General features: G+C 44.0%; 1 protein-coding gene across 1 annotated transcript; it reads right to left on the bottom strand.

Moving 5' to 3' along the window:
- Positions 1–34,382: 34,382 nt before the first annotated feature.
- Positions 34,383–66,489, bottom strand: Frzb (frizzled related protein). The gene is made up of 6 exons (XM_075984744.1): positions 65,488–66,489; positions 58,380–58,427; positions 44,968–45,033; positions 40,458–40,662; positions 40,043–40,106; positions 34,383–35,891 (listed from the first exon to the last, which is right to left on the bottom strand). The coding sequence occupies exons 1-6, from the start codon at positions 65,963–65,965 to the stop codon at positions 35,781–35,783; spliced, it is 972 nt and encodes a 323-aa protein (XP_075840859.1). The 5' UTR covers positions 65,966–66,489; the 3' UTR covers positions 34,383–35,780.
- Between the last annotated feature and the right edge of the window lie 5,600 nt (positions 66,490–72,089).

The raw sequence follows: 72,089 nt of genomic DNA, 5'->3' as shown, positions 1-72,089 counted from the left end.
TCATCATCAGGGGAGCGTGATGGCGTGCAGACAGACAAGGTGCTGGAGCTGAGAGTGCTACGTTCTGCAGGCAACAGGAAGTCAACTGAGACACTGTGGTATCCCAAGCATAGGAAACCTCAAAGCCTCTCTCACAGGGACTCAGTGCCTCCAACAAGACCATGCCCACTCCAAAGCCACACCTCCTAATAGTATCACTCCCTATGAGAATATGGGGGCCATTCAAACTACCACACCAGGAATGGGTTAACAAAAACCAAGGATGTGGAAAGAACTTTCTTCTCTATAACCTAATTTTCAAATATAATATTAAAAAGAATTTGAACATCTGCAGATCCCAGAAGCTATGGTTATTCAACAAAACTCGTAGTGCCAGGGTGAGACTCTTCCCTGGCAGCTGTTTGCTAAGAAAACCCTAGAGACCCCCAAAACTATGCATATTATGGCCACAGCCCCATGGCCGTCCATCAGAACTGTATGGTGAGACCCCATTGCTGAGGAAACCATGCACTTTCTCTACAGAACACAGAGGAGCCATGCTGAAACTGAGTCCAAAGCTTCCTCTCTGCTGATAGCTTTTGCAGTAGCAGGAGATGCTAGCGGACATTAGGAAGAACATGCTATTTCCGAGCATTGGACCTTACAGGATACAAGGCAAGCTTCACATGGAAAAAAAAAATGTGCTTACGAGGACAATCGAGGCATAACTGTTGTGGAGGTAATCAACTAATTTCTAATTGATTCTATGGACTACTTTGAGGAAGGGAGTTGATCCCTGGTGCTCTTGACTTAGTCAAAGGCTTATGGCTGGGAGATCGTAGGCTGTTCTAGGAGTGAACCTACTACTTTTGTTTGTCTGAAAGGACATGTTGCCAAACTGCCTCCTGCAGATTTGTTTATGACTACGGAATAGGGCTGTCCCTTAGCACGATCAAAAAATCTTCTCTTTGTAATGCAGACTCATGGCTGGCCAAGTTGTTAAGGACAAGGGACTGTTGAGTGCCAGCCTTAAAAGGGATACCCACATCACCTACTCCAGGGAACATCATGGAGGATGGACAAGGAGGAAACAATCTAAGAGCCAGATGACAGGGAAGATGGTCATGAGACACAGTCTTGTGAACCTAAAATGGCTTCAGCACTCAAACTCACAGCAGCTGTGGTTGGCCTACACAAAACTGAGACCATAAACCGAAGGGTGGGGTCTCATGGCACCCAGCCCTACCCAAAGAGCTCTTAGCCTCTTCGGAATGTTTGAGGGAGAGGAAGTCATGCTCCTCGGAGATGCAGCCACTGCTGAGCTATTCGGGTGCCCGTGGACAGCTTCACAGTCTTGTCCATATAGGTAGCTCCTGTTAAACCCAGTGGACTACACAGGAAAAAAAAGGAGGTGAGGCTTGAGAGGGGTGGGAGGAAGATACGAGAGGATAGAGGGGTAAATGTGACCAGGATGTCACATAGATATACACATAAAATTGTCAAAGAACCAATTAACATAAAAGTACTTTCTCTAAATTTCTATTGCTGTAAATTAGAGCTTTTATTTCTTGGGTTTCAGTAATAGTAGATTTTTTTTCTATTATAATGAAGCTATTAAATTTTTCAACTCATTGGGTTTCTAACAGAGTAGGTGTGTATAAAAGAAGGTATTTAGGGGCTGGAGAGATGGCTCAGCTGTTAAGAGTACTTGCTGCTTTTTCAGAGGACCGAGATTTGGTTCCCAGTGTCCATGTGGACTGACACACAACAGTCGGTAGTTTTCAGCTCCATAGGATTCAACACTCTTGTAAGGCCTCCTGCACACATATGTACATACAAAGATGCATGCACACACACATACACACATATAAAAATAAACCCTCTCAAAAGAAGGGATTTAGTCAAGAACTATTTACTACTATGAGTTACTACCACTTGTTACTGTTACAGTTCCGCAGTTCCTCAGAGATAAGGCAATGCAACATGCCTTTGTGGGCATCACAATGGAGGGAACCAGGGATAAACAATGTGTCTGCTGATGGGAGACACAGAGAATCCTAAATCACTTAAAGAAAAAAAGAGTGATAGTAAGGGGTGTGGTTGGAGTCACTGCTTAGGGAACAGGGAAGACCACGCTGATGAGCAAAGGGATGTGTCAAAAGGAATAACTGAAGAAATGATATGTACCAAGGTGAAAAAGAAACCTCACCCGGGGAAGGGTGAGCAGGTCCCTGGGTTCATTTTGTTGACTGCTGAAGAGGAGTCCAGTTCAGAGTCCTAGTCTTGGCTCTGTCAGCTCCCTGTCCTGCTTGACCTCGTCTCTTACAAGAAGGTAACAGTGTTTGTCCTGTGTCTCCTCGGCAGCTGCTGAGGCTTGGGTTTATACTCAGAGAATATTTTGAGCCCAACAGGCAAAGAACATTAGGAAAAAGCAAAGTACAATTACGTGACTTTCCCCCCATATTTTCTCCCAACTCTTCCCATTTGGGCTGTTATTTTATTAAAAGCAAATAAACAAATCTGGTGGCTTATTCCTCCCTCTCATTAAGCTAACCTCATTGGCCATCTCAGACACGTCTGCTTCAAGGGTAGCACTGAGACTATTCTCTGCACTGAAAGTCAAGATCAACATGACACTAGTGGCCCACATTCAACAGACTATCTTAGCTGTTCTTGCTGGAATAGTAGAGAGGTTTATGTGTCACATTTACTTTAGAAGAACAAATGAAAGCAGCCTGTCTCAGAGTCCTCGAGGCAAGGAGGAGAGATGTATAGACAAGGCTCGGAAAGGGAGGTGAAGAGAAACCCAGACACAAACTTATTTTTCTAGGTCTGCAGAATTCACGTAGTCACTTTCCATAAACCTCGTGTCTTATTGTAACTTTGTTCTATTTTAGCCACAGCAGTAAGTTAGGTAAATCTGGAGAGGCAGCTTGACTAAGGAAACATTTTACTACTGCATAGACAGACAGGATGCCAACGTTCCAAATGAAGCTGGAGTCTCAATAGTAAAATGATGTTTTTAAAGGTGACCCCACTAGGGAACATATCAAACATAATTTTAAAACCAAGAATACTTTTTTGTGCTTTTTGGTGCTAGGGTTTGAAACCAGGACTTTGAGCAGGCAGCAAGATGTCTCTGTCAATCCTAGAGTTCTAGAAGTTGTTTACAAAGCACTTCCTCTTAACTTAGGTAATATTATATCTTCCTGGAGTCTTTGACAGAGTTGAAGACAGACAGTTATAGTTTTCCTTAGTTATTATAAAAGATAAATTAGATATGAAACTTTAGACTCATGAAGAAATATTGTAATTCTTGCTTGATACCTGTTTGTTATATGTAATCTTAATATATTAAAGTTAAAACCTTCCTTTTTATTAGGCAGAAAATGGAAGATGATGTGGGATTTCTCTCTGTATGCTATGAGTATGTTTTATTACCATTGGTTAATAAAGAAGTTGTTTTGGCCTATGGCAGGGCAGAATATAGGTAGGAGAAAAGGCAGAGTCATGCAGATGCCATGTAGCTGTCAAAGGAGAAAGATGCCAGAAAATTACCAGTAAGCCACAGCCTCATGGTGATACATAGATTAATAGAAATGGGTTAATTTAAGATTAGAGCTAGCTAGCAATATGCCTGAGCCATTGGCTAAACAGTGTTGTAATTAATATAGTTTCTGTGTGATTCGGTCCCTGGTGGCTGGGCAATGATAGGGCAGTCTCCATTTGCACACCAACACTGATCTGAGGGTTATCGATGCATTTTCATATGCTAGTGAACCCAGAAACATGAACTCAACGGTACAGATCAGTTGTATGGCGACATGGATTTCACATAAGGATTGTTTTATATTAACATAACCAGAATATCTTTCTTTATAAATAAAATTAGGTTTAAATATTTTTATTACTTTTATTCACAGTGTGTGTGCGTGCGCATGAATTTGCACATGGATATGGATGTGAATGACAGCTGGAGAAGTTCGTTCACTCCGTCTACTGTGTGAGTCTCAGGACTGAGCCATCTTGCTGGCCCCTAGAATTTCTGAAGTGAGTAATTCTAAATGGCTTTTTCACTCAAACATCATCTGCTATGTGCTTTGTTTTAGCCGTGACTTGGGTTTGTTAAAGGATTATGAATAATTCCATGTGTTCTATTGCTAGTAGTACAGAAATCAAAAGTATATTAAAAATATATAAAGCTTTTTTCCATTGTGTCAGCATGACTCCCTTTGATACAGTTATGAGGAAGACAATTCTTCATCACCGAGGGTTGCTGTTAGCCGTCCAGCTACCCCGCTGTGCTGATCCCATTTTCAGTTCAGTTTTGATATCAAGCACACGTAACAGACCACTGGTTCCTACTTTTCGCTTAGCAAGTATCTATTGGTGCATCGCATCTCATAATAAAATTAAGCCTCCACAACTGAGGACAAGCTTAGTTCTGTATCTTCCGCTAATTTCTCAAGCCCCTGTCCTTCTTTCCTTCTTGCCCCACCCTCCAGACGTCCTACTTTTTCTTTTTGGTAGATTCCTCAAAACACATTCCCTGCCACTGGCCTTTGCACTTCCTGTTCTACCTAGAGTGCTTGCTCTCCAGATGTGGGTGTCATTAATTCCTTGTCCTGTTCTACCTAGAGTGCTTGCTCTCCAGATGTGGTGTCATTAATTCCTTGTCCTGTTCTACCTAGAGTGCTTGCTCTCCAGATGCGGGTGTCATTAATTCCTTGTCCTGTTCTACCTAGAGTGCTTGCTCTCCACATGTGGTGTCATTAATTCCTTGTCCTGTTCTACCTAGAGTGCTTGCTCTCCAGATGCGGGTGTCATTAACTCCTTGTCCTGTTCTACCTAGAGTGCTTGCTCCCCAGATGCAGGTGTCATTAACTCCTTGTCCTGTTCTACCTAGAGTGCTTGCTCCCCAGATGCGGGTGTCATTAATTCCTTGTCCTGTTCTACCTAGAGTGCTTGCTCCCCAGATGCGGGTGTCATTAATTCCTTGTCCTGTTCTACCTAGAGTGCTTGCTCTCCACATGTGGGTGTCATTAATTCCTTGTCCTGTTCTAGCTAGAGTGCTTGCTCTCCAGATGTGGTGTCATTAATTCCTTGTCGTTCGAATCTCCATTCGAATTTAAAAGAAAATTACTAGCACTCAAAATAGCAAGTTTCCTTGTGGCATTTCTCTCAGTCCAGACTGTACCCATATAACCCTTGTGCTCACTCTTATTTACAATGGCATAATTTGGGTGATTAGACTCGCTGTTTCTCCAAAAGAAGAGGAAACAAACGAACAGAGAGCAATTTTAGGAAGAATTAGCTCAATTTAGGACCTGATAAAGTTGAGATAGAATCAGTTGCTCACCTGGCAGCTGAACAGATGAACACAGACCCTGCCAGAGGATATGGTTGGAGGAAAATGGCTGATGGTTAAGAGTAGGGAGGTTTCCTCAGGAAATCACAACAGTAAATACAAATAGGGCCGAAGATAGAGCGATAAAGTTACAAGATCACCAAGGCTGCTCTCTAAGGTTAAGCTGTAAACAGACGATACAATGAAACCCAGACAGGGGATCCTTCCTTTTGGAACTGGGAGACCACAGGGGACCAAGATGGGAGCTTTAAGCTCAAATGCAATAGATGGGCTGTAACACAATGGAACTATTTAGAAAATGTCTGTCATTACCAGATTGTATGCTCCTGGAAGGCAAAGCCAGGTCCTTCCATCGTCTTCGTGTTTGGACGGTACTATAACGTGGTAGGGACTCTCTTTCCCATAAGTATATGACCAGTGAATGAGAGGATGAGGCCAGGAGAGGGCAGTGGAGAAGAACGGGGAAGGGGGCATGGGGAAGAAAGGGCAGAAAAGGGTAGAAATGGAGGAAGGAAACAAAAGAGAAATAAGGAAAGATCCAACACTGTATGGACAGGATTCGGTTGTTTTCTGAGTGGGAATGTCTCAAGTAGAGGCAAAAGCAACACAGAGAAGGGAGACACAGCTAAGGCAAGGTCCTTTGTGATGGCAGGTTTTGTTGCGTAGTTATTCCTTCGAACTGAAACACCCCTTCCTGAAGGGATTAGGAGGACTCACAAGTTTCAGGAAGCTAATAAAATTTAGAGGTTTGGGAAACTCACAAAACTTATAAGATTCAGAAAGCCTATAAAGTTCCAAGGCTCATGAGGCCCGCTCCCAAGCTTGTGCAAGCAGTGAGCGAAGAGGAGACACTTCAGAGAAGCTGCCTGCAACTTGGACCTCTTCAAAGATGCGCTTTCCTGGGTCCTTGCTCCACTGGGATGGGCTTTCTGTGGCTGCCGCTTCCTTGAGATACCCACGCGCCTCTAAATAATCACCCAAAACTCATTGTTTCGCCAAGCTAGGCTTAGGTGGAATCAGTTCTTTGGATTGTCATCACTGCCCTCTCTACGGTGAACAGACATTCATTTGTATCTCCCCAGGAAAAGTCACACAACAGCTTATGTAATAAAGAAAGATGGCATATATTAGAATTCAACAAAAACTGAGCTTTGCAAGAGAGAAGTCAATAACAAGTCATACCTTATTGATTGAGGGTGATTTGAAATGTCATGATCCTGTATAATTTTTAATTGATTTAATATTACCATCAAGTGATGCAGCTAATATTTGGACCAGTGAGTTGACTGAGCAGGTTAAGACACTTTCCCAAGTGTGATGGCCTGAGTTCAGTCCCCAGGGAGGGACCACATGGTGCAAAGAGAGAGAACCAACTCCTGCAGGATGAACTCTGACCTTCACAGACTGCTAGGGCATGTGGGCACGCACACACACAAACACAAATAAGTCCAATAACGAAATAGGCAAACATTACATCTAATTTTGTAGTTTCCATTCCATTCTAGTATTTTTAAACTGTTGTTCTTGTTCCCTGTGGTTTCTTTGGCAAAACTTGCCATTTTAGCAATAAATCATATTATTTCTGAGGCTGGGTAGAAATAGGGCAAAGAATGACAACAAATATATTTCACACATAGATAAGAGACTGCTTTGCTGTTATCAAAACTGATAAAGATTGTTAAAAAATAAACAGGAAATCAGAATCTAAGCCTGCAGAGTAAATCACAACTCTATTTTCTATGTCCTTTGAGGAATGTAAACATCTCTATACCACCCAAAAAAAAAGACAGAAAAAAAAATCACAGTTTCCTCAAAAACAAATAAACAAAAATTGAAAAACAAACCTCAAGTCTTAAGGTCTTTTGCTAGTGTCGACAAATGTCTTGTTTGCTCAAGTAGAAATGCCCGTAATGTTTCCTACCTTGAAGAACAGACATTCCTGGCTCCTCCGTGCTATTTTAAAATCTTACTTTGGCCTCTTCCCCAAACTCAAGAAAACAACTCTTGAGTTTTACCTAATTAGAGTCTTAGTCAAAGACAGACGTTCTGTTCCTCAAAAACTAGGTTCAAGGTACATCCACAGCAGATTCTGTCTCTGTTTTATGGGATATTTGTCAGACCCAATTTCTGACATGATCATGTTTTCAAGAAGTCAGAGACCAGCTTGGGGAAGTGGGGGTCTCCGGCTGTGAGGGTCCCAGAGATTCAACCAGGTCACCATGCTGGGCGGCAAGTGCCTGCACCCCTTTAGCAATCATGCCCGCCCCCTCTCTTTCTGCTAGAGTTTTCTGTATCCCCACCTTAAGCTTTCCTCAGAAACTGTCTACCAGCATGTACTCGGGTCTCCCTCTCCTGAATACTTATCACATTTTACCTAAACCGTTTCCTTAAAACCTCCTTCCTGAGTGCCAGCTCCGTTGGCACTAACTCGGAGCCTCTTGCCCAAATCCCCACCACGAAAACAAGGAAGACTTCAGACCATTTTCTAGGAGTGAGAAAGCCTTCGCAGGTACAGAATGACCCTGGATTCCGTTCATAACCACAGTTCTCAGCACGTGTCACTGGAAACAGCTCCCAGCGCTGCAGACCTTTAGACACAGAGCCCTCATGTCCCCCTTCAGACCCAGAGTGCAGATCCTGGGAGAGAGGCCTCTAGTGTTTCTGACGTAAGTTAAAGCTTGAGAGCCTTGTGGCTACAGCTCTCCTTGGTTCTTCTCCTCGCGCTTCTTAGAATCAGCTGAGGAGAATTTAGACTCCCGGGTTGGTTTCAGCTGGACTGTGGTGGTTCTGGTCACTTTATTTTCTCCCACAGTGTTAAAACACTGCACTATCTTCGAATGACAACTTCGCATAGAACATGTTTCTTCTGTCATGGGGTTGGTTGGGGAGTTGTAAAGGGTACAATCTTCCTGGTTTGTTTAAAATATCTAGATAACTTTATAACATGACTCTAAATTAGTCACGGACAGAAACATGGAGTCTAAGTAAGCATATTTAATTTCTATCGTCGCTTCATTAAGACACATAAATGTAGAAATTCAGAGTGGTAAGGGGCTTTACTCCAAGCATCATGGACACCTAGATTAGCAACTGCATTTGTGGTTCAGAGATGCCTGGCTGGGTGCCTTCCCCCTTAACAGATTTAGCAACCCTTCAGGTTAGGGCCCTGGACAACAGGCCTCCTCACAGCCTCTACCCCCAAGTCCTCTGGAACCCGACTACAACCCTGCTAATGTCTTCAGACAAAGGCATCATTCTGCTGAGCTGTATTAATAGCAGCAAGTGTTAGAGACTCAGCAGGCTGAACCCTGGGGAGAGAAGGCAGGGCAGGTGTGGATTGAAGCGTTACCCTCACCTCATCGGGCCGTCTTTCTATTTTCCTTTCTTAAGAACCAAAATAGACAATGGAAAAAAACATTTTTCCCCCAATGGAAATGAGACACTGATTTGGGACTTAACTAGTGAAGTTTATCTTTGGATAAAGTAATATAAACAGTTATCTTTTATGGCTAAATTTTCTTCTATTTACTGCCTGCTGATTCAATTTAGGGCATTTTTTTTCTTTCAACTTGAATAATAATATAATGTCAGTGCTCATAGAACCTCCTATATTTAAGGAAATTACAGGTTGACCAGTTCAAGTTTGAGTACTTTTATCTTGTTTGGAAGAATTACCTAGGCTTTCTTCTAACAAAATTGGCTTCGAATCCATAGTTACGTGGTTGCTGTGGTGAAGCCATACATTTCAGGGAGAATCACTAACGACCTGCAATCCTTATAAAAAAAAAACCTGAAGACCAGGCTGTCTCCATGCTAAGTAACAATAAACTGTAGCCAGTGCCTGTTTTGTGCTGTCCCGGCGCAGTAGTAACTGAGTAGAAAGGGGGGATGGATGAGTCCCCCGGTATTAAAAGAGTCCTCATGCTATTCCAAATGTCTCTGGAAGGAATATCCACCACAAAAACTATCTGTTTTGAGAATTCCAGAACAACTTCCATTTTGCCTTGGTATTTATAATCAAAATCGAAGTAAATGATAGCTGGTGGAGACACCAGGAAGACAGTCCAAGGACATGCGCAGAAGATAATCCCTGAACCGCAAGTGCGGCTCGGCTGCTAGGTGGTTAGACACGCAACACACTTCTCAAAGGCAGAGAACTCTGACCTGCAGAGCCTAGAAACAGCTATGGAGATTGTGAACACATTTACATGAAGTCCCGTGGGCTGGATACCTATCAACAGACACAGGATAGTGACCAATGGTCAGAAAAGGCTAGGCCTTTGTTTTAAAGCTTCCGTGGTGTGACAATCTAGAACCCGTTACTCCTCATTTTAAGTAAGCAGCAATGAAGCAGTCTGAGGAGTTAGCATTCGAAAGTTGAAGCTGCCTCTTTGAGAACCTGCGTCCTCTCCCAGTCCCCTAACTTCTTCCCCGTGGTGTATCAAGGAGAGACCTCAAGTCAGGGGAGGGGTCTTCGTTATGCCTGGTTAGACTGGTTGTGACAGGAGACTTCACAGCAGCCCCCTTCTGAAGCCCAGGGTCTGTTTTGATTTACTATTAACCCTCAGACCTTAACTCCCGTTGATAACCTTCCACAGAAAGACCTGCACTTATCTTGTTTGCTGGCCCCTGGTCTGGGAGGAAGCCAGATGGCATGCAGATAAAACACTACCAACTGTCTGCCAGGAGTACTAACCCTTGCAGATCAGAACTCACTGTGTAAGATTAGAGCACTCTGTCAGGTCCTCACACACAGGACGATTGATGATGGAGTGTCACCGCAGGAGTGGAAAATTATCGTCAGAAATATGTTAGCTATGAAAAGATGGGCAAGATTACCCAGAGAAGGAAAGGAACTCCTGCCCTGTTTCTCAACAGGCTAACTGAGGCTTTCAGGAAATTCACCAGCGTGGTTCCCTGATCTCCTCATGCTACCATTTCCTTAGCCAGTCATCCTGACATCCACGGAAGCACAGGCGAACCTTAGGCCCTATAGACTCAGCTGTTGGACGCCATCTTTTTGTGTTCAACAACCAACATATGAAAGACTCAGGGAAGCAGGACAAGGGAGACCACAGGCCCCACTGGACAGGCTCAGCTACCAGGGACTCTTAGATAGATATCAAAAAATAGGAACAAGAACTAGTTCAAATGCAAATCTCTCGGCCATTGGGTACACCAATGCACCAAATGCCACTGATAACCGTAGCCAATGAGTAAGAAAGAATCCAAGGCACTGGGAGGTTGGTTCCCTCTTCCCAGGAAGGAAGGGGCCACGCCCTGACATTAACGACCACCTTACAAAACTGAAAATATACAGTGAAGCAGACTGGTGGACAAAAAGACAAAACGGAGCCGTATGGATTCCAAAGAAGTAATTTTGTTTCTTCTAAAAATACATAGAGATAAAAATTTTCTACTTTGTTTTACTAAGTATATATTGATTTAAGATGATTGTGTCATATGGACTCCTAAAAATTATTTGCATGTCATTGTATGTCACTCTGTGTCTAAGAAAGCATGGGACAAATGCACACTGCCTTATAAACTCAGGCACTCTTATTAAAACCTATTAAGATGTCATTACTGCTGCTATTAAATATGCTTTATAAATCCTTGACATTCTACTTGTTTGTTAGAAACAACATTCATGGAGCCATAAAAGTTTCATTGAGCTCTAAGAATGTGCTTCCAAAACACACTTTAGTACAAAATTAAAAATTTATTTCAATTTTTATAGTCAAAGTAATAAAAATAAATGACACAAAACACTTGGTTAATCAAAACACTCCTAAATAATGCACCTTTAAAATCCCTTGACTAGAGGAATTACTGCGCATTTGTTTTCTATACTTTAACATAAAAAAATGATACTTGTAAGATTTTTTAAAAATATTTATTTTTAATTATGTAACTTAATTCTGTGGGGCAGGCATAGTTAAACTCAGGGCACCTGAGTGAGAAATGTAAAATTTTTAGGAAGCTTCTGATATATGTAAAAGGGTGGATGTGTGTGGGGAGGGTGTTTTTAAATTTTGTATTAAATTTCCATTTCACAGTGAAATTACAGAGGATATAATCCCAGCACACAATAGCATTCAGATTTCTGGTCCACATATTTGCATGTAAGGGGAGGGAGTGGATATGGTACTGTCTTACCAGAGAGAGAGATAACTAACACATCACATCTCTGGGACCACCTTTAAATTGCAATTGTATCACTAAGTAGGAGTCATTGCCTGTCTGCCTATGTGTTCAGAGAAAAACGATCCAAGATGGGGCTGGAGAGATGGCTCAGTGGTTAAGAGCATTGCCTGCTCTTCCAAAGGTTCTGAGTTCAATTCCCGGCAACCACATGGTGGCTCGCAACCATCTGTAATGAGGTCTGGTGCCCTCTTCTGGCCTGCAGACACACATACAGACAGAATATTGTATACATAATAAATAAAAAAAATAAGATTATTCAAAAAAAAAACGATCCAAGATGTTTTTCAAGGTTCTTGTCTAATTGCAAATTAAAGAAAGAAAAAGACCATTTAGAGATCATTAAGTAAAGATCATTTAAAACGTTGCTAATCCCAGCCCAACCTGCACAGAGTCATCTCTCCAAGTGCTCTACCGAAGTCTTGCTGGCAGGTCATGACTGCTTATGCTCCAGCCTATAGCCACGCCCCACGAGCAATTAACCATCACATATCCTGGGAGGTTTCCCTGGAACCCACAAGGGCCACTTGGTCTCCAACTGGTGGTACTATTTGGGAAGATTTGGAGACGTGACCTTGCTGGGGGAAGTGTAAAGACTGTGCGTTCCTAGTTGTGAGCCCTGCCAGCGAGCCTGTAGGCTTCACTGCCATATTCCCCTCTTATCCCCTGGAGCAGTGAGCCCAAAATAAGTTCTTTCTCTTAAAGTAGCCTTGGTCTTGGTATTCTATAGCAACAACAGAGTAACTAATTCTGAGGCAGATAACCCATTAGACAAAAATGCCAGAATTTGATCGTACTTTCTTTCTCTTGCATGCCTAAATGAGAGATAAATTCTTTTAAATAAACAAAGAGTGTTTCCAAGTGCCTCTTATAGTAGGGCTTGAATTCTTAGTAAATCAGTTAACTCAAGTTTGCTGGGAAGAGAAAACAGAAATTTTTTTCTGGTAAATTAACAAGTTTTTTTTCCCTGTATGTATAATTGTTAGATATTTAAGATACACTGTCTATGTTTTGTGTGTTTCTGAAATACTTCTTGGGTTCTCATTGGAATAAAATTATTTTATTTTTTAAATGTTTTCCAAAGTTTTCAAAGAAAAGGATAGGAAGAAACCATCAAGTAAGAAGACAAATTGCTCCAGATACAGAATATATCTTCGATAATGTTTTTAAAGAGGAAATGTCTTCTATAAGGAAAGGTTTAAATGGAGGTTTTATCCTAAAAGATTGTTCTAAAATGGAAGTAGAAAGAATTTAGGGGTTAGAGAGAGAGCGCAGCAGTTGAGAGCTGGCTGCTCTTCGGGAAGACCCTGATTGGATTCGCAGCACCCACATGATGGCTCACAAGGGTCTGTCTGTACCTCTGCTCCCAGGGATCTCATGACCTCTTGTGACCAATCATGCAAAGCCTGCAAAGACCGATCTGCACACAAAACATTCATACACATAAAATAGACAATATTTCTTAATTATTTTACTTGTTTGTGCTTTTCTGATATAGTGTATAACTCTGGCTGGCCTGGGACACACTTGTAAACGAGACTAGCTTTGAACTCTAGAGATCCTCGGCTATGCTTGGATGATTTTTAAAATTCAAGGACAAAACCAGAGAGACTGAGCACATCCCAGAAGGTCCACATAAATCACAGACAGAGGTAGGACATAAAATGTAATGATGGCCTGTGCCTTAGTTAGGACTTCTATGATTAGGTAATAAAATGCCATGCCCAAAAGCAACTTGGGGAAGAGGGGGTTTATTTCATCGTACAATTCTCAGGTCATGTTCCATCACTGAGGGAAGTCAGGGGTGGAACTCAAACAGGAACTGAAGCAGAGTCCATGGAGGAATACTGATTACTGACTTGCTCAGTCTGCTTTCCTCCCTAACTCAGGACCACCTGCCCAAGGTGGGCACTGCCCACAGCGAACTGTGCTCTCCGCCTCAGTCATTCTTATTAAGAAAATACCCTGCAGACTTGCCTACAGCAGACTGATGGAGGCATTTTCTCCATTGACATTCGTCAAGGTGAACACAAAAAGGAAGAGGGGGAGAAGGGGAGAGAGAAAAGAAGGGAGGGAGGGAGGGAGAGAGGGGAGGAGGGAGGAAGAGAGGGAGGGAGAAAGGAAGGAAGGAACATTGCCAGGGAGGCATATAGAAATTATCCAAAATGACCAGGAGAAACTACTATAGACACAATAAATAACCTTAACAATGGCAATAATATATTTTCTTAGTCTAAAGAAAGAGAATTCTAAACGGGCAATGCTTGCCATAGCTGTGTGAAGCCAGTGCAGCAGCAAAGAGATGCTCTCTGTGGGGTTCTAAGAAAACAGATATTGTCCCCTCTACAAAGGAAAACCACTTTAACGGATGACCCTACCACTCCAAACAGGATGAGCCTTCAGCCCCAGTGATGGCTTCCCTTGAAGGCTGATGCTCTCCAGTGTTCCCTTGTTAAAGCCCCACCTGGGAGACCTCAGATGGTCAGCACAGTGCCTTTGGTGCCTCGTTAAACCCAGTAAAAGTGCTAATTGTCAACCCAGTCATGGGTTTCATTTTCTGCCTTAATAAGTTAGAACCCCAAACAGTCTACCTGAGCTAGAGCTCACCCACTCCAGCTGGACTGGGAAGGAACAAGCATGGGAAGGAACTAGTCCCTCTGATTGTGGCTGACAGCTGCATGGCTGGGGGAGATGGAGAAGCCACTGGAATTGCCACCAGGATTTGTCCCTGCTGCTAGTGCTGGCTTTTGTGCTGGCTTTTTGGGAGCCTGTTCTTTTTGGATGAATATCTTGCTCAGCCTAGGTAGAGTGGGGAGGGCCTTGGACCTTCCCCAGGGTGGTGTGCCTTGCCTTCCCTGGGGAGTGAGTGGTTGGGAGGTAGGTTAGGAGGGGTGGGGCGAGGAAATGGGAGGAGGAGAGGGAGTGGGAACTTGGATTGGGTATGATTTTTTTTAAAAAAAAAGCTTGTTTTCTTTTTTTTAAAAAAAAAGATAAAATAGGCTGGAGAGATGGCTCAGAGGTTAAAAGCACTGACTGTTCTTCCAGAGGTCCTGAGTTCAATTCCCAGCAACCACATTCTGGCTTAAAGCCATCTATAATGAGATCTGGTGCCCTCTTCTGGTGTACAGGCATACATGGAGACTGAATGTTGTATACATAGTAAATAAATCTTTAAAAAATAAATTAAACTAAAATAAAAATTAAAAAATAAGTTAGAACCCCTTACTAAGTGGAATTATGTAGTCATTAGTGTTAATGGGAATGCCAAATGCCAAAGGAATTATGGTCAGCCTTAGCTCTGGGAATCGCCCTATACATGGTCTAGTAACATTAGGAGTGTTTGCCCAAATGTTCAGGGATTTTCCTGGACCTATAGTTTACTTCTCTGTTGTGGAAACAATTTTTTGTACATTGTGAAGATGTGTCTTTGCCAAAGTGCCTTCTGATTGGTTTAATAAAAGCTGAATTACCAATAGCTTGGGAGGAAAAGAGGCTAGGTGGGACTTCTGGACAGAGAGATCTCTGAGAAGAAAAAAGGTGGAGTCACAAACCAGATACAGAGAGAGAGAGCAGACATGCAGGAGAAGAGGTAAAAGTCGTGGGTCATGTGGCAACATGTGATGGAATAGAAATGGATTAAGTTGTAAGAACGAGCGGAACAAGCCTAAGCTACAGACTGAGCTTTTATAATTAATAATAAGTCTCCACGTCATTTGTGTGTGTGTGTGTGTGTGAGAGAGAGAGAGAGAGAGAGAGAGAGAGAGAGAGAGAGAGAGAGAGAGAGAGAGAGAGCGAGCGCTGGCAGCCAAAATAAAAGTCCAACTGCCTTCTCCAGCTAAAATACGTAATGTACGGCTATCTAGGACATGTATCAGTTATAACATCTGAAGTAATGCTCATGGATGAGCTGTTTTAAGGACATAAATATTTTGTGTTTGCCGTTCCTTCTCAAGATGCACCCAGGGCTAGTCTCTAACATAAGCCTGGAACATTCTGAGCTTCTGCAGCCTTGGGAATCCCTTAACAGGCTGGAGAGGTGATTCCGAGGTGAAGAGCAGTTGCTGCTCTTCCAGGGGACCCCGGTTCATTTGAGCCCCCAGAAGATGGCTCACAACCCTCCACCTGTATCTCCAGTTCCAGGGGATTTAACGCCACCTTCTGGCCTCTGTGGGTACCAGGCATACGTGTAGTGCACATGCATCAACGTAAACCCTTATACAAATAAGATAAAACCACTAGGTATTTTTAAAGAATGCCATTGCAAATACACTATTAATACCTAAAAACTGCTAATAGACAAAACAACAAAAAACTTAAAACTTCTTTTTAAAACAAGAAAAAAGTGAATATCATCTTAAATACAAAGATAAGCCCTATCTTTAAATCCATGAGTAGGTGTAACTTTATGTTGGTACTCAATGACTATAACCTCAAATTATTATTTTTTTCTCCTATTCCATCATTTGATTCCTATCTAAAACTGTGTTTCTGTATTATGCCATGTTCTCAATATATAACCATCAGTTTGCTTTGGATTTTGTTTTGTTGTTGATTTTTTTTCACTACCCAAGGGGTCATACCCTGGGAGCAGCTTCACACAGGATGGCCCTAGGACAAGCGTGGTCGTGGCTCTCTCCTGTCTCTTGGTCTCTCTGGCCCATTGGTTGCCATAACCGTGTTACTTCACTCAGATCTTATTTTTTGAATACATACAATTGTTGTTATCTAGTATATATGACAGCTTCAAACTAAACTTCTTTTGATGCAGGGATTCCAGCAAAATTCTAAGATACTGAATCCAAAGCCTCCTCTCCAACTTCCGGCTAACACGGGAGAGAGTTCTGTGGTCTCTCTTAGGTCTGATTTATACCCCTCATCAGCATTGAAGACATTATAGAACCCTTGCTGAGGGACAATGGTTTTACCTTTTAAATATTTGTTTCTTGTACTTGTTTATTAAAATGCTGATTGGCCAATAGTCAGGCAGGAAGTAGAAGGGGGTTGACCAGGCAGGAAGTATAGGCAGGGCAATGAGAATAGGAGAATTCTGGGAAGAGGAAAGGGTCAGTCTGCAGTGATCACCCAGACACAGAGCAAGCAAGATGTGACTGCCTTGATGAAAATGGTACCAAGCCATGTGGCTAACACAGATGAGAATTATGGACTAATATAAGCTATAAGAGTTAATAAGAAGCCTGAGCTAATAGGCCAATGAGTTTATAATTAATGTAGACCTCTGTGTATTTCTTAGGGACTGAATGACTATGGGACCTGGAGGAACAGAAACCTCAGCCAACAAACACTGAGCACTTTACTTCTGCTCTCAGGGCACGGTTGTGGCAGAAGAGTAAGGCAGAGAGGAAGAGATGTCAGGATTACCACACAAAAGAAACCAGTAACAGAAAAAGGCTAGAAACGCCCAACCAATGGCTGCGTGTAAGAGACAGAGCACGCAAGAGAAAAGCCTGTGCTCTCCAAATGCAGGAGGAGGCAGGGACTGTGAAAAGGATTCTCACCACCAGCACTGCCCAGCTCTCTGACCCAGTCCCACCCTCAGCGGGACTCCCATAACAAGCTGTCTTTGTACTGTTATCCATGTGACCCAGGTCCAGTTCTCTGTTCCAGTACAGAAGAACCTAGAGCGATATTCCAGACTCTGATCTACGCCTATGATCATATTTTGTGCTCTCAAAATCACCTTTAAAATATTCCTTACCTACTATATTCAAAACTGAAAACTTCCAGGTTACAGGAAACACAAAGTGGAGGACAGGAGAGGCGGCTCAGAGTGCAAAGGGGACAAGGCTTGAGTTCATTCCCAGGGACCCACAGGGTCCTGCACATTGTCCTCTGACCTTCACACACATGACCCACGGCAGGCACACATACATATATGTACATAATAGGTGTGATGATGATGGTAACAGCAATAACAAAAAATTGCACACAGAAAGTGAGACATTCTGAAGATAAAAATGGGTGACACCTGTTGAACGTTCAGCATGGCCAGGTGGGGTGTTCTGTGCTTGTCTGTGTAACCGTCCTTTAGGAAGGCTGTGCCATCACTCCTAGGTTGTAGATTAGGATAACTGGGAGTTTACCTGCCGGAGCATGTCGTCATTATACAGCCTTGTCTTTATTGCCCTCAGCAGAGATAACAGGAGTGCTTTCCTACGTGAAGCAAGGGCCTTACTTTCTTGGCACAAGTCATGAAAATGGAGGTGTTGGTATCTCAGGCTCCTATTTTGGTGGGTGCTTTATTTCCCTTTTCTTCTGGCTTTAACAACCTCTTCCCTACAACTTTCCCAAATCATAGGCAGATGGATAAATGTAATTCTTGGACCAGCATGTGAATTAACAGAAATCAAGATTGAAAATAATGTGTGTGTGCATGCATGCGTGTGCGTGCGTGTTTTAAAGCTCAGACTTTTACATAACTAGAATTATTGTACATACAACTTTGAGCCCTGTTTTGCTCATTTCTATTCTATCAAAAGCATTTCTTGCTGGGTGGTGGCAGCACACACTTTTAATCTCAACACTTAGGAGGCAGAGGTAGGCAGGTCTCTGTGAGTTCTAGGTTAGCCTGATCTACAAAGCAAGTTCCAGGACAGTCAGGGCTACACGGAGAAACCCTATCTCGGAAAACCAAACCAAACCAAAACATAAATCACTTTTTATTTTATTAAATACTGTTCACACACACATATTTTAAAAACACTTAACCATTGATACTTTTCTGTCAGGTGACTAGACCACAGCTCTCTTCGCCAGTCGTCTGTGATGTGGTAGAAAGCACAATTAGAAATACATGGGTCAGTCTTGTTTCAGGCTCTGTGATCTGCAAACTAATCAGTACATCTGAGCTGGTACCTAAGGGTGATTGCAATCAGTAAATCATACCGCATGTCACACTTCATCAATTTTTACCGTATTAGCAGTGATTACATGAGTCTTGAGTTTCATGGGGAAATCAAATAATTGACCGCAGCTGGCAATATTTTACATGGCGCAGCGCTGCTGGGGCATTCCAGCCTGATCTTTAGCTGGGCTTTAATTGATGACAAGCATCCAGGGGCGATGCCTTGGGCTGACTGATCTTCTCTCCCCTGCTAACTTTTTGTTTTGTCTCTGAATATTTTCAGAAGAGCTTGTAAGCAGTATACCCCCTTCACCGAGGCTCCAGCGGAACTCAGGAGTCCAGCAAACTTTGTTCTGATGTGCAAAACAAACCTTCGCTAAGTAAGATATAACATTTTCTCCTTTGTAAGATAGAAGGCATTTTCTCCTTTAGGGATGTTTTGAAATGAATCTGATCTCTCGACCTTTATAGCTATTCCAAATCACTAAGTGAGGGAAGTAACTTCAAAGAAAGTTATGAATACCAATTGTTCTTGTCACAGCAACTTTATTAGGAAGGATGAAATCAAAATGATACATGCAAAAGAGAAATAAAAGTGTCTTCTACTAGTGGTTTGTAACCTCCTGCTGAGTCACCAGGTTTCACTGGGTCCAATGACTAAGTGCAGAAGTGCTCCAAACATGAGTGTAACTGATGCGGTTTGGTTAACTTGTTTACCCGTTCTGTGAGACTATTAAGATGTGGGTGCAATCATTTTGGCTTTAGAAAGAAAAGTCCAATCCATTTTGTTGGCACAGCCTCCTAGTTCAAATCATGTTGTATGATGTAGACTTTAATTATGCTAAAAATAATCACTTTTCCCTGGATACTGTAAGAAGAAGAAGATAAAAAAAAATAGCCAGACGCATCCACAGTTTCCCTAAAACAGAGACACGGAAGCAAGGAGCCCATTCTCATGGGAATTGCTTCCACTTGGCAGAACAGAGACTGTTGCTGTCTTCAGTAAAGCCACTGAAGAGCGATGCTCTACATAGCACAAATAATCCTTCAAAATTTAGATAACCATGAGGTGTCATTCCACAGTCTTATAACTGAACTGAAGTCAGATGCATAAAAATATTCTCACTTCTAAGAAATAATGTGTCTACATGTGAATACATGTACATGCTCCGAAAATTCTAGGCTTCTAGAAGATAATGATATTTTAAGAACTCTGAACATACTTAAGTTTGCACCTATCTTCATATATGTAGCATAATAAAAATCATTCTAAATTATATTCAAGTTTGCAATGTCTTTTATAAGGAATAACTTTTTAAATAACTGTTCTATTTTTAGCAGCCTTCAAGTTTTTACTTTCAATATTTTTTATGTCTTATTTTTAAGAAAATATTGACTGGTAACTTTAAGTAAACCTTTCATTTTTGTAAGCAAATTTTTCACGGTCTGTCCTGGGTTAACCCAGACACTGCTGTTGCACGCAATCCACCGCCAGCGATCAGTGCTAGGGGTGTGAGAACTCTCAGGGGTGTAAATCATCTTCTGAAGTGTTTCAATAACACTGAAGACTGAGGTGTCCTTCAGACCCTAGAATAGTCTATGAATAATTTTGTAAAGCAGTTAAGTATAAGTCAAAATTATAAGCTATTAGTAACGGCAGAATAACTTCCCTTTTAAAGGCTCCAGCAACTTCAGTTTATGGAATGATGGCACAGGCAATTGGGAGCCAGGGTAGATTTTTTTTTTTTAACCTAGTCTAAATGTCGGCAGACTGGTAGCCTTCCCCTCCACTGGTGGCCAGCTGAAGCGGTAACATTAGCAAAGTATCTTTTGTGCCCTCCCATGTGGGAACTTAGTAACCTTTCTGCCACCACAATTAGAACAAAGAAGTATGTATTCATTCAGTATAGTTCTTCGTTAACAGCTGGCCCAGGACTGAGTAGTTAGTAGGCTCCTTCCTATCTGATTCATTGTGTTTCTGCCATGGTAAAGAAGTCTGCAGCCAGAGTTCTCAGGCTTAAGGCTAGACACCAGTTTATAGAGCAAAAGGTAACAGGGCCATTTAACTTTTGGCTAAGTGCTTTTCTGTTAATTGGGCCACACATTCTTAATAAGCACCACTACCCAGTCTGGTCCTGAGAAGATTTGCAAGCCTTTTGTGTGTCTTTTGTGAGTTCCAACATACAGCTTACCATTGATTCAGCAGACTGCCTTTATACAAGACCTCTCTTAATTGCTTTTCATGCTTAGTTGGGAGAAACAGCAGGCGGCCTTGAAGGGAACGTTCTGGGGCCCCAAAAGGTAGCTTTAAGTGCCTCCTTTCCTGTGTTTATTGTTGACAGTTCAATTAGCATACCAAAGCAACTGTGCACTATAGGGCAGGTCAACAAGGCTGCACATGCAATTAGTTTTATTTAACAGAGAAAAATTAGCCATGATGCATTTATCTTACGCACTTACTGAAGAGCTCAAAAGACAGAGAAATCTGAGTAGTTTCCCCAAATTACAATTTATCTTGCGGCAAGGAAACATAAGTCATTTTTTTTCCATTTGTAGCTAATGAAAATTTGTTCATTTTCTCACTCTTCAAGCTTTAACAATAGCTCCACAGGGCAACAAGGAGATAAAGAGGGAAGGCTGGTTAGACGGCTCAGTGGGTAAGGACACCTCGCAGGCTGGGAAGTTTGTGCTGGACCCCTGGTAAGTGGTCACGTGATGGAAGGAGAAAACTGATGCCTACAAGTTGTCAGTATTAAACAGTGTTGATTTCAAGGTACAAATATTTACTTTTAACTGACTTAAAGTTTGGACAACATAGAAGATGCATACAAGTCGAAGGCAGAGATAAGAAGGGCTGTAGCCTCCATAGCTGACAGAGAAGCTGCCTGCCTGCCCAGTTCAGCTCACACATCTAAGATTCTGCAACAGGCACAAGCTGAATGCTTCAAAATGCTTTTCTTTCCAGTCTTCTGAATTACTTTAATACTATAATAGTCTTACCTTCCTTTTCTTGCCTTTCCCTAACATTTTTTTTCTTACCATTACCACATAGTTCTTTTTCTGTCCTGCCAGCCACATCCTAAATGGAGACTTCTTATTAATTACAAAAGTTCAGCCTATCACTTAGGCTTTTTCCTAACTAGCTCTGATACCTTAAATTAACCTATTTCTATTCATAAATAGAAAAATAGTATAAAAATATTTTTTCTGGACTAGACATCAAGTCAAATACTACTAGGCTTCAATATAAACATTTCAGACACATTCCATGGATGGAGGTGGGGAGACGGCTCAGCTGGCAAAAGAGCTTGCTGCACACGCTGGTGATCCGAGGCCAATCCTCAGAACCCACAGAAAGGATGAAGAGAGACCCAACGCAAAAGCTGTCTTCTGACCTCTACAATTGCACACTACAATATCATGTACACACAATATCATCTTTTGAAACCCATAGATGACTAACTCACCAAGGAACAAAAAAGAATAAGAAGGGGGTTATGAAGTATGATGGAATCCAGTCCTCTGATGGACACTTTGTAGCTCCCTGTGGGAAGCTGGATCCAGTACCTCTTGGTGAAGTTAGAGGCTATGCAACCTCAAGATTTCTTTCCCTATCCTATTCTTCAATAGACGTTCAATAAAGACATCGTTTTCAAATATACACCTTTTTAATGCCCTTTGTGAATAGTGGCTGTGAACATTGATCCACGTTTCCCCAGGAAAATGAACATATTAGAGCATAAAAAACCTCTGTTTCCTTATGTATAATGTCTTCATTTTTCTGCAATTTAAAACTATTGCTAACACTCTAGACACCGCCTCCAAGAGTGTGTCAGGACTCTCTACCCCTAGATCCTACTTGATTACACAAGACACTTAATAGAACGTGGGATTAGCCAACATCTTTCTTCCTTGTTTGTTTGCAACAATAATAACAAGAAGACACCTTCAACTCCAGGGAAACATTTCCTACCTGGAATCTCGGAAAGTCAAAGCATTAGCCCTGACTCAGGTTGGTCATATCTCATGTGTGCTTGACAAACCAATCCCTTTGCTGACTACAATGATTCAGTGGCAATTGCATAATTGTTTCTGCAGCCGCTCAGATCACAAAGGTGAAGTCTGGTTTATGAAGATAGCCATGTATACATGCTTCACATACCTGATTCATTCCTGCACACTCGAGCGGGATTAAATGATACAGAGACATGTCTGAATCCATGATCCTGTCCTGTGTCACCTTCAAAGACATGCCACTGATACATGTACATATAAATCCCAATCGATATTCTATTAATAAATACCCTCCTGGATGTTCCCAGTACAACTTCGTCCTGTGTGACTGATGCAAACCCGAATCTGCCCAGCCTCCACCGTCTTTCAAGAATCCTGCAGTTCCCCTGAAATCCCTCCCTCTCCAGTTCAGTCTGCTGCTTCCTCCAGTTCAAAGGCACCGTTCTGACTCAGGCTACGGGGGGAGAGGAGCTCCAGGCATAGGAAAAACTGTATATATTTCATAAGTGTTCGTCACTGATTTCTGAATTTTTGCAGTTTCCAAGTTACAGATTTGTATAGATGACTGCCCACACCCAATCCTGCAGAATAGCTAGGTCTTTCAAAGTTATCACAACCACATCAGAATTTTCAACTAAACTTAAAGGAAACCAGGAAGGCAGATTAAGTTTGTTTCCTTGGGGTTCAGGTTTTTCCTTTGCCTCAGTCCTTCTCACTGTGGATGGAGGTAGCGCGCCGGCAGCCCAGCGGCTCCCATATTTGACTCTTGTCTCAGCAGGCTGCGCAGTCCATCGGCTAGTCCTCGGCTCACATTCTGCTATCTGCCTTATTTCTGCCCGTATCCCTCCATAAGCACCGTTGTTTGCCAACCCAGCCACCCCCATGTCTCCCGTGAAATACCACAGCAGCCTCCTTTATCTAACCGAGCCTTCACCCCACCCCGAGTCTCCCTGCAGAGTCCAGAGAAGCTTGTGCAAACAGAAACCTGAGCGTAGCATTCTGCCACTACCCCATTTTGCCATAAAAAGCAACTCCCTAACAACCACCTTTCTTTATGCCTGCCCTTGCATCGCCCAGATCTTTCCCCGGTCCCATCTGCTCCGTCCACAGCTCCTCCAAGCAGCTAACTATAGCATGACTTTCCTTGGGCACCAAGACAGGGCACCAGTGACAGACCAAAGAAGCTGTCTCATTTAAGCTTAGTTTGGCAAAACCATTGAAATTACTGGACATACTAGCAAGGGCTGAGAATTATCTCCATTGTTGTCTTTACTGGGTCTGGAGTCCTCAAGGAGACACACCTCTTAGCATGGCTTTGAAGGCATTTTCAGAGAGCTTTAACTATGGAGTGGTCTACACTATGTCTGGCTCCCTTCGCACAAACTGCGACTAGGCTGATCCAACCCATTTCTCTGTGTCCAGTAAGCCTCTGAAACTTATCACAACCAAATCAGAATTTTCTGTTAGCCATGAATGAAATCAGATGCAGATTACATTTTCACTGGCACAAGCCTATTGGCTAGGGTCTTGGACCAATAAAAAGAGGAAAAAGTAGAGCTTCAAGAGGGTGCCAGGATTCACCTCCCTCCGCTTCCAGAATGCAGATATACTGTAGCCAACTTCCTCACAGCCCCACCCCAGGCCTCTGCTGCCCTGAGGGATTCCAGTCTCTTAAAACTGGGAAACAAAGGAAATCTCCCTTTCCTTTAACTGCTTCTTGCCAGGTATCTTGTCACAGGATTTAAAAAGTAACTAATACAATTGGAGAGGGTTCCTCCAGGAGCATGGTTAAGTCTAATACAGCTGAGCTCTCAAAGCCCATGCCATCATAAAGGACAACCCCTAAACATGGCACCCCTGGAATGCCCTGAACATCTCCACACAGCTTTTACCCAGGATGCACCTCTTCCTAGGAATGGTTCTCAATTTGTAACGCCTTGGGAAGGGGCCTGCGGGGCCATAAGTTTTAGAGCTCCCTAGATGATATGAGTTCAATCCAGAGGAAGCAGTTCTATATAACATCTCACCCCTTCCTCTGTTTCTAGCATTTTCTCTGTCCTCTCTCCCATATTTCCTGAGCATGGGAAGGAGTAATACAAGCACTGATCATTTTCCATGTTGGTTGATCATTGGGCCCCAGCAAGAGTCACTCTCGGCTGTCTGGATGGTTCAAATCTCCATAGTAACTGGTACCTATATACCATAAGTTTCCTTCCAAAACTATAGCATCTATGGGTGTTTAGAAGGCAATGTGCTACATTGTTACACCTTACAACTTAAACTTCTCCTGTTTAGCAAAATGAAAATAACAGTTCCTCCACTAGGGCCTATGACCCTTGCAGTCACAGGTCTCTGCCCTGGCTTACAGTACCAAACACGCATTTCCTCCTGTGGGGCAAATCTGAAAACCAATCAGAACGCAAATGGCCACCCCCATAAAAATTATGACACTCTTGCCTCGGCCGACACGCCTTGCCAAGCATGTTGGTAGTGTAGCGGTTGAGGTAAATAATATAGCAGGGGACTATTTGTCTTCAAAAGCTACCAAAGTCCAATATAGCAATGAAAGGTCTTATCACCTATATCAGTTGCTCCATCACAAAAGCAATTTTGGGTACAGTGGCTTCGGTGATTGCGCCACCACACCCAGCCTTTTGTAACCCATAGTCATCCTCCGTGACCATCCCACTTCCTCGGGGTACTGTTGTGCGGTCACTATTTCCCCACCCTGGACAGCTGGGGGCCCAGCTCACACCCTCGGGCCATCTCAGGGATGACAGAGTTTGGGGTTGTGCTCCCGCTGACCACTGTTTCTTGGTTCTGACTGGTTCCAAGCCAGTCCTGTGGCCACGCCTTCCACAAGAAATCTCCCCCTCCCATCCACTTCCATGCCCCACCACGATCCTCAGGAAAGCCGTTGAAGGCTCAGACCAGTCCTGAGGTTCTCCTGCATTAGCTTCTTTCTCAACGCATTCCAAGTCTTATCAGGACTGATGGCCTAATTTCAAACCCTAAATCTCACATGCCCTCTCAGTAGAGAATGACTGAAAGTCCAACGTTAATCTCAAAATAAATAAAAGAAGGAAGGAATAGACAGATAGATGAAAGACAGATAAAAGCATAGACAGATAGATAGATAGATAGATAGATAGATAGATAGATGATAAATCAGACAAAAAGAAACCCAAACAAAACAATAGAGTTTTTTCTCCTAGTACTTAGGAAGTTGAAACAGGGGGATCACAAGTTTGATTATAGCCTGGGCTACATAATAAGCATCTGTTTCAAAAAACAAAATAAAAGCAACAAAAAAAATTTTTTAATTTTTACAACTTCAGCAATTCTTTTATGTAATTTGACATTTTCTTGTGCTAAAAACTGCAGCGTACATTGCTCATAGGAGGGGTTACTATTAAATTCTAGAATTATCTACAAATGGTAATTATCGCCCTTTGTATTCTTTCTCAGTGGGGCAGATCAACGCTGGTTCTATATTCTGTGTGTTTCGCTGACTTGAAAGAGAAGACTTTAGTAATGTTCTGAGACCTATTACACTACAAAATCCTTGTTTGTTTTTCATTGAAAATATGTTAAAATTCTTAACAAAGATAATAGTTATAAACTCGGATCTTTGTGTGTTTGCATGCACAGACTGCATTTCACTGTTGAGTGGTTCGGGTTTTCTACCATTTATTTATTTGTGACAAGTTCAACTCCAACCAAAGTGTATATTGTATGGTTAACTTAACCTGAGCTAGGTGAATTAGAGCCGGAATGGAGCCTCAATCCTTCCCCTCACAGAATGAACCTTAGAAGGACCATACTTAAGCCCAAGCTACAGCATATCAAACACAAACTTCTGATTGGGAGCTGTTCCAGGATCAGTTTACATCCAAATAAAAGGGCACTCCAGTGAGAGCAAATTAAGATGTTTAAATTATGGGGCATGTGGGATCCATCAAGCAAGAAAGGCAGTTGTAAATCAAGCTCACAGGGAATGGGTTAGACACACAGAGCCGTGTGGTGCTCCAGGGACTTCCTAAGCACTCTTTTTAAACTTCAGCAACTTGAAGAAGAGAGCATAAGAGGTTTTAAAAACTGACAACTCCCAGCATGTGTAAGGACCTGGGTTTGATCCCCAGTTCTGCAAAAACCAACAAATAGTGACAATGGTAACTGACATAATTATTATCATTTTTTAATAGCCCCAACATGCCAACCAAGTGGTGGCGGCTGGACAGATGGTTCTGTGGGTAAGGGTGCAGGAAGACCTAAGCTCGGATCCTCCGGCCACACACATGATCAAAACACCAACGCTGTGGGGGAAAGAGATAAGCTTTCTAGAGTGTACAGGCCAACGGCCTAGCTGCAGGCTCAGTGAGAGGCCGTGTTTTCAGGGAATAAGCAGACAGTGACAACACAGATCGCCTAATGTCCTCCGTTGGCTTCCCTGAGCACTAATACACACGCCTGTATACCCAAACACCTGTACAGCAGTACACGTATACGACAATGGGTGCCAAGTCCAAATCCAACTAGAGTGAATGGGAGGGACCACATGAATGAAAGGAAACCAAAAACTTGAGCATTTACCGTATCTATATTAACTTTTGCTCCTGTCTCTTGTGCAGATGCCATCATCTGGTACCCTGTGCAGTACTCAGGGCGTGAGCCTTATTGCTATGAGCTTCATCCCAGAAGAAGCACGTGCTTTCTGCCTGAGGTGTTTCTCACTGACACTGTCCTCCCTAGCTTTGTAACCAACCTAGTAGGTTCCATCCTAAGCACTGCAAACAAACAAAACCAAAGAAAGCATACTTTTTTTTTCTGGGAACAAAGTATAATTGTGCGGCAAATGGTCACAATGACTAATTTCTTAAGCGTGGAGGACTAAACACTTGCCATTTTATTTTCTTCACTCTCATTTTTCTCTTCCTGGAATCACATCCTCTAGAGAGACTTTTACTCTTTCAGGCCCTTACTTAATAAGACAAAAGCTACAAAGGAAACAATGAATTGACACATCCCTTAAGCCCTCCATTTTCAGCAGATCTCCAAAGTGAACAACGTTTGACCCAACAGACTGAATCTGTAATGCTAAAACTTCAAGCAAAGCCTCACTCACCCACAGCCTTTTTCCCCCAGTATCAAGTTTTTTATGCCACCGACACCCTTAACCTCATTAAATCCAAAGAACAATAAAATAATGCAGACCCACAAAGTAAACAAACCAAAGCTTGTCTGCTAAAGCCTGCCCCCTGCCAGTTAGAAAGTAACTCTCATTGGAACACAGCCTTGTCCTTGTTATCAGAGTCTGGTTCTGAGTCGTGGTGGCAGAGCCGAATGCTTGTGACAACAGACCTGATGAGCTACAAAACCTTCAACATTTTCTGTGGGACTCTATGTAGAGAAATTTGCCACCTCTGGCTTAGGTTGCTCCCTTTCCAGCTCATTTTCAGCAGTCATGTTTTTCCAATACAGACTAGCTCAAGTCCTTTATGACTTAGTTTTATTTCCCAATGCAGTAAAAAGCAGCCTGTGTCTTGAGACCCTTCTTCAGTCTGCAGCCCGGAATGCAGAGCCTGTACTTTTTTGAACATAAACACTTTGCCTTAATATAGTTTTAGTACTTCTGCAACTCCCTAGGAAGTGAAAAAACATCTAGAAGCATCTCAACAAAAATTCAGCTCTTGTTGGGAACATGCATCCTTCTAACCAGTCTCTAGCTGCTGCCTCAGGGTACACACAGTGACTCTCGGGGAAAACCAAACTTTTAACTATAACCCTGAGAAAGGGTCTTGCTTGCTGTTTTATTAGGGCTTCTATTGCTGTGGTGAAACACCACGACCAACCGAAAGCAACTTGGAGAAAAAAAGAGCTCATTTGACTTACATGTTTTGAATCACAGTCCATTGAGGGAAACCGAGGCAGGAACTCAAACCTGGAGGCAGGAGCTGATGCAGAGGCCATGGTGGAGTGCTGTTTACCAGCTTGCTCGCTCTGCTTTCTCTTAGAGGCCCACGACCACGAGGCTCGAGGTGATACTCCACACAGCTGCCCCTCCTATCTCTAGTTAAGGAAATGCTCTACAGGTTTGTCAACGGGCAGATCTTCTGCAGGCGCTTTCTCAGTGAAGGCTCTCTCTCCTCTGATAGCTACGACTGCTGTGTGCTGTGGAGACAACTGCAGCAAATTAGCCAACGGACTTGTTTTTCTCCTTTTTAAGATTTTTTTATATTTATGGCTGTGTGTTTTTGTGAATTTCTGTGTACCCTGTGCAAACAGGAATCTCCTGAGGCCAGAAGAGGGGGTCAGACACCCTGCAACTGGAATTCCAGGAGATTGTGGGTGCTTGGGACGGAACCTGGGTCCTCCGTAAGAGACACTAGCTTTCCTGCCCACTGAAACAGCTCTCCAGTTCCTTGCACAAGTATGCAGTGCTCTCCTCATGCTGTTTGGGGGTTTGTTTTTCAAGACAGGGTTTCTCTGTGTGGCCCTGGCTGCTCTGGGACTCATCCTGTAGACTAGGCTGGCTTCAAACTCAGAGACCAGCCTGCTTCGGCCCCGTGAATGCTGGATTAAAGGTGTGTGTGTGCCGCCGCCGCCACTCCTGCTGCTTTGTAAACACACCTTCCTGCTGAGAGGGAAGGAGAAGGCTTTTTCAGTAACGAGCCTGGGACTGAGCTGGGGACTTGATTTTAGTCTGGCATCTAAAGCTACAGGAGAGAGCTCAGGGCAGTGGCGCAACGTCTCTGGGGGATTTCATCTCCTTCCAGACTTAGTAAGCATTTGCTAGAGCCCTGTTCAGGAACTACAAACCTCTCAGATGCGGGAGGCACAGACAGAATGATCTCTGTACTTACTGAGTATCGACGATGCTCCTCCTCTGTTCAGCTGTTCCCTCCTGATCAGGAGGAGGCTGTGGAGCCTGAGAACAGCAAACGAGGAACTTAGCTACAGGTGCCTGACCTAAAGCTTTCTCAAGTTGTAGGATAAAGGTCTTGATTAAATGCCAGGCACTGTCTCCAAGGAAAGAGGACAGTTGGCAGTTTCCGGGAGTGTGTACACAGACCCAGACTTCCTGACCTGAGGATCTAAAGGAAATTTAAAAGAGCTAGATGAATATTGATCAATGGATTTAAGGAATATTAGTTCTTAATAATTGCTTCACGATTGATCTCCTAGCAGTTCTTAACATAGAGACGCAGCCATTTGTTTGCCGTCATCACCCAAGTACTAGGTGGGAAAGCAGAGGGGGTGCAGGGGCCCTGACAGGAAGAGCTCAGTGCGCTGAGGGGCCAGTGTGGTCTCAGCTGTATGCCACCTCTGGCCTTCATGGTTCTCATTAAGGCTTTGACATTTCCTCGAATTCTGTGTCCTGGGGAAAGGTTTTCAGCTGAGATTTTGTTTGTGTTCATTTCTTTTTATGCTGATTCTTCTAGAATTTTTTTTATCTCAAGCATTGCTCTTCAGCTATGAATATAAAATGTTCCCCATATGTCCATGTGGTTCATTTCCCAGCCGATGACATCATTTTGTGACATTCCGAAGACTTTAGGGGATCGGGCTAGCTGGAGGAGGTGGGTCCCTAGAGGTGTGCCCTTGATGGTTATACTCCGTGCTTTCTGTCTACTGTGAAGGCAACAGCTTCCTTTACACATGATCTGACCACAATGTTCAGCCTCACAATGGACCCTAACTCCACAAAGCCAAAAACAGAACAAAAATCTAAAAAGAAGCTAAAATAAACTTTTATGCCTTTTCAGTTGTCCCTCAGAAATATTGGTTCCAGTTACACCAGTACATAGGAGTGCAACCTCCAAGAAGCTATGGTTTCCATAGAAACACTCAAATGATGTAGAAATAGACATCAGAATGAATCCAGTCCACTTTTCTTATGAGCTTTATCTGCCATTCATTATGATGAATTACTCTGCCCCTCCATCACAGACTAACATCTCTGAGCTATCTCATGCTTCCCCCTCACTCCTCTTGCAGAAGGGCCTAGCCTGGCCTACAGCGATAGCATCCTTCCCACGTCGCTATGCCAACATGTGACTATAGAGCCAGTATACAGTGGGAGCTGGCTCACCCTCACATCCCCGTGGGTATTGCAAAGTTCTTGTCCACATTGCCCTTCATCTCTGCATCCTCCGCAGTCCACACTTCTTTCCTTCGCGACAAACTGACCAGAAACATCGCACCCTCTCCTCCTCCATGAGCCAACAACTCAAGTTTGCAGCATTCACCAAGCAGAAAACTTTAGGCTTGCATTTTATTCAGAGAAAGACATCTTTGTCTTACAACGACATGCTGAACCTGAACGACAAGCTGGGAAAATAGACCATGTGGAACCGTTTCTCTTTTTAGACTGTGATGCCCCTGATGGTTGAGGGATAAAGGTAATGATCTGCCTGGGACACGACAGCCCCTCCCTTTTGGAAGACAACCACTGAGTTTTTTGTGTCGCTGCCACCACCCTTTGACTTCACCTTCTTCCAAGCCTTGCCAAATACCAGAGCTTCAGACTTTTTCCAAATTCAAAGGGAAGACAAAAAAGAAATATAACCATTTTCTAACTCGAACTCATTTATCTCAAAGATACCACTGTCAAAAGAACCACTTGGCTTCTTTACCCAACCATCCAGGACTAGAACAATTGCACTGAAATTTTGGCTTCAGAGTTGGGGGAGACCGCGTGGATGGTGAAATGACATTATTTGGGGTAATGCTGGACGACGTGGTGTAGGTTTCCTGGCTCTGTCAACAGCTCTCCCACTCGCTGTTCACTGTGCTTTTTGAAAACAATATTAAGGCCCATTTATATTTTTATTAGCAATTACAGCAGAAAACATACAACCTGGGGAAAGAAGACTAAGATTCTAAAGCCCCTCTCTGCCACTGAAGATGTCTGAAGTCCCGCATCTCCAATTCCTTCATGACGTGGGACTCATAGCGTAAACGTTTAAGGCACCGAGAGGACCTGTGTAAGTATTTCGTGTAGTTCTCCCCACAGCTACGCAGGACCCCAAAGAGATCCCCATCATTGCCTACACTATTTTGGTCAGCAGGAATGCAGCTGGGAGCCGAAGCCGCATTTCAGTGACACCCGACTAAAAACCTTGGCTTCGTTTTTATCATCTTCCTTAGTGCTTTTCTCTGTGTTAAAATGTTAAAATCCGTAGGGCTAAACAATTACCAGCCTTGAAATGCTTTCTGAAAAGTCATTTTACTGCTGAAATGTAATAGCAAATAATGTGTTGCAGAAGGCAGTAAGTAGGGCTGTTTACTCACCGCGGTCGTAACTTTTGTATCTGACTCCTTAATAGGTAACAGATGTGGAGAAACACGGGCCTGTCGCACCCCGCCCCCCACGCTCACTGTGCCATGGGCACCGAGTCAGGTTTCACTATACACAATACAGTGAACACTCACGGAGCCATGGAAAACAGAATACACGCCCGCGCCTCATTTTCCCCTGGTTTGTTCAGCATGAGTTTGACAGCTTTGTTGCCTGGCTAAGAAAACTAAAATCCTAAGGCGAGCGGATTTTTCTTAAGGAAATTCCAATAGACTCTAAAGGCCTCGTGGTTTCCTGAAATGCAATCATGTACGTTAATTTTTTAGGGGCTTTTCTTGTTTGTTTTTGTCTTTCAAGCCAGGGTTTACTCTGTGTAGCCCTGGTTCTGCTGGAACTCACTCTGTAGACCAGGCTGGTCTTGAACTCACAGAGATCCGCCTGCCTCTGCCTCCCAGGTGCTGGGATTAGAGGCGTGCGCCACCACTGCATGGCTTTTACTGGAGTCCAAGGTGAGCATAAAGGGCCATCGAGAGACAGCAGTGAGACACACGTGACGATAGCGGGATAGAATGGTTTTGCAATCTGCTTAGAAACCTGACTGTCAGGTAGGTTAAGAGCCCTGGCTGCTCTTTCAGAGGATCCCAGTTCTAGTCCCAGCATCCACGTGACAGCTCACATCCGTTGGTACCTACAGTTCCTGGAGGTAACTTCTAGACTCTGAGAGCACTGGGTACACACGTAGTGCATGCCAAACATTCACACACATAAAGAAAATAGTTAAAATTGAAATATATGGGCTTGAGAGATGGATCAGAAGGTAAGAGCACTGGCTGCTTTTCCAGAGGTCCTGAGTTCAATTCCTGGCAACCACATGGTGGCTCACAACCATCTGTAATGAGATCTGGTGGCCTCTTCTAGCATGCAGCATACATGTAGGCAGAATGTTGTATACATAATAAATAAATAAATAAATCTCTTTAAAAAAGAAAAAAGAAACCTACTGTCATGACACAGCCGTGCCGTCCTCTGGCTGTCATGACACAGCCGTCCTCTGACTGTCATGACACAGCCGTGCTGTCCTCTGACTGTCATGACACAGCTGTCCTCTGACTGTCATGACACAGCTGTCCTCTGACTGTCATGACACAGCCGTGCTGTCCTCTGACTGTCATGACACAGCTGTCCTCTGACTGTCATGACACAGCTGTCCTCTGACTGTCATGACACAGCTGTCCTCTGACTGTCATGACACAGCCGTCCTCTGACTGTCATGACACAGCCGTCCTCTGACTGTCATGACACAGCCGTCCTCTGGCTGTCATGACACAGCCGTCCTCTGACTGTCATGACACAGCCGTGCTCTGGCTGTCATGACACAGCCGTCCTCTGACTGTCATGACACAGCCGTCCTCTGACTGTCATGACACAGCCATCCTCTGGCTGTCATGACACAGCCGTGCCGTCCTCTGAGATGTCTGCACTGTTAGTGAAGGTGCAGCTAACACACCAGAAAACGGCACATGCTTCACTCACGGTGTTGCCACATTGAAAGAGTTCACAGAAATGACAAGTCTCATACAGACAAACAAGACATCACTAATACAGAGGACTAAGATGGAGGAAAGGTAGCAAGAACACTTCTTAATCTGAGAGGTTATTCCTTTTTGTCTATAAATGCGATTGTGCATGAATTATAAATCTATTAGAGGTGAGTGCCCTGCATTGAAAGCCATTGCTCTCCTATCTATGCACCTAAACACCTAAACAAGATATCTACAGGTTTTTCATTTATATCGAACTATTTCATCACTGGCTGGGGATGTAGCTTGGTGGAGAACCTGTCTAGCATTCCTAGGGTCTGGTTCCATCTTCAGGACCATAAGAAAAGAAAATAACAGAACAGTAAAATTTTCATCACATAAAATATCTTCAACTGCCGGGCGATGGTGGCGCACGCCTTTAATCCCAGCACTCGGGAGGCAGAGGCAGGCGGATCTCTGTGATTTCGAGATCAGCCTGGTCTACAAGAGCTAGTTCCAGGACAGGCTCCAAAGCCACAGAGAAACTGTCTTGAAAAACAAAAACAAAACAAAAATATCAACTGTGCCCTGGAAACACTGATAGCATGTTAGGAACTCCAGATGCCAGATCCTTCAGGTCTTCAGTAACCAAGTCTGCCCTTTCCCCAGGGTTGCTGTGGAAGCCCTGAGAAAACCAGAAAGGATGGGTGCATTCAGCCTGGGAACCCAGAGCCAAGACAGATACCCTAGGAGGGACTGGAGGCCAGCATCCCTAGCTCAGCACTTTGCCCCTACTTAATGACACAAAATTCTCCTCAAAAGGATGATGAAAGCACACAGGAGGAGACATCCCTGCCCCAGCATCAGAGACTACACAACAAAGTACCTGAAAGCAACCAAATGGTAGAGCCAAGCCTGGGCCGTCCTCCTACAGGCAAACATGGGACTCTGCTTCTGAATTTGGGGGAAATTTTGCTGTTTAGGGTCCACTCAAAACAAAACGAACAAAAGAATGCTTTTGTGCTGCTAAAAGAAAGAAGTCGGATGAGCTACTAATTGCCGACACGGGAAACTTCCGTTCAGAATGAATTTCATCCTGCAAGGTTGTTCTTACAGAAGGAAACATACACATCATTGCTTCATACATGTTTTATTTTCAGCACACCGTAGCTTAGGAATCCAGATCTACTACTATGACATGTGTAAACTGCAGGAAATGAGACGTTCCAGTGATTGGCGCATGCTCGAAAGATCCCCGCTGCAGGAAAGAAGGAGCAACATCACAGCTTTCCCATGTTATCTCGGGGGCTCACTGCAGCTTGAATAATAAAAGCATTTTGTTGTCGTTGTCTAAAACTCAGAAGGATCCCTCTCCTGACAGCGTGCTTCCTTGTATTAGACAGTCTGACTGAGCTTTACACAGTACAAATGCAAATGCAATGCCTAGGCCAACAGGCCGACCCAGTCTAGTCCGACTTGGGTGTGTGAAGCTGTAGACCCGCCCCCACACAAACACAGACATACACACACCACAGAAACAAAACCACAAGCCCAAAGGGAAAAAAATAAAAACAAGTTTGCACACTTCACTGCCCTGTATGTAACGACAATGATTTACAAAGCCACATACCTCTGTAAAATAAGACCTGGGTACACACGCATGCTACTTTAATAGCGTCTTTTTCTGGTCAATACAGCAAGCCAAATTCATTATGAACGGAAGTGGGGAGACGTCTAACAGTGGGCTTTCTTTAGAAGGAAGCAGAGCTAGGGTGATAATGGCAGGTGTCTAGCTATAAGTCTTTCTCTGATGCCCATTAATATAGTTATGCACAAACCAAACACATCACCAAAAGAGAGAACACCGCTGTTAATGGCCCAAGGGCTACTGGTTCCAGAATGCTTCTTAGACAGGCAAAATCGTCTTCCCTTGGCTCCTGACACTCTTTGTTTTGCTTCCTGCCAATCTTGAGAACTATTCATGCTGGGTGTCATTTCCTCATAAATGCTTCCTGGTGCTGTGCTGTCTGGATGTGCAGGATTTAATTTCCAGCTGCCATGCTACCTTTAATAAACATCTAGGACTCCCATAGCATGAGGGAAATGCCCAACAGGCATACAAAAACAAGGCTGGGCGTGCACCAGCAGGGCTGGTCTTACAGCAATGTCTGGCTTTCGATATTGTCCACAAATCTCTCATTACATCCAATATTGCATTCTCAATCTGATACAGAACACGAAACCAATGCCTGGGGACTGGTGCAAAGACCTTGGCATCAGCATGCCTAATTTACTATTACTGTCGAGAAAGAACAGTTTCCCCGTGATTAGTAAAATGGGATATTTGACAGATCTAAGGGTCTAACACGGGCCATTAAGAAGCAGAGAGGATGCAGAAGTAACGTCAGTTGCCACACGGTATCTGTAGTAAACAATACGTCAATGAGTGCAATCGTGCAGTTTTCCCTCGCTAGGTCCAGCAATGCAAGTCTTAGCAGGGAGTCCATGGTGTGGCCTTTTGCATTTCAGGACTTAGCTGCGTGCTGGCCGGGGATGAGAGTTCCTGCCAGACTTCTGACTCTGAGTGGAATCACCAGCATCCGTCTTCCCCAGGCCAAGATGACGGAGTTTCATATCCCAGCGCTGTAAAACAAAAAAAGACAAAACAATCAACAATCACGCGCCTGTAGCACAAAAGGCATCGTTTCTAGGATGTTCGCAGCTCAGGGAGATTGCAAAGCAGGATCTCTAAACTGTTTTACCACTTTTCCAAAAGTGTAAAATCTCCATCCCAGGACAACAATGGGGCCGACATTGCAAAAGCTCAACACTCTGAACTCAAAAGACACGACGAGACCCTCTCATCCAAAGACATCCAGCAATGCCGTCATACCAAAACTTGGAATCAAATCCCATGTTGGTGATCGATGCAGATGTCGGCACTATCTGTACTTTCCAAGTTTATATTCGAGTAGTTTTAAGTTGATAATTTTGAAAGGGGGGCTATTTTTCATCCTCTTAAGACCAAAGCGATATAACCCTTTTTGGGGGGACGGGGACTCAAGAGAGGATTTCACTGTGTAACAGCCGCCAGCTGTCCTGGAACTAGTTCTGTAGACCAGGCTGGCCTCTGCCTCTGCCTCCCCAGTACTGGGATTAAAGGTGTGCACCACCACCGCCTAGTGCAACATAACCTTTTAAAAGCTAGTTAAGTGGTTGGGGAGACGGCACAAGTGTAACATCCTACTGTTTGGTACCCAGCCTCTGGGGAAAAGCCAAGTGGAACGTCCAAGTCTATCGTCTCAGCGCTGAGGGAGCAGTGAGGGCAGGGGGCAGAGATGGGTCACGGTCAGTGCCTCTAGCTTAATCGGTTGGTCAGCTTCCTGAACAAGGAAGGTAAAGAGCCACTGAGGAGGACACCTGACAGTGACCCCTCGTCTCCATCTGCACACACATGAACATGTGCACACACATGAACATGTACACACACATACACAAAGTGAACCGATTTGAATAGTGGAAACACGAGGAGTCGTCAGAATAGTGTCCTAATACTCACCATTACAGCAAAACCCCAGGACCCTGCCTCTGCCTCGCTTTAACAATGCCCGTGTTGTAGGTTTCTGTTTGCTTGTTTGTTTGTTGTTGTATGCATTGGTTTTTAATAAGAAAGTCGTATTTACTTGTATCTCATATGAACAATGTCAATAGTGTTTGCTTACGATAAAAGGGATTGGAAGGAGGTTACATTTTGAAAGTATGGGAAGTGGTAAGAACAGCTGTGCTTGACAAACTTCAGTGAACATCGAGATCATCAGAGGATCCCGCTAGGAACAGCTTCCTGTCCGGCAGCTCTGAAATGGGACCTCTGGGCTGTGGGTTCAGTGACCTCACCTTAAGAAGCAAGAAGCTAATGCTAGATGACCCGGGTTCTCATCCTAAAATATTGCTTACCATGCAGACCTTTTAAACTTACTCAATGGCATTCTTATCATTTCTATATTGAGATTAATAACATTAATGATAGGATTATTCTAAAGACTGAATTATGTACTGAATGGCAAACAGTATGTTAGCTATTGCTATTTTCTATTAAATTATATCTTCTTCTTGGCTGAATTTATTCCACAATATTGTTGCTTTCCTATTTAAAAAATAATCTGATCCTTAATTATCACCAAGGTATCTTGGAGATAGCCAAGATTCAATTCAAGTATCTTGATTTGAATGACTGGCTATCGTGGAACTTAGGCAAACAATCATGTATACGGGAGAATGGTGATAAGTCTTTTTGGAACTTAGGCAAACAATCATGTATACGGGAGAATGGTGATAAGTCTTTTTGGAACTTAGGCAAACAATCATGTATATGGGAGAATGGTGATAAGTCTTTTTAAATGACCTTCCTCTCAAAGAAAAATCAGCTGTAAAGAGCAACTCTGATTGGACTACAAAAAAAAATCCACCATAAAAGTCTTTTTAACATTCCTGAGTTAACTGGAAACCTATAATAAGAATCCTAATAATTCTAGCCAGAAGAGTTTTTCCTGCACCAAACTTCTGACTCAGAGCAGAAACACAAATTAAAAATTGGCCCACTGGGTCTGGAGAGATGGCTCAGTAGTTAAGAACATTTGCTAAACTTGCAGAGTACCAGGGGTTCCCAGCACCCAAGAGACAGCTCACAAGCATCTGTAATTCCAGTCCCAGGGAATCCCACACCCTCTTCTGACTTCGTGGGCAGCAGGAACTCATGCGTACGTATACACACAAACACTCAGACATACAAATAAGAATTTAAAAAATCTTTAAAAAAACAAAAACAGGGAAGAGAATTGGGTGTTTGTAATATGCATTACTATAATAATGGTTTGTATTATACATTACAATAATAATATATACTATAATAATGGTTTGTATTATACATTACAATAATAATGCTATAATGGATTGTATTATACATTACTATAATAATGCATACTATAATAATGGTTTGTATTATACATTACAATAATAATACATGCTATAATAATGGTTTGTATTATACATTACAATAATACAAACACCAGTGCAGGAGGACTAAAGAGAGTTTGAGGGCAACCTGCACTACACTGCAAGTACCAGTCCAGCCTGTGCTAAATTGGAAGTACCAATCCACCTAAGGCTATATTGCAAATAATCTTAAAAAAAAAAAAAAAAAAACCTTGTTCAAGTTACTGGTTTATTGTCTCCCAGAGGTGTGTGAATCTCAGTCTGGAACATCCAAAACTGTGATTGCCCTGTAGGGAGCGAGGGAAAGTCCATCTACCATGCTACGGATCAGGACGAGCCATGCATGCATCCCAGGGAAACATAACCAGCCAGGCTTGTTCCGCTTGCCAGCAGAGATACTGACGCTCTTCCAGCTGGTACAGGAATTTAGGACAAATGCTTGTTCTGCGCTAGGAAGCAGAAAACAGACTTGAAAGCATGAGAAGAGACCCCGGTATTGGGAAGCAGAGCCATTTCTCCACTAACAACTAAACACCGGGCTCACTGACGAGAGATGAAAGCAGAGAACGCTGGCGGTCGGCTTTTGGCGCTTCTGACAAAAGGCGGAGGGCGGAAGGAGCTTGGTAGTGATCGTCCCTAGCTATGAAGTCGCGCCCTCCACATTTTTGTAGGTCACCTCAACTCACATGTGTCCGCCATGCTGAGTGCCAGATGTGTAAGATCAACGGCCTAGGGGTGTTTAGCTTTCCTTGTAAATCCTTCCCAAGCCTTCCAAGAGAAGAGGGTGTATTGTGCTTGGTGTGATTCCCACCCCCACCCCAGCACACATCCTAGGAGTCTTCAGCATTTCCCTCTTTCGTTCTCCGCTTTGAAAAAGATGTACTAGTTCAACAATAAAAAAATGAAAACCTTTTTTAATAAGTAATTCACTACTTGATTTTTTTTTGATATATTGATTCTAGGATCTTAATATGAAATACGAAAGCCACATTGCAGTTCTCAGGACTTAATTTGGCGGGATCCCCTCTTCACTGATGACAGTGGCAGCGACTTGTTCATAGGAATTGATGTCTGTACATTACTCATTGTGGTAGTTTTTTCATTTATCATTGATTTTTTTTTCCCTTCCCGGAGAAGAACAATTTGTTTAGAAACAATAAAATTTTTCTATTCCCTACTCCTGGCAACTGGAGATCAAAACAACACCTGTCCTGACCAAAGATTCTAAGATAAAGCTTCTGGATAGAATTCTTGGAAAGGCGTGTTTTCCTCCTCCCTTTTCCCACCCGAAATGAAGTGTTAGGTTAACATTAGAACAGTCCTGTGGGACTTCTACTGAACATGGAGATGGAAGTGATACCCTACCCATGGCAGACTAATTAATTGTCAGGAGGCTGCCATTCCCATGATAGTGTGACACCAGTCCGTGCTGACTGGCTAGCTATCGGCAGTCTCACAAGAAGGGCGGCAACTGCAGCCAGAGCTTTGGTGCACATACAGTGAATTCAATCCTCCGATGAATAGACATTAAAGACAATTCCAGTTTCTAGAATATTCAATGTATGTGTATATGTCTATGCATATGTGTCTGAATATCAGGTCTTAATATTCTCATGAAGGTGAGGGCAACTATTTAATTTATATGAGAGATGGTTTTCTCTGGACTATATTAGCAAGCAGAACTATTTTTTTTCTGGGGCTGTGGACTGAAACTTGGAGTGTGCTTGCTACGTAAGCATTCTGCCACAGCCAAGTCCCCAGCCCCAGTGCGTTACCACTTGAAACATAAAATCTAATCTTACCTTGACTTTCGTACCCAGCCGATCCCTCCACTTCTCAGCTATAGAGCCTTCCACCAAGAGTAACCTGCGATTTGAAAATCAAATGACCACGTTTGAATAACCAAAGTATGTTATTGAAAAAGTCAAGAAATAGGTGGCAAGAAAAACTAAATATGTTTATTCTAGAATAGAGAGGTCAGAGAGTTGGAAAGAGTCATGGACCTCTTTTAGAAATAAATGAAGCTACGATCCCTTTTTCCAGAAAAATCCATACCCACAAATTATACTTACATCCTTTTCTATCCAATATATAAAATTAAAAATGTAGCTACAGTGCCCAAGGAAGTAGAGAAGACAAGAACGTCACAGCAAGATGTGTAAAGAGAAACATAATGCCTGGGAAGTAGACGCGACCCTGAACTCTTAGGGTGACTACCTGGAGCGTTCCTCGTCTTCATAGCCCATGATGACATATTCCTCGTTAACGTGAAGTGGGGGGCACAGGCAGCCAGAGGTGGTGTAGAGGTTCACAGTATCCCTGGGGATGTTCACCAGAGACGCCTTTAGGATCTCTTTCACCTCCACGACGGCAGTCACATCGTGGCACCTCGTCTTTACCTCTTTGACTTTAGCCCGGATGACTGGATAAAAGAAAGGGAATCCGGTTTCTATGAAGACCCAAAGTAGGCACACCATTGCAAAAGAGCCAAGAGAATTCTTTCCAGCCAACTCATTTCAAGTTCATACTCGATGGCTGGGAGAAGTAAGGCAGACCTTTTTCTTTAATGAAATTAAATACATAGAAGTATCTGTATCTGCATACACTGGTGTTTATATATGCATGCGTGTGTGTACAAGTGTTTGATTTTCAAAAACCCACTTAGCTAATCAGAGTTGATTGAGTAATGTTCTAATTTCCCTCCAGAGTCTCACTTGGGATGTATGAATGTGCATGCGTGCAGGCACCAATTGCTGCCAAGAGGAATTGGCTCACACTGATTCCACCCTGTGGGAAGGCCTGGATTCCACTCTCTACTCTGTTTCTTCCCTTGATTGATTTCTTTTCGAGGCGGGATCTCTTCAGGGTTACGACACAGTCCTGTTCGGTAGTGTTTGCAAACGGGTTCTTCAATCTCTTAACCGTTTTCACCTCAGCTCACCATGCAGACATCGGCAAGGCCCTTCAGGTGACTGCCATGTTTTCTATGTCTTTTAGGTGGACTGAACTTTCTTCGTGAAGGAAAGTTGTCCACCAGACCTTGTTTCCTCCATCTACTTTGTCAGCGGCTCTGCCGCCCCATGACCCTACCGTGTCATGGAGAAACTTCCATCCTGCAAGCAGCCTCCGTCTCCTCTCGCGATGAAAGGTGCTATGCTAGCTCTTGCTCTCTTACAGGACCCAGCTTCCCTTCTCAGTCCAAAGACAAATCGTCCTCCACTGCAAATCACACTCTATGACCGGGAATCTACAGAGTACGCGTCTTCTGCTTCCCTTTGGAAGAGCCATATTGTGGAGATCTCTTCTTCTGATACATAAGCATTTTTACAGCAAAGTTTTTTTTTTTTAAGAAAAATGTGAAGATGCCAATTAATAAAATGTCAACAGCCATTGCTCGGGAAGCCTTGTCATATTAGTACAGTGTCCACAGAAGAATACAATATATCCTAGTGAATCCACTTTGGGAAGGCTTTCTAGGTAGGTAGGCATGCACAGACTCTCCCAGATATTTTAGGTGTTCGGGTCGATATAAGATTGAAAAATCCCTCCATGAAAACCTAGAACGAGCTGGCAATTCATTCCTCCACCTATGTTCCAGCTTGATCCCAGGAACTTAATGGCCTACCATTAAGTCATGCACAGGACAGAGATTCACTTTCCACAACTTATTAATCTCTAGGATAAAGCCTTATTTTTGTTTCACGACTAGTTCAGTCTTCGGAGTCTCCATTTGTCCCAGTGCAAGAACGAGAGCTTGTGGCAGACCAAGCCGAACTGCCCAGCTGGCCCTGCCTGGCCTGTTTGGCAAGGGGAGTCCTCTCTCCGCCTGTCCTCTGGGCCCTCTGTTTTGACAAGTGACGACGAGTTCTGAAGGCCAGCTAGCAGCCGTGTTTGTGTGCATCCTGACTGAAATGAATGTGGTCCACAGTACCCAGCCGTCAATAGCGCTGGGTGCGCTGTGCAAATGTTCTCGAGCTAATGATTTATTTACCCAGGGCGCCCGCTGTTCCCATTAGAAATTTTTAGCACATGCACCTACTCCAAAGAAAACACCTCTCTCCACAACACCTACCTTATCCAAGGAATTTGGGTAAAACTCACAACGTTTCACTGAATTTGTCAAGAATGAGGCAGCGGTTTTATAGGAACTGCCAATTGTCCTACCTGTACTTTGTTTTCTCGGGAGATACATGCAAGTACCTCAAGTGAAAGTCAGTATACTAAAAAAATATTTCTGTTCCATGGTTTACCTTCTAGCCTGCTTTGCCTTATGAATCTGTAAGTTCTACCCAAAAGCTAATCTTTGACTCATGGGTAGCCTGGTTAGTATCTGACTATGAAAAAAGAATATTTTCCCTCCTTTTAACCCCCAGTTGTGACAGGGGAAACCTAGGTTGGCTTTGGGCTTGCTGTACAGGTGAGGCTGACCTTGAACTCTTGGTCCTCGTGGCTTTATTACCGAGTGTCAGGACGGACTACAGGTGTAAGCCACCGTACAAGGCTCCTCCTTTTATCAGTTGTGATCCACAGCCAATCATCTATCACAATACTCACTCAGCTACCTTCTCTAAGATCTCTTTAGTGATTAGTAGTGATTAGTGTTTGAACTTCTAATGATAAGAGTACCACCAGCTACTGCGTTCACAGGGAAGCTAGAGAACATTGGAAGTAGAATGTGAAGACACATAGAAACGACTCATCTCTTAGGAGAGATTCTTTGTTGCTGGTGTTTTTTTAAAGTGTGTGTGTTGTTGTTGTTGTTGTTGTTTTAGTGTGTGTATGTGTGTGTGTGTGTGTGTGTGTGTGTGTGTTGCTGCTGCTGCTGCCTGCTTGTTTGTTGATGGACTCTCACGTACCCCAGGCTGGCCTCCAACATGCTATGTACCAGAGGATGACATTGAACCACACAACCAGTTTCAAATGGGACTAATGATCTCACCCAGGGTTCCATGCATGCCCAGCAAGCACTTCCCCAACACTGCTAGGCCCTGGTACAAAATTGTTTTTATTTTTTATCATAATTGTACTTAAAAGTTCACATAGCCTTTATGAATCTTTAAAAGGCTAGCTCTCTGAAAATGAAGGCCTTTTTTTCCCCTGCAGTCACGTCAGCTTGCACAAGGGGAGGAGTCCAGCATTTGATTCTTAGACAGACTAAACCTTTAGCCCCGGGATGTCTGTCCCTCCCTGGTCTGTCTATCCTCACTAACCAAGAGTGGCTAAGATTCTGCTGAAGATGAGCGGTCAGCTGGGCCAGGCAGCCCATGCCCACAACTCTAACTCCAGAGAGGCTAAGAATATAAGTTTAGGGGCAACCTGGGCTACAGAGCGAATTCAAGGCTAGCCTTTGAAGTACAGAGTCTAAAAATAAATAACTTATAAGCAAAAGATAAAAACTTGTTCCATTGAAGAGAAACTTGGGGAAGAAGTTGCATTCAAATTCACCCACCCCCGGGAGTTTCTTTCCTTACGATCCTTAAACAATATTACTGTCATGGTTTTTTAAATTTCTCTCCTTCCAAGTCCCCAAACTGCAGAAGTTGAAATAAATCTCTCCATGCTCTCTATCCTTATATATAAATAAGGCATATGAAGACTACATTCTTATTTTAATAACACAGTTCTCTTAGGAGGACTCTGCAACCCACGTCTACTCACTAACTCAGGATCAGAGAGTGGCCTGACCCTGTCAGTCTCATCCACAGGCTGAGCATTCCCACTGCCAAATCCAGTACAATTTTACAAACAGAAAATTCCACACCTGACTTCCTGAGACAGGTCCCAGTCAAACTGAAGATGCCCCTATAGTCACCTTCAGGAAATGTTGTCTATGAAACACACATTTCATGCTTAAACTTCAGCCCTATTCCAAAGATTATTGCCTATCCACAAGCATTCCAAAATACAAAATAGAAGTCTGAAATCCTAAACACTTCTGGTCCCAAGAATTTTGGATAAGGAATATTCAACCTCTGTTCAAAAGCGATTCTAGGAGAAGTCTGTGGACTGCAGTAACACAGGGCAGACCTGTACCAGCTGAGGGACTCTGGTGACTGCCTCTCTGAAACACGACAGTGATTTTTATTGACATGAGAGTGATGTTTGTTGGAGGCCAACAGTACCCCAAATATGTTATGTATAATGTAAGAAGGGGCAGCTTTGGCTCGAAAATCACTCATAAAACCAGGATAAGAAGACTGTTCACGAACCGTCGGGAAATTAAATGAGATAGTATGTGGAAAGCACCTAAAAGAGTCCCTGTAGAGATAGCATCCTCCCCTTCTGTCGGCCAGCTCTGTTTGTACAGGTGACTCTTCAATTAGCATTTACCTTATCTCAATGTTTGGTTAAGTAAAACAGCAAACCGTGCCCTTAGATGGGTGTCAAGAACCAGTAAGTCTTTCATCTTTTTCCAGTGTCCTTCATCACTCCAGAGGAGCTCAGCTGCAACCCAGGTACCGACCCAGAGACAAGAACTTCTTTGAAACTGATATCTGGGTACTCAATACTTTGGTTTTCAAAAAAAATGTTTGATAAACCCATCAGGCATTTGACAAGAACGCTGCCACCATGATAACATTTTAGTCAGCTGAAGCTGAGGACCCCCTTGCTAGCGTCCTCCTCGGTCTTTAAGCCTTATGCTTAAACTACCTGTTTGCATGCACGCAAGCACGTACATATAACATACACACAAGAGTCTGGGAGCGGACTGCGAAGGTATCCTTACCGTAATTGTAGTTGTTTCGGAAATAGGTCTTCTGTGTGGCTCTGACAGGCTTACACTTGCAGCGCTCTGGAAAACAGGCCATGGTAAGTGACTCTTCTATCTTAGCCATCTCTGTTCACCCGCGTCCTTGAAGGGAGACCGCGTGAACCTGGCGGTGAGATGCTGCTGCAGTCCTGCCTCTGATGGTTTTCTCCTGAACTACCTGCTGTCCCTCTGTCTCCACAGCCTGTTACTCACGTTCCCAACCTCTTCCATCTAATCCCAGTCCCGCTGCTGGCCACCCCGCTTGAGCTAATGGGGAGCCCAGACTCGCAGACCCCAGGCTGAGAGGTGTACTCGGTACTTTTCAGAAGATGGATGGTAGGCTCACTGTAAGGCAATCTTCTCTCATGCGGAGATAGCTAGTGTGGCCCCATGGAAGACCTCTTGGTGTGTGTATGCTTTTCACAGATTGCATGGCATCCTCCACATATCAGATCCTGGATCAGAAAGCCACTCAAGATCAACAAAAATTGCTATGAGCCAGAGAGTCCCTTCCACGAGTAAATGAGCTGCCATCCCATGCAATGGTATTTCTGTGCCTGCTGGAGAGAATATACGTCTTTTGAAAGTATAAATTCTATATATTAAAAATATCTTCTAAAGTCAGCACTGAAATAATATGCAGATAAGGAACATGATACAGACCGAGAAGGCTGTATTTCTATACTTAGGGATGCATATATGTGTGTGAGACATGTATGTTATACATGTCATATATATGACAGCAATTAAAAAAAGAGGCCATGAATTTGAGAAAAAGGAAATATAAGTGGTGGTTGGAGGGGGAAAAGAGAATGGGAAGGGATGAAATTATATTCTAATTTAAAAAAATAAAAATCATTAATAGAAAAAATAAATCATAAAAGATAGCAGTGAGTAGTGACCTGAACCCATTTTACCTAGTAGATATGCACATCATAAAATCTCTGGTGATCTCAAAATTTTCAACTGTAGATAATTTTCTATCTTCAAGAGCATATTTTTTAAAAGAATGTATTTATTATGTATACAACATTCTGCCTTCATGTATGCCTGCAGGCCAGAAGAGGGCACCAGATCTCACTACAGATGGTTGTGAGCCACCATGTGGTTGCTGGGAATTGAACTCAGGACCTCTGGAAGAGCAGCCAGTGCTCTTGACCACTGAGCCATCTCTCCAGCCCCCCAAGAGCATATTTTTATAACTGTTAAGGAAAAGCTACATGACCAAAGTGATTTTGCTGAGAAACTGGAGTTGGGGATGTAGCTCAGTTATAATGTATATGCTTATATTGATGAGGCCATGAGCTATATCCATAGCATAGTAACACACACACACAGTGACTGTGATCGTTTGAATGTATTTGCTCCAGAATCTCATAGGAAGCAAAGGAAGTGGCACTATTCGGAAGTGTGGCCTCCTTGGAAGAAGTATGGTCTTAATGGAGGAGGCTGACTGACTCATGTTTTAAATCCAGACCCTGAGATTGGAGGGCACACCTTTAATGTGGGCCACACCTTCTGTTGGAAGTGTGTCTCAGCTGGGGTGGGCTTTGACACCGTTTCTAAGTGTCCCTCAGCGTGACAGTCAGTTGATTTCCCGTTGTCTACAAGATGTGGCACTCTCAGCTCCAGCCCCACCTCTGCCTGTACGCTGCCATGTGAACCTCTGAACTGCCAGCAAACAACTTGTACAACAGCTGCCATGGTCACGGTGTCTCCTCACAGCAATAGAGAACCATAAGACACTTATCTAGCTCTTACCTTGTTAGCTATTTGGTTTTGTACTAATATGTCATAATCTTTTCCGTTTTTACAAAGGTATCCTAAAAATGAGCATTATTTCTGAAAAAAAATAAATGCTATAGCTTTAATTTACAAGTTATCCCCATAAAGATATAGGTTGGCTCTTTCTCTCTGTAGAAATACGTACGTGTCAGCATCGTGCCTGCAAGGACTAAGATTTTAGCTGATCACTAGAAGACTTGCCAAGCTGTTATGGGCTCTGGGTTTCATCCTCAGCATTGCAAAAACAAAATAAAGTAATACACATTGATAAATTAGCTATACGGTTTCTAATCTTCAGAAATTGTCTGCTTTAATAAAAAAAAGGGTTTAGTTAAAAATATATACCAACTGTCACTAAATTGATTCTAATTTGATATTGTTACCAATATAACTTTGCTTGAAGCATAAACAAAGGTATTACACCAAACTTCACAGGCAGAGATTCTTTTTTATTATAAAGTGATTTAGGAATATTTCAAGAAGGCCTTTCTATAGTGGTATGTATTCCTTCTACACAGACTATTCCCTAAGAGCGAATGAGCTGGGTAAATATGTTCTTGGGGACTGGGGCTGTTTCTCTGCACTGTACTCATTAATCTCACTGGCCACCAAGGGAATATTGCTACACTGCATAAAAATATGGCCCTTTATCTGTGTTGATGTCCTTTGCCCATGCTGCCGCAGAGGCCCATGTGAACCGGGTGTTGAATCGTATGTTGGACCACGTGTTGAGGTGTGAAGGCCACGCAGAGAAAACCCCAGCCCCTCACCTGAGAGCTGACCCTCTCCTCTCTGACCTTGCGATAGCAGACCCTCATGATCCCAGCACAGGAGAGCTGACCCTGCCCTTTATAAGAGAGCACGTGGGAAAGCTGGTCTCACTCCTCACCACAGGCATGGGTAAGCTGGCTCTGGCCCTCTCCTGAGGCGGATGGTCCCAGTGACCAGGTCAGATCAGCTCAGCTACCACCTAGGCACACATCCAGGCCTGTGGGTGGGCACTCCCCAACCTCTATCCTATCAGTGGCCTGCTGGAGTGTGTGAAGGACTGGCCCTGTAGAACCATGGTCCCTGGATCTCCATGACTAGGGGAAACAGAAAGATATCCGAGAAGAGATTCGGTGAGGGACCAGTGTTGATGGTGTGCCAGACCAGAGGCCTTGAACCTGACCAACAACTCTTTACATTACACAATGGACATTTGCAAGTAGAGCTGTTTGGACAAAAGTGTGTAGTGCATGGTACACAGCTGCTCCCAGTGCCACCAAGACAGATGAAGAGGGGATAGAGAGGCAGGAAAGATGGAACAGCAAAGTAGGGGTTTCCATTTACTTTTCAAGTTTGTTGTTGTTGTTTAACTAATATTCTTATTTGTATGTTTTACTTGTTTTTATTTTTATCTTATATTTATCACTTCTCTTTTAGTTTTCTTTGTGGGGGACACTACAAGGGCAGTGTCAGATTTGTGGGATACAGAGGGAGCGGGAGATGAGTGGAACTGGGGTGCAGGATGTGAAATGATGTTTCATTTCCCGATGCTTAAACTTTTTATTGAGCCAAGAGAACTACCATTATTGCTAGTGGAATTGGTAGTATTCTCCCCTTCCCAGTTTCCTGGTCAGACAAGGACTATTAAGTTTTAGCTCTATGATGGTAAACTAAAATATATTGCTCAAATTTTCATAAAAACATTATATATTAAGAATAAAATCTTATAAAGGAATTAGAGGCTGCCTTGGTGGTTTATTTTAGGGGAACTTTTAATTAAAGGGGATGATTTTCTAATGGAGTGATGAGATTGAATGTGGGCAGTTTTGATGTTAGAAGATTATTCCCCTCAAAGTCGAGAACTGAACACAATTCCCTGGGCTGTGGGGCAGAGAGCAGCACTCATCTCCTGAGTGGCCACGGCCAGGACTCCTCCTCGGGTTACACTCTATGCCATCTCGCTTTTCCACTCAGTTCTTCCAGCCACTCTGCTGGAAATATTGTTTATTATGCTAATAGAAACAAGAGTTTATCACCCTCGAACGAGAGAAGCTACCACGCCCAGCGCCCCACCGAACCAGACCTGCGGGGTCCCCAGCACTGAGATGCCCCAAGTTACTCCATAGTATTTGAGCTCATTCACAACCTAAGGTCTCTGCAGTGAGACTTGTGAGAAGCAAAAGCCACTGGGGCTTCTACACCTAGGTTTGCTCATGATAGCAGCCTCGTTTATTAGAAACAAGTAGAATGTTATTTTTATACAGGTTTGGAAGGTTGAAACAATTCTAAAGCCCTTATATAATTATAAAATTTGTATTGCCTGGGTTTTGCTGTTTAATACAACCTGGTCTAAGATGAAGCCTAAGTGTGAGACGCGGTTCCAACTGGTGCTGACCTTAGTGTGAACTGATTTTGATCTCTATCACAGCTGTAAGACTATAATTAACCCCACTGGATATCAACAGCCCATAAGCCAATTCTTACTTTGGAAGACTCAGTAGATATTCTTTTGATTTTTCTAAGAAAATATCTCCAGTCTATACTTAGGAGTTATGGCCAAAAGGTAAGGGTTAAGAGAAAATACAATTCTATGTAATTACATTTCCTCTGCTCTGTCCTGACTGACCATTCCGATGAGATCAAAAGCGCACATCTGACCCAAGCTCCACTTGCCCCCTTCCTTCCACTCCAAGACACTTAGGAGACAGCCATGGCAAGCTTTTAAGAGACACAAAATAAATTCATACAATGTGAAGATTTATACCCTCAACTCTGACCTTGACATAATTCCCACTGCCAACTAGCAGTGCATACCTTGAGTTGTTTTAGACATCTGTTACTAGATGCCACACCATGCCTGTGCCTTCCTCTACTTCACAACCTGGGACAGGCAAGCGTTTCTAAACACGAGGTGGGGAAAGGAAGGAGAACATTTATCAAAGCCTTCCAGTCGCTGGCGCGTTCGTGTATTTGCTGGGCTAATATTTACTTGCCATGTGCCACCTTCTAGGCTCTGTCCCAGGACTGCAGGACGTCTTACGGACAACAAAGCCAGTGCGAAGGGCACAACATGACACCCAGACAACCTGAAACTGTGTGTGTGTGCGTGTGTGTGTGTGTGTTATGGAAAAGAAGCATATTACGTACATGCAATGCATCTAAGTACTCTGGCTGACCCAGTCCTCTGTGGAAATGGTCTTCAAATCCACATCGAGAGAGTGAGTTAGGATCACCCAGTCAAGAACTACTTCTTGCCAACTTCATTTAGAGAGAGGAAGAGAGAGAAAGAGAGAGAGAGAGAATCACACAAAGGAGACCAAGGAGAAGCATCCAGAAACGTGGGAGGAACCAGGAGGGCATGGAGTCACCAGGGCTGGAAAAACAGGAAATTCTAAGGGGGAAGAAGGGTGATCTCTGTGTCAAACGAGCCTCAAAGCCGAAGTTAGTTGAGAAATAATAAAAGGGTCCATTGAATTTAATTGGCAAGAAGATGACAGAGCCCTGAAAAAAACCAGGAGAATGGGGCTTTGAAAGCCAGGACACTTATCCACCGCACAGGAGATAAGGACACAGGGTACCGACGTTGACAGGATGATGAATTTGTCAGCGGGAGGATGAGAGCCCTTTCTCTCACAGCTTTTACTCTCTGGTTGGCGGATGGAGTGATGGTGTCAGACGCGAGGCATGAGGATAAGGGACACAGCTGTCGATGTCTCCAGAAAGAAGAATAAGACGGATGTCTCAAACGAAAGGACGAACTGCAGGGAAAAACTGCCACACAAACTGCTTCTCCAGTGAGGCTTCTCTCCCGAAGTGTGTCAGTCACACATTTGAGGGATTCCTTCCATCGACTCTTGTTGAAGAGTTGCCACAAAACGAGAAAAAGGGAATTAAAAATATTCTCAAGAAAACCACATATTCCCGTAGACAACACAATCTCACATAAAGGAAGAAGTCAGAGGGTGGACGGAGGGTAAACGGCAGTGGATGGGCAGGTCGTCTTAAAGGAGTAAGGAAAGTAAGCTACGGTTCAGAAGGAATCATTTGGAAGGAAGAGCAGAAGTAGCCAAAGTGTGGGATGCTCGAAATGGAGATTATGAAGCCAGCGCCATCGCTACATGGCAAAGTAGAGCCTGCCCGAGGAAGAGAATGGCTGCAGCAGAACAGGGTAGGAGGTGAGGAGAAGTTTGGACTTGGTCCATCCGCTAAATCAAAAATCAGCTAAACAGCAACAGGGCAGATGCCAGGCTTGTCCTAGCAACTTCTGAAGGGGACCGGCCTACAGACAAAGTGCACTTCAAAAGGTTTGTTCCACTACCCTTCCAGAAACAGGAGTTGGGAAAATATCCTGAGAGTCCGCCCCTAGGGCCAAGCACACTCCCTCACCCTGATAGTAAAGTCATCTAAAGGATACCTGATGGAAAATCTCTGGAGTCTTACTGTTCCTGGGATGTTAAAAACAAAGGCCATCAGAATCATAGTTGTCTGATCTCAGGGGTAAAACGGGAAGTGGGAGGAGGGAGAAGGGGAGGGCATCCTAAGAACAACGCCTGCAGAATCAGAAACCAGTAACTCTCTTGAGCTGGGAACAATATTAAAGGGCTAGACAGCAGTTTCTAATTTTACTAGTGTTACAGCCATTTGAAGGTGCATCATCATACACTGAGAACAATTTGACACAACTAAGTAGATAAATCTCGGAAGCAAAAGCTCCCGGTGACAGAGGATGCACTGTAGGGTTGATCTAGCTGCACACGCGGAAGATGTAATGGCACTAATCTATAGTCATGAATATTAGGACCCTACTGCTGTAGGCTGGGAAATCTCTAAGGAGGACAAAAATCCTCGTCATCCTCATTTCAGTGATGGCTGCACAGGTGCAGACACTGTCAAAACTCGGGGCAGCCATCACGTGATACTCGTGCATTTTGTTCTAAACTAAACTTTAGTAAAATCCCATTGACCTAAAAATCACAAGACCAAGACATTCCCTTCACTTCTCCATAAAATGAAGTGACCTGGCAGCCTTCATCAGATATTTAAAATAATATTTATTTTCTGAATATTTGCATAAGGCAAATTGTGTGTGTGTGTGTGTGAGAGAGAGAGAGAGAGAGAGAGAGACAGACAGACAGACAGACAGACAGACAGAGAGGGAGGGAGGAGAGAGAGAGAGAAAGAGAGAGAGGGACAGAGAGGTAGAGATTTTATTTTGGATTAGAGAAAAATACGATGAAGTTGACTGATGAACCTAGATAGCAGAAAAGAAGTTATAAAAACCAAAAGTAACATGGGCTCAACTCAGCTAATAAAAACAAACCTCAAATTTTGTAATAAAGGTCTCAATTCATAATGATTTGTGCTTTGCAAAAGGAAATTGCTTAAGATTGCAAAGACTAACATTGCATCACCAAAAAGAGGAAATTCCATTTGTTTCTTCCAGATTAGATTTTCAGAAATATTTAAATAAATTGCTTTCCACAATGTTTTGGGGTCTAAGAGTCATTCAAATTGTCTAAAATATGATCCAACGCGATTCTGTTTTCCCATAAGTGTCTTGTGATTTCCTTAAAGTCAAAAAACAAAGGAGCAAAACGGACTCCACCACCATTGCAAGGTCACCTACAGAAAGGACGAGAAGGAAGGAGAAATGCCGGGCTGTCGCCTGCCTTATCTCTAGATATGCCCTTGGTGTACAGGAGGTCTGGGGGAACCATTTTCCATTACGCTTTGAAAAATAGGAGGATGGATGGACTAAAACCAACTCTGAAACTCTCACGCTGGGAGCCTAGGAAGGAGTTGACGCCCCATCCTCATTCGAGGTGGAAAATTTCAATTAAGAGATTGTTTTTGTTGCTAAGTGCATTCTATTTGAAATGCCTATAGGATAGGGAGATAAGAAATAGAAATATGCTATTCTTCCTGGGAGACTGGGCAGAATCACAGCCAAAGACGTGAGGAAGAAGCTCTGTGAGCAGAGGAATTCTATCAGGAATGAGCACTTAGGCAGAGGGAGGACAAGGAGCCTTGGGAAGTGCTGTGCCTGGGGACAGAAGCGCTAAGACAATGTTGCTAACATTTCAGGGGAAAGAATGAGAATGGGTTAGAAGTGGCAGTTTCCATGTGGTGGACGGCTTGGGAGAAGTCTTTCCGGTCATTGGAAACTGCAGTGCAATCACAAAAGGTACCATTTACCAGTTGCAGAATATTAGTTTAAGGGGTGTTGTTTTTGTTTAGGCTGCATTTGTTTAACTCTGTGAAGCTGTGATTCCTTGCCTGTCTAAAACACCTGATGATCTAATAAAGATCTGAATGGTCAATGGGCCAATAGCGAGGCAGGAGAGAAGACAGGCAGGGCCGGCTGGCACAGAGAAAAAATAAAAGGAGAACTCTGGAAGAGAAGGAGCAAGAGAAGAAGGAGAGGAGGGCCTGGGAGTAGCTGCTGCAGCTGCGCGGCAAGCCATGGAGTAAGAGGGAAGATAAGATTTACAGAAGTAAGAAAAGGAAAAAGCCCAAAGGAAAAAGGTTGTTGGGCTAATTTAAGAAAAGATGGCAAGCAACAATAAGCCAAGCTAAGGATGGCTATAAATTAGTAAGAATAAAGCCCTGTGGGATTGGAGGTGGGCCCCCAAATAGTAAAGAGTAAAAACCAACCACCAAATTTACCCATGCTAATTTCCCCAGCTGTGTCTGGCTAAGCCAGCCTTGGCAGTCAGCAAGCAGGGGTCAGTGCACTCTGACGTCCATCTCCAGAGAGACCAGTGAAGTCATTTGGGCCAGGCACATACAACGATACATCAGAATTTATCAACTATTGCTTCCCTGGAAATGTTTGTGTCTTTTTAATATTGATGCTTCTACATTAGTTGTCATTACACATAGAAAACGAGAATTATTTTTGGTTTATTTAAAGGTTAACATCCTGGCCTGAGACAGTAGTTTAGTTGTTGGACTGCTTGCTAGCACGTCCGAAGCCTGGGTACCTCTTCCACGCTTAAAACAAAGTGTGGTGGCGCCAACTGTAACCCCAGTGCGTGGGGGGTGGAGGCAGGAGGATCATATGTTCGTGCTCACCTTCAGCTGCTTAGGGAGTTCGAGGCCAGACTAGGTTACGTAGACCATTCCTCAAAACCAACAGAAAAGGCCGGGTGGTGGTGGCACACGCCTTTAATCCCAGCACTCGGGAGGCAGAGGCAGGCGGATCTCTGTGAGTTCAAGGCCAGCCTGGTCTACAAGAGCTAGTTCCAGGACAGGAACCAAAAAGCTACAGAGAAACCCTGTCTCGAAAATCAAAAAAAAAAAAAGAAAGAAAGAAAGAAAACAAAACAAAACAAAAAACAAAATACAAACAAAAACCATACCCTTTCCTTGAATGAATTAAACATTCCTCTTAATTTTCCATGTTGATTTGACAAAGCAATTCAGCGGAATGGACCTGAATTGTTTTCCACATCCCGCCCAAGGTAAATACAGAACATCTATTTCTTTTATGATAGTAGATTTATAACAGTAAAATACGTTCACAAATTGGAAGCTGTTCAGAGTCATAATCTCCAAAGAAAACAAGGGAAAAATGTTAAGTGTTAAGGCACTTAGACTAATTAGTGGGAAATAACGTCTTTCCCAAATTCCAGACACAGACAGCTTGACATTTTGGAGAGGGGTCCTGATGTGGGTTCTAATAGTTTCGTGCCTTCCTCATTTCCTGTTTTAGCATGAGCCTTTTCAGCTGCTGCCTTTCTGAGCGTGAACAAACTACATTTACTTTTGAAAACATGTGACTACATCAATGCTCCCCATCCTCTCCATCCTCCCCACCTCACCCCCTCCCCACCTCACCCCTCCCCACCTCAACACCCTCCTCCACCTCACCCCCTCCCCACCTCAACACCCTCCTCCACCTCACCCCCTCCCCACCTCACCCCCTCCCCACCTCACTCCCTCCCCACCTCAACACCCTCCTCCACCTCACCCCCTCCCCACCTCAACACCCTCCTCCACCTCACCCCCTCCCCACCTCACCCCCTCCCTACCTCACCCCCTCCCCACCTCAACACCCTCCTCCACCTCACCCCCTCCCCCAAACAACATATACTCTGGCTCCCCTGTTGTTTTCCTTGCCCCCATTATACTGGGAAACATTCTGGAAAAGGGGACAGAAAACACCGACCTCAGGAACACTGCACTGCCTCTGTAGTTTTCCAGGTGCATCTGTTTTTGTTACATTGCTATTATTGTTGTTTGGGGGGCTGTTTGTTTGTTTGGGTTTTGTTGTTGTTGCTTTTATTTTGGGGACAGGGTTTCTCTGTGTAGCTCTGGCTGTCCTGGAACTCACTCTGTAGACCAAGCTGGCCTTGAACTCACGGATCTGCCTGTCTCTGCCTCCCGAGTGCTGAGATTAAAATGTATGCGCCACCACCACCCAGCAAAGTTTTCATTTTCAGAAATTCTAAATAACTTTTGAAATTAAAGGCATCCACCACCACAGCCTGCTCCAAGTGGATCCAGCTTTGTATGTTCTTTATTGATGTCTTTGCTCATGAACACATTGAAGCTCTAACCATGACTTTCAGACAAATTGATAGCATGAGCGCCCGCGCGCACACACGTGAGCACACACACACACACACACACACACACACAAACACACGGCAGGACTGCCTGCCCAATTGTGTTACTAAACGAATGGGTGTTTTAGTTTCCTTTACACAGATACAACAGAACAAGTGATGCTCAGAGTCGCGTGGCACCAACAATGTCTGACTGCTTCTGTGTAACAGGAAATGCTCCTCGTGGTATCACCACAACTTAAGCTATTTTAAATAAGCACCCAGGATGGGCACCCCCTGGAAAGCAGGGTTTAGGTCACTATGGGTCCCTGTGGAGCATCTTCAGCCTAGCTGCCTAAAGCAGCATGCAGACCAGCCTTGTCATGGAATCTGCTGTGGGTGTGGATGGGGATCTTAGTCCCTGTCTCAGGATCAGGGTGAGGGACTGGGAGATGAAGCAAAGCATGGAAAATCAGTCATGGCCACTGAAATGAGCACACAGTACTAACCAGAGCGATGGCTGCCTGCCCCATTGAAATGAGCACACAGTACTAACCAGAGCCATGGCTGCCTGCCCCATCTACACTCTCCCATCCCCCCTCCACCCCTGCATTATATTAAAATGAAGTTTTCATTTTCAAAAATTCTAAATAGTTCTAAATAGGTTGCTATTCCATAAGGTGAATGGTTGGTGGGGGGCTACATTTGCTGGACAGGACCTGAGATCAAATACCTGCTAACCTGAGAATTCTCCATGGATGTCACCAAGGAGTGAACGTCTGTACTTCAAACCCTACTCATGAACTGACACATGTTTCTTTTTCACTTACAAGGTACCTGGAAAAATATAGCATACTGAGCAACATCAGTGAAAATTACCAGAAAAAAAACAACAACAACAACTATGTAGCAACTCTGTAGCCTTCAGACACAGTAGCAAAAACGGGAAACAACCCAAATACCCAGTAACGCTACAAGAATTATGCCCAGTGTGTTTAGTGGTGGAGAGGGTGAGCAATTAAACTGAAAACTATTTCGCGCATCACAAAGAAAGGCACTGGGCAACAAAAGGCAGGCTTTATTCACATGACATTCAAGGCCAGGCAAAATTTAACGGCTGTGCTAGAGTGCTGACTAGCAGCTGCCACGGTAAAGCAACGTGACTCAGAAGCTTCTAGAACACTGCTAGCATTAACTATCCTGGTGTGTGGTCTTTACAAGACAGTGCCTACAAAAATACACTGACTTATTTGGTTTATTTGTACTTTTTTTTGCACTTTATTAAAAGGTTTATTGTGTGGTAAGATGAAATAATTAACCCCATTCTCTCTCTCTCAACAAATGAACCCCGAGTAGCATGCATGAAGGATGGGAATGCTCAAACAACAGCAGCAGAAAGCTCAGGGAAGGAAACCGGGCCCATCAGATGACGGTGCGTTTATCTGCCAATCTGTTTCCATACAACCTTCAGTCTGGAAGTGAGCATTGTAGATCTGGCTCCAAAAAGTGGAGACCCCATCTCTTGCAATCCAGCCCAGGGCAGAGGGAATAGTATTAGTGTGTCAAGTGAGCCTAAAACCCTAACCCTTCCTGATTAGGGGACCGATGAGGCTAAGGCATTAGAAGATCTTGTTTGTTCCTATCCATCCACTTCTTGGCCCTGGATGCAGGAAATGAACTACAGAGTGGAGAAAATAAGATCCTAGCTTTGCACCAAGGATCCAAATGGGATGCTCCAAGGGACTGCAAAGTACCAGGGAGCTCACAGAGAGGAAAGAGCTTGGGACATGACCTAGCATCAGAGACCGCAGGCTGCTGGACTCGCCCCTGGCTATGTGTGAATTTGACTAAACAATGTCCCACAGACTGAAAAATTAAGTATGGATTATACATCCCCGGGATGGCATACCTGGATAAAAAGGTACTGCAAAGACTGGAAATAGACCCAGTGCTGAAATCATCGCCTGCAGAAGACTAGTTGAGAGCATAAGCCCGAAACAGTTGAGCCTAGGAAGCTAGAAAGACCAGCCTCTCTGCAGGACTTTGAATGCAACCCCAAGTACCATCACCTATCTTTTTTTTTTCTGTTTGTTGGGTTGGTTGGTTTGGTTTGATTTGCCTTTCAAATGACCTATCTCTTAAAATGCCCAGAATCCAGTCCTAAATAACTGTCCACATGAGGAATTATGGGGAAAAAAAACCCTCAACTTTCATGATAAAGACAATCAGATGACAAAGACATCAAAATAATTCAACAAAACAAAAACCTGACAATACGGCACACCGATGAGGTCTACAGTTCTTGTAATGTTGGTAGTATGGAACCTAATAGTCGTATCTGCGGTTTTGTTTTGCCTTGAGACAGGGTTGCATGTAGCCCAGGTTGGTCTCAACTTCTGATCTTTCTCCTCCAACTCTTGAGTGCTAGGATTATAGGCGTGCACTAGCATGTGGTAATGGGGACTGGAGCCAGGGCTCCATACATGCGAGGCAAGCATACAAACTGAGCTACAGCCCTAGACCTGAACAGGTATTTTTAAAAACCGTTTTGCATTCTTTAACCAAGTTAAATAAACTCTTACCTCCATGACCAGCAATCCTATCCCTGGATATTTACGCTTGAGAAATGAACATTAACATTCATATAAAAGCACACGAATAATTATAGTAGCTCCTTTTATGCAAGCCCCAAGCTAAAACAACCTGAATATTATTCAAGTATTAAAGAGATAAGTATAAGATAAAGAGTAAAGAGATAAGCAGGTAAAACTTGCATTATCTAATATATATTATGTATATAACGAATATATATAATATGAACGAATTATCCTGAACTGTGACTACATGAATTTATATATTCATTAACATTTTGTAAAACAAACTGTAAACTAAGAGGTCAACTTTAATATACTAACACTAAACATAAAGTCAATATAGATAAGGAAATCACTTTTATGTTTATTTTTAAAACAGGACGCAAGTGTCCGCAAGAACAACGTACATGTGAAGACCATATCAAAGATGGATCACCCCACAAAGGAAAGCCAGGGCCAACCCTGTACTCACCGGTGCTCACCCCTCTGCAGTGTCCAGTACTAGAATCCATAGGAAAATCTGCAAGGTGACCGAATAGAGAATGATAGCAAAGTTAGCACTCCAGGAGCTCACGGATAAACCTGACTCTGTGACAGCCTGACGTGGGTGAGAGCCAGGTGTCTCCAGGAAATGGTCCTTCATTAGCGCCACTACTGGGGTTTGAGTAAGGATGAGGGCCTTTCCTGGACATCATTGAAAGCTCTTACTCATGAATCCTCATCACTTGTGCACAAAATGTTAGCATTTCATAAATATTGAGTTCTTGCATTTCGTAAGCACATAAATATTAGGCACTGACCCAACATCCATGACCTTGTGACAGATAGAACCAAATAAACCTTGTCGATGACCGGCAGGGTCATACTCTACTGGCGCTGTGTCTCTGGGAAACCCAGAAAGAACTCCAGGCCCTGTGTTAAGTGCAGACTGAACAGTTGAGCAGAAAGGAAGCCTAGCGCTGGTAGACCACTCAAGCCAGTACAGTTAATGGATGTGGCAATAATTAGGATTCGCCACTGGTTCTTTTCACGAGGCTGTAATTCCAGAAAATGGTAATGATAATGGCCTTCTGTGTTCTAATTAGGAGACAGCCTCTAATGAATTGTGCTGTGTGCCCCTACAGAGTACCACGCTGAGAGACAGTAACTAACCACGGACTCTTCTTGCTGGCACTCAGTTCACACTCTCATACAAGGATTGCACACACTTGTATTAACACTTAATGCTAAACAAGCTCAGCGCCTCTACTGAGCTCGACAAAACCAGCACTCTTCCTCTGTCCTTATTGCTCATAGGTCATATAAAACACACATGGGGGAAGGGTTTAGGATGCTGGGTATAGAACCCAGGGCTTCATGCATGTTACTGAGCTACACCCATGGCCATAAGCTAACATGCAAAGAAGCTGTATCTAAGGAAAGACAGAGGTCTCTTAGATGAATGAACAACAAACACTGGCTCCACGAGCATCTTACGTAAGTCATTAACTTGATGTCATTTACCCTATTCAGACTTTATTCATGATAAATGTACCCAAGTTGTAAAGTAATACACCAGTATTTCTATTCCTGAAGAACGATGAGATACAATGCGTACCATTTATATAAAATAATCTCCCTGTATGAATGAATTATATTGGTCCACATTTAAAACATTTAGCATTTGTCGGGCAGCAGTGGCACAGGCCTTTAATCCCAGGCAGAGGCAGATGGAGCTCTCTGAGTTCAAGGCCAGCCTGGGCTACAGAGTGAGCTCAAGGACAGCCAGAACTACACAGAAAAATCCTGCCTCAAAAACACAAAAACCAAAACAATAGCAGCAGCAACAACAACAAAAATAGCATTTAAGGTTTATATGAGATGAAGAAAACAAAGTTTCTTGCGGGGAGGGACTTCTTTGAAACAGTTGAACCAAAGTGAACATTTTCTTGATTTTATATTCTTATTGCCAGAGATGTTTCTATGTTTTTCTAAAATGTAAAGGTTTCAATTGTCAGAACTGTTAAGAGAAAATCAGAGCTTTCTGATCATTTCTCCGGTAGTCAAAATCTGAAATTCCACCATCAAAATTATCCTGAATTGAAATGGTAGGTGCTGGGTGCATGCTAGATTTTGTATCTCAAGAGATTCTAGTGAAGTCACAGAGATTTCTGGAAGAGCCTGTGTGAGAACAGTGAGGCAGAGGGACTCAGGTGACAAATCCAGTATTCTTCATGGGACCTGAATGTCTTCCCGCATGGCTAGAAGAGACTCAGGCAAGCAAACAGTGAGTCTAGACAGCGAGGAAGATGGGGTGGATCTAAAGGCGATCCAGCCATGGCTGCGTTCTCAATATCCTTGTCAGCTGTGGTGAGCCCAGAGAGAATGACGGGCAGAGAAGGAAAGAAGCCTGATTGTGAATAGAGGGGTAGTTCTTGATACCTCCTGACCACCAGGCGGGAAGAAAGGCAGGGGAGGCAGATCCAACACCTGAACAACTACAGTAGTAAAGCCTCAGAACAGCATAAAGCACGCTAGAGAACAGTAAGTGGGGAGAGTTGGCAAGCCTGAACTCTGGGGCTCACTGAGCCTGAGACTGGGTCAGATGAATCTGGAACAAACATTCTCTCCTATCTCAATAATGCAGCCAAAGAATCATCCCTTATCTGCTGGAACCCATGGTCTTCTTAAGGAACCCATGGTCTCGGGGAACCCATGGTCTCGGGGAACCCATGGTCTTAAGGAACCCATGGTCTCAGGGAACCCATGGTCTTAAGGAACCCATGGTCTCGGGGAACCCATGGTCTTAAGGAACCCATGGTCTCAGGGAACCCATGGTCTTAAGGAACCCATGGTCTTGGGTGCCCTTTTATTCTTTTAAACCATAAATTGACACAATGAAAATACTTTGCTCCTTTAACTTTAACCTAATGAACAAAAGACAGATCCCTCCCCCCTAAAAAAAAAAAATCAAAGTCCTTTCTCCTAGCAAGAGAAGAGTAGTGTTGAACAGACTCTGGTCTGAACCCTGTTTTCTCACACAATGAATTCACGAGACTGGTCACTTCTCTATGTACCTTGCCGGTCTTTTCTGTAAAACAGGAGTAACAGTACTGTCATGAGAACTCATATGCACAACTCATATGACAATGCCTAGAACATAGTATGTGTAGTCAGCTGTTATTCGGCCACTGCTAAGGATCCTAGTCCTGAGACAATAGGTCCTCTCCTGGCGTGGCTGTCATTAAGCATGCATTCTGTGCCTTGCCAATTACCAACCATTCACTCCCCTTGTGAGACACTGATGCTGACCAATGTCAGGCAAGTGACTTGCTGAAAATGAAGGACAAAACCAGCTAAGAGTCTGCATCTCTGAACTGTCTCTAAATTTATTGACTACAGTTAGTGCTTCATTATTCAAAATTATATGTCTACACAATGGCTCTTACATTCTTCCTAAATGCCTAACAGAAAGACAAGGGCCAAAGAAAAAACACGGTCAATTTTTCTCTTCAAACAACTATTTCAAAGTTTGGTAAGAAAGGGAGACAAAAGGTGACCGATTAAAATAAGTTAGGGACAATCTAAGATTTCACTAGCACTCACAACTGGGCTATCGCTAAATAAAATTAGTAACACAGACTCTCTCCCAAAGCCAGGCAGAATGCCTTTTGGTATCGACACGATGAAGGATCCTTGGAATCGTGTTTTTCTCTCTGGTTCTAACTTAAAACTTTTACTTCTTTCCATTCCATGTTCTTGTTCATATCCTCGCTTCTTGGTATTTGGCCCCTCGAATATTTGTCGACCAGGGCTAGTACGAAAGAAAAGGCTGCCTGTTCCTGGGAGAGTGGAGAGATGATTAAATAGCCGTTGCTGCATGTGAACGGTGGCGGGGCTCTGCCAGGCCAGCGCCTGAAGACTGTATTGTGCAAGCGCTCGGGGGGTATGTTGGTCCTAACTGGAAGCCAGCAATAATGGGGTGCTTTTAAAGGGCAATTATAAAGCTCTTGGCACAGCAACTATAGGTGTTTTAGAAAGAGCTGTACAATACCCTATCGTTTATACGATTTTTTAAAAGTCATTCCTTTTGGTGAACTTGTGAGTTTAATTAGGACTGGTTATAGGAGCATGGCTGAGGGGCTACTTAGATCAGGATGGACCACTTCCCAGTAGCCAGAGTACTGAAGAAAATATCTCTCCCTTCCCTGCCACCAGCCTACAGATACTCAAGGAGGGGTGGAGCCTCCAGATCCACCCGCACCCCTGCTCCCAGCAACTTTTAACCCCTTAGGTCCTCAGGAAGGGACAGAGGCTTGTGAGTCCCTCCCGATAGCCTAGTTCTAGTTAACAGCCATCAGGCAAGCTCACTTTTCCCCCTCTATTGCTGCCACAGAAATCTGTTCCTTAGCAGGAGCTCCAGCTTGATTTGTAGGAAATGAAACATTAATTTTCTATATTCAGGAGAAATAAAAGCTGCTTCTGCAGTTGGATCCCGGGGGAAACCATGCTCCCCAGAGCGAAAGTGCTAAGAGTTCAAGACGGTGTCTGCATTACCAAGCTCAAAAAACCAATGAAAGGGAAAAACAAGTCAGCTCGATACAAGAGCAATAAAACAGGAAAACAGGAGCAGCCGTTTGTTCAGGTCTCTAGGCGCCAGGTCCCAAGGTCCACATGCTGTCCAGTCCTCCCCTTGCCTTCAGGATGCAGACAGGCTGGGCTTTACTTACTGGCAAAGGCTGAAGAGGTCACCTCATCTTCCAACAGGAAGAGTGGCATGGGCCCATGTGCCTGATCTCTGAGCCTCACTCAGCAGACAATCTTAAAGATTTGCCTAAATATCTCAGATCACCAGCAGAACAGCCAGGGTGAGCTGAGCTCTCAAACGGTGGCTCAAAGCCCCACTTGACAGTAAACATGACCTATACGCTAAACGTAGCGTGAACTCGTTAGCTGTGGCCGACATGTCACGCGTTCTCTGTAAACATACGCGCATTCTCAGTGTTTTGGAAGCAGAAGTAGTTTGAAGCATCAGTCAGCTTCATTCAGACTTCGTTTTGATAAATGTCCTGAGCTTATTTGTTGAGTCGCAACTTGTTACATATAAACACACGTATGCATGACATGAATGGACGGAAATCCTCTTGACACGGGCATGTGAAGGTTTGTACCACTCTTTAGAGATCTCATTGTATATCTGGTTAGGTAGGATCTAGTGCTAAGACACAGAGATTCTAAAGGAAGAAAAAAAACTTGTTTGGTAAACTATTGTATTCCAATAAACTAATTAAAATGGTGACATGTGGTAGTTTTTAAAAATTTTTATGCATGTGGGTGTTTTGCCTGCATGTATATCTGTGCACCATATGTATGAATTGCCCATGGAGTAGAGAGTCAGCATCAGCACTGGGTTCTTCCCTCGAAGCTTGACTGTCTTGTCATGTTTGTCTGTGCACCATTTAAGTGCAGTACTCACAGACGCCAAAAGAGGGCACTGAATCTCCCAGAACTGGAGTTACAGACTGTTGTTAAGCTACCACGTGGGTACTAGGAGCCGAACCCAGGTCCTCTGGAAGAGCAATCGGTGATCTTAATCACAGAACCTTTTCTCCAGCTCCATGTGGCAGTTTTAAATAATTCTAGGTATCTGATAGTTTCACCCAACAGAGGGACTGTGCAGTTTTCAGCAGACTGGATGCCAGGGGGCCCTTCGGGCCAGCGTGTTCTTCTCTAACCCTGTGCTCAGGTCCTTGTCCCTGTTTCATATGACACTGGAGGCATGGGAGCATCCTGACAACCCCCCCCCCTCAGGTGTTTGTCTTCCAGAGATGGTGTCAGCAAAACAAATACTATGGAAGTTTAAAGTGTTCCAGCAGCCATCTCCTGATGGATAAAGTATCCCTACGCAAGTTCTGGAGGGCTTCAAGAAGGCAATTGTACCGCAGTTGGTCTATGGAGACAGGTAACTCAAGGACAATTAAGAAACTGCTTCCTAGCCCCATTGACTGTGCCCTTGAGAGCGCCTAGACTTGCCAAACCCCACTCATTCTGAATCCTTCTCTAGATTTAGGCTCAGAAGCAAAGTTTGTCTTCTCAGGGGAACAGGCATTTCAGAGTGAAATACATCACTCCTAGCGCTTGGCCTGAGAAGACTGCTAGCATTTAGCTGACTTTAATGGTGTTTGTCGAGCCAGGATAGCAAGGGCATTGAGCTGGAACCGTGTCTGCAGAGCCTGCGACAGCAGTCAGCGCAAGGGCTCAAGAGGTCTCTTTTAGCCAAACAGCAAAAGGAATGTTTCTTTTGGATTACCTTAGAAAACCAGCTCTCGATTGTCAATTGGCCTTCAGAAGACAATTTCCATATTCATGGTGCTAAGCTAAGAAAAGTGATCACCAGAAAGCTGTGAGATCTTTCTGCTCCGTCTTCGCTTTTCAGCTCTTTGTACCTTCTCCCTTCCGCCCACACTAAGCTAACGAATCAGCCCCGTAATAACTGATTCACTGACTCCAAACTGCAGACACGAGCCTAGTATGAGCAAGCTGGGAAACAGAAGGAAATGTCGGTGCTGAAATAAATGAACAGAAATGATAAACCAAGTGAGACCCAGCCTAAAAACAGTTGATCCTGGGAGAGTCTGAGAGAGGACAACTAGTTTGCCTAAGTGTTATCTCTAAAGCACACGAAGGGAGAAACCTGAGGGGTGGGTTAATCAGTAGGGAAATATTGAGTTTACTAAAAATAGACCATACTGAGCTGGACTGAGATAGAGGCCATGAGATTATGAATGGCACGATTAGACCGTCAGCGGCAAAACAAACAGTGGTTAAACAAATCAGTTTTCTAGTGGAGAAAGCGTGTGTCAGTACTGTACACACATAGGGTATGGGTGGGATAAAGGATGAGATTAAGAATAAAGTCATATAAGGCTATAAAGATAACATGCTTAAAACATGACTCCATTTGTCCCTGTGCCATTTACAGAATGACCTGGAGTCACGTGGGCATGTGGAAAGGGCCTGTTATTGCAGGCTATGTTCCCGGCTCTCTGGCTGGAGCGAGCCACAGACGATAATTAGCAATAATATTCCATTGCTGTTTCTGACTGGCATTATCATCTCTTCGCTGACAGCAGAGGAGAATTTAAGGTGATAGTATGGACGAAATTGGGTTTGGGACAAATACATGTCACTGGCAGATCTCTGTGTCAGAAGTTTCTTGACATTCCCTTAGAGGTCTCCATACAATTGGAAGTGGCAAAAACACTAGAGATAACGCAACCCGGTGATTGGGATGCAAAAGAATCAACCAAGAAATGAAGAAGAAAGTGAAGTGTAGAGGGCTCGCTAATCCCGCATGCGCAGCATGGGCAGGGAAGGGGAGCTATGGAGACACTCAGTGTCAGGAGTGGGGGACAAATCACATCACCTGTTGGAAGAGACTAAGTTCATTTGGAAGGACGATAAAGTCAGTTTTTTGTTTGTTTTTAAGTAAAAGAACAGGACTCGATGGTCAATCGGATTAAGTGATCTGAAGAGCAAAGGAGAGAGCAAAGGCAAATAACTAACTCCTCCTCAGAGGTCGGGCAGAGTTCAGGACTCACCCGCTCCGTCAGCGGTGACGATGGCCTCGGGAGAGATGCACACGCCACGGTCGTACACCGGCAACTCTTCGCAGGCCAGGCTCTCTGGCCACGAGTGGCGGTACTTGATGAGGATGGGCTCGCAGCCCTGCCGGGCGCGCTCGCACACCGACTTGCAAGGCTTGATGGGCTCGTGCTGGAAGTCGATGGTGCAGATGGGCGCATACATGGCGCAGAGGAAGAACAGCAGATCCGGGCTGCAGTGGGTGCCCAGCAGACCTTCGAACTGTTCGATGGCCAGGATGGCGTTAGCCTGGGTGCTATGGTGCAGGTGGTTGGGCATCTTGGTCATGTTCCAGGGCAGGGATTTGCACAAGGGGATGCGGACGGGCTCACAGGCTGCTGCCCGAGCTCCGGGGATCTGGAGCAGGCAGAGGGCAGCCAGGACCAGCATCCCGGCCCGTAACAGCAGCATCCGTCCCGGGCTGCCGCAGACCATGATCCCGGCAGGATGGGACAAGGCGCAGCCGGGCGGAGGTCTCCTGCACTCCGGGAGTGAGCACAACGACCTGGGAGCTGTCCCCTAGGAAAATCACAGCTCGCCTGGGTCCAAGTCCTCCGGTCCGGTCCACGCGCTTGGCGGAGCCCGGTCCTTTCCGCGCTGGCTGCTCTGCCCAGGCGTCTAAGCCTTTGGGCGAGGCAGGCTCTATTTATTCCTTTCGCTCTGGCAGAGGCATCAGCCTTCGCACATCAATCAGATGAGATGGGCAAAAAAAGGCAGCGAGAGAGAAATAAAAACAAAAGTTGAATTCAGCTAAGGGACTCGGAGCTCTGGTGTGTTGCAAAAAGGTGTTGGAAGAAGCAATGAATTCTGCAAAGTGAGAAGGATGGGGGACCCGGAGGGAGGAGTCTGGGGAAAACAATTGGGAGCGGAGGTAGGAGTTTGCCAAGTCCTGCAGGGTCGGGACGATCCTGCGAGCTGCCGGAGGAGCTCAGGGGAGGTCAGCGCCCTGGCTTGCAGCTGCGCCTTCCTACCTCGGCTGACACGAGCTCCACCCCGTGGCCCCCGTCCCTCCGGCTCCTCCTTCCCGGAAGGCAGTGAGTTTTCAGGGGACTGGTGGGTAGGTGGGACCTTGCTAATAGTTAGGATGCTTTAACCTTAGGCAGCTCCCCAACAGCAGCCCCGCACCTTTACCCCTCCACTCGGGGCTCTGGCTCCAAAGACGAACCCTTGGTCCCCACGGGAGAAACAAACAGTCTCAACGCACCCACGGAGTGCCCTTGGCCCCGCCCCGGGAGCCCGCTATGACCCTCTCTCTCCGCAGTTAATCCCTCACTGAAAACCAGAGGACAGCTATCTCTATCTGCCCAAAGTCAGAACAGAGTGTGAAAGGCGCGTGCGAAGTCACTTTAAATGTCTACCTCGGAAAGACCGCAACCCCCTGAGAGCTGTGGTGGGTCCCCATCCTACGAGAGCTAGTGACGCCAGGGGTCTGTGATTAAAGTAACTGTGGAGAAATTGACCCTCAAAGGGGTAAAAAAAAAAAATGTGCACGAATACAAATGGACCCACAGGAACAAGAAACAAGAATTTCTATCCTTCCTTTCTTCCCTTTCCCTTCTTTCCTTCTTTCCTCCTTTCCCTCCTTCAAGTTTTTCTTTGCACTGTAGAATCGGAATTTTGAGTTTTTCTTTTTTTTTAAACCTTAAGAGTGGAGACCACTTTAAAGCACTGGGATTCTCCCCCCCTCCCCCCCCGCCGAGTTTTCTCACTGAAAACTGCATTTATTATCTCACTCTTCCCACAGGCAGTTTCATCTCGTGGAGAAACAATCGGTGCGGACAAACTACCCCACACAGGTAATAATACCCGTAAACAGGAAAAGGGTTCTCATCCAGATGAGTTCAATCCGGAGGAGAAAATAGAAAACAGATCCCTCACAGGCTACGCCTTCCGAGACCCCCTTGGCTTCCACAGCATTGTACGTGGGAAGTCGTGCGGAGGCCCAACCACTGTGCCCCTGCAGAGGAAAATGATTGAGCGGAGGGACGGCAGCGTCAGAAGACAGCGGGTGCGGAGAGGCAAAACCGGCAACAAAGCCTGAGTCTCTAGAACAGTCCCGATTCATCCAGCCTTCCTCAGCGGTCAGTATTAGGCAGGGAAAGTCAGTCTCCACTTCGGAAGGCGCACAGCGGGAGACGGACTTAATCCCCGGTGCTGGCTCAAAGGCACTTAGGGAATGTCAGGCGCTGACGAGAGCTGAAGGAATTTTTATCTCCGAACTGATCATTAGCAGCGGTCTGTGACTTCAATGTTTTCAGATGGAAGTGTGGCCACTTCATGGGAAATCAACAACAGATGGCGGCTAGGCCACCATTTAATTCATAAATAAACTATTCCTGGTTTACAATTGTTTTGGTGTCATATGAGAAAACAAAGCCAAAGTTATATAAACGGATTTAATAAAAATTGAACAAACAGAAAACTTGAGCGCTGGGGGGATTATAAACAGAATATTTGAAGACTTTGCTAGGTAAAAAAAAAAAATAGGACGGATTTGAGATTAATTAGAAGTGAACAATAAACATGATAGGTTGTTCATCTCAAATCTTTTAGGGGAAGAAAGGAGCCAAGTGTTTGAATGATCCACACTGACACAAGGCCTGCGCTCTGTGCTTCAGTCAGCTAGCTACCCTTTGTCCAGCAAACCCTTCACTACTCCTCGCCCCCCACCCTCATCCCCACCCTCACCCCCACCCCCACCCCCAGTTTTGGTTTTGGAGACAGAGTCTCACTATGTCTTTCCTGAAACGCACTATATAGACCAAGCTGGCCTTCCTAACGGGTCCTAGCACAAACCTCCACCCTCATTCAGGAACTCAACCAACAAGATCATCCACCTTTTCCCCTAAAGTTCCATGCCTAGGAGAAGACACAGAAACTGAAGTCCACCAACGAAGTTCAATGGGAGTGCAGTGTGTATCCCGGTTTATTGATGCCTTTCCACTTCAGAATGGTCAGTGTTTGTGTGTTTTTACAGACTCGGAAGCACCAAGTACCATTTAAATACATCTGAAACCAGATACCGCAGCCTTCTGTTTATACAACCCCTTAGCACTCATTATCCCAAACAGCCCCAAAGCATTTAGGGGTTCGAGCACATACAAGACATGTTTGCCTGTGCCTAAGATCAGCTAAAACCCAAAGCAGCCTACATTGCTTTTCTTTTTCTTTCTTTCCTTTCTTCCTTTCTCTGTCTTTGATTTCTGTTTGTTGTTGTTATTGGTGGTGATGGTGTGTGTGTGTGTGTGTGTGTGTGATAGGATCTCAAGTAGCCCAGGATGACCCAGGACCCATTGTGTAACCAAGGCTACACTTGACTACCTGATTAACCTGCCTCAACTTCTTGAGAGCTGAGCTGGGATTACAGGTATGCAGTAATCCCTTTGACAAAACAAGATAACAGACAGACTCTGGCATGCTCTTCCTCTAAATAGACATCACACATTTTGCTATCTCCTTCCTCTCTCTACCTCTTTAAGAGGCTTATACTTTGATTTATCTTACAGTGACAGAGGAGAAATCGAGTAGCCTACAGTTCATTCTAACACTGGGCTTGGGGTTGTTACACTGTAAACAATTAACTGTGATTACAGTCAAATTAGAAAAGAGCCATAAAATTATCTCTATATACTCAAAATCCATAAAACAATCACTAAGATGCAATAGCCCAGCTGCTTCTCAGGCCCCTTGGATTTACCACCCTGACAGTGGAACACAGCTGTGGACCTGTGAAAACGAGAGTGTAAATCTGCAGAGTGGCACTTTCTCTCGATACCAAATCCGCAGGTTTTTTATTTATCTAGAAAAGAGATTATAAATATCTATAAATGATTTCTGGATAAAAAATAAAGACCAGTACTAGTGACACATGCTGTCAATCTCATCACTTAGGCAAAGACAGGCAGATCTCTAAGTTCAAGGCCAGCCTGGTCTACAGAGCGAGTCCCAGGATAGCCAGGGCTATATAGACGCTATCTTACCTACCTTAAAACAAACAAACATCAAACAAGAAAGAAAGAAAGAAAGAAAGAAAGAAAGAAAGAAAGAAAGAAAGAAAGAAAGAAGAAAGAAGAAAGAAAGAAAGAGAAAACAGAAAAAATTTCTTCGGTTTTGAAGAGAAAAAGTTAGTCACAATTATTGAAATGGTCATGGAATGGTACCTGAAGTCAACGTGAGAAACCTCAAGATAATTAGCCAATGCCAAAGGCCTGAGTCTTCATCTAGATCCTCCTGGTGCAGGCAGAACCTTTCCTGGGAGTAGGTTTAGGGTCTCTGCATCGCCAGCCAGTTAGTGGCACCATCTGCCCTTGCTGAGCCCCAACGTCGTCAGCCATCTCGCTAATCATCCATGTCATTTTCCCAGGATTGAGCCCCCACCCCACCCCCCGGTCCTCAAGGAGGTCCTTGCCTCGCCTCTCTTCCCATCACTAGGTGACACTTTCGGCTCCGGCTAGCAATCCTAATCCTTCAGTCGTCCTTTCCATTCTCCCGTCACAAGAAACTGTGCGACTTGCGGCTCAGGACAGAGAAGTGCAATCGCCTCCTTGTAAATAACCTTAGCTACTGAGCAGTGAAGCTAGAAGCTGGAGGACTCCTTAACTGCAAGTCTCAAAAGGTAAATGCAGGCATCTAGTCTCTTTCCCCAAGCGTGCTTACCCAGTTATACAGACATGACATTAGAGGGAGGCAAGGGGGAACACTTTCTTCCTCTGTTGTTACTCTCTCCGAAAACTGTTTCTTACACATCCATTTTTTTTCCTCTTTTTTTGTTTTTGTTTGCTTGCTTGCTTGCTTTGTTTTTGTTTTTTGAGACAGGTTTCTCTGTGTAACAGCTCTAACTGTTCTGGAAGAAACTTTGTAGACCAGGCTGGCCTCAAAGTCACAGAGGTCTGCCTGTCTCTGCCTCCCGAGTGCTGGGATTAAAGATGTGCACCACCACCTGGTCTTTCTTTCTTTCTTTCTTTCTTTCTTTCTTTCTTTCTTTCTTTCTTTCTTTCTCCTTTTGGTTGGCTGCTCACTAATCTGGACTTCAGTCAACACCAGAAAGCTATGCTCTGAATTATTTGCTAACCTGTGTCACAACATTTATGCCAAATATTTGCATGCATGCACCCTGCTTTATTCTAACCAGGCTCCGTCAGAGCTATAAACATCACACCCCCCTATTGTACAGCAACACATGTCATCTGCTTAGGAATAAGGGAACTATGCAGAAAAATAATCTTTCCCAAACCCTGTGACTCAATAAGGGCTCATGCCACAACTCAAACCAGGTACTCCAGCTGATAAGGGGAAACTGAGGCCTTCTGTTGGAATTCTCGGTCTCATCAATACAGGAATTTAAGGTTGGACTCAAAGGGAAGCACGGGCAGCCTTATCACTACTCAGCAGGAAAATCACAGACAGGCAAGCTGTGAACCTCCACTGCTGCAGAAGAGCAACACAAGAGAGAAGGACAGAGCCCTGCATTTTGGCTGGCATGAAGGCCAAACACAAGGCTGACAGACAGCCACAAGGCAGGGAGGGAGAAAGAGAAAGAAGAAGGAATCCTACAATGTTGAGGGAAGGCCTAAAGGGGCAAGCTTAGATGACAGCAAAAGAGAAGTTATCCTTTTCTCAGTAACTTTGCAAAGGGGGCCTAAATAAGGACCCTCTGTGTCTGTGCAAACTTCTGCACTACGGCTGAGGATTCTGGGAAGGAATGGACAGTATTCTATTAAGAGCTAGTTATGGCGCCTATGTCTTCAGCATGGCTTAAGGTGAGCCCGCCTTCCCAGGGGTGCTCCCTGGAAATTGAACCAGTCCAGCTGCGGTGTTGGCTCTCACCCAGGCCAGAGATTCTCTTCTCTTGACCAGGAGTTTGTTTCTTCTCTAGCGCAGTTACCATTCCTATCTCTTTATTCCAGTAGTGCCACCTTCTGAAAGACGACAAATGCACTCAGCCCATCGAGACCCGATGCCCACGAGGGACAGTTTGATCTGTTGTAGCAAAAGTAACTGTGACATCCTGTGCTAATTTCTCAGACATGTTTGTTGCAATGATAGCAGCATTGAGGTGTCGTTTACACATTATGAAGTGCACCCGTTAAATGCGGCGGTTCAAAGCCTACTCACACCTGTGACCAATCATCACAATCATTTCAGAACATTTTTAGTATCCTAAAACAAAGCCTTGCACCCTAGATACCCAAAATGGTTTTTCATCAATATAACGTGTCTATTCTGGATGTACACACATCTGTTTATATAAAGAGACACACATCCTGTAGAATAACCCCTTTGTACACTGTGAAGATGTACCACTGTGCTTGGTTTAATAAACAAGCTGACTGGCCAATAGCTGTACAGGAGTTAGTTAGGAGAGCCAGACTAGGAGAATGCTGGGAGGAAGAAGGGCAGAGTCAGGAGTAGCCAGTCAGATGCAGAGGGAGCAGGAAATGAATGTGCCATGCTAATAAAGGTACCACTACTTGGCAGAATGTAAATAAGAAATATGGGTTAATTTAAAATGTAAGAGCTAGCTAATAATAAGCCTGAGCTATTGGCTGAGCATTTACAA

Source organism: Microtus pennsylvanicus, chromosome 9 (assembly GCF_037038515.1).
Source record: "Microtus pennsylvanicus isolate mMicPen1 chromosome 9, mMicPen1.hap1, whole genome shotgun sequence".
Lineage (NCBI taxonomy): Eukaryota > Metazoa > Chordata > Mammalia > Rodentia > Cricetidae > Microtus > Microtus pennsylvanicus.
The sequence above is the reverse complement of the archived record's forward strand: the minus strand, read 5'-3'. Positions and strand labels throughout refer to the sequence as shown.

Bases quoted from the DNA above. Each gene is read 5' to 3' on its own strand.
- Frzb (XM_075984744.1), bottom strand. From the start codon at position 65,965: ATGGTCTGCGGCAGCCCGGGACGGATGCTGCTGTTACGGGCCGGGATG. The intron at 40,107-40,457 runs GTAGTCACCCTA...TTCAAATCGCAG, and splicing joins GAAGACGAGGAACGCTCCAG to GTTACTCTTGGTGGAAGGCT. The intron at 35,892-40,042 runs GTAAGATTAGAT...TTTGTTTTACAG, and splicing joins GGCTGGGTACGAAAGTCAAG to CGCTGGGATATGAAACTCCG.